The sequence below is a fragment of the Giraffa tippelskirchi genome, chromosome 1 (assembly GCF_054371585.1).
Source record: "Giraffa tippelskirchi isolate mGirTip1 chromosome 1, T2T-mGirTip1v1.2.pri, whole genome shotgun sequence".
In the NCBI taxonomy this organism is placed as follows: Eukaryota; Metazoa; Chordata; class Mammalia; order Artiodactyla; family Giraffidae; genus Giraffa; species Giraffa tippelskirchi.
In genome coordinates, this window is record NC_137275.1 from 6,420,521 (window position 1) to 6,481,468 (window position 60,948).

A 60,948-nucleotide genomic window follows, 5' to 3' on the forward strand; every position below is an offset into this window, starting at 1 on the left:
TGTTCTTTCCCTTGCTTCATTGAAAAATGTCCTAAAGAGAAAAATATGTGTAAGTAGGCCAGCAACTCCCACATGGCAAATAGGACACAAATGACTTTTGGAAAGTTTGTAAGAGAAACAGCCCATGGTTGAGTGTTGTGTTGACAAGATTTCCAATTAATGAGAGCACCCTGGGAGGGATTTATATTCCTCCCCCAGGTTCTATCTTCACATGAGGTGTTGAAATTGACCTTCCTTCCCAAGGATGGTCACATAAATGTATTCATAGCTGTGTCAACTACACACTGGCCCTTGACATGGGCACTTGCCTTCCACCTCTAGAAGGATTACATCATGAGCCGCTGCAGTTGCTAACCTTCAACACCCTCTGAAAGAAGTTCAGGGTGGAGAGCAAAAATGAGGCACTCTGTGCTTGGGGGGAAAACTGGCAGGACAGGTCTTCAGGTAGTTAGGTATTTTCCAGGAGCATATTTTATGTGTCCAATTCTTGTATCTCCTCATATCTAGAAAAACACCAAAATCCTTCATGGTGACGAATGTTCCTCATGACCGGCAGAGCTTCATGAGACTAGTAGAAACCTTCTGGAAAAATATGTGCTTGATTGCATGTATTTCCCGTTCACCCAAATTTATATATACTGACCTTCCCCCATTGCCTCTGGAGCAGTTTCTCTGAGGTACTGTCCCTCAGGCTGCAGTCCTCATTTTGCCCCAAATAACACTTAACTCACAACTCTTTTGTTGTGAATTTTTCTTTTAGGTTGACAACTGGAAAATAGAAGGTTTATTTTTATTGGGTTTGCATTCAGTTCAGTTCAGTCACCCAGTTGTGTCCGACTCTTTGCGACCCCATGGACCGCGCACGTCAGGCCTCCCTGTCCATCACCAACTCCCAGGGTCCACCCAAACCCATGTCCCTTGAGTCGGTGATGCCATCCAACCATCTCATCCTCTGTCACCACCTTCTCCTCCTGCCCCCAATCCTTCCCAGCATCAGGGTCTTTTCCAACGAGTCAACTCTTCGCATGAGGTGGCCAAAGTATTGGAGTTTCAGCTTCAGGATCAGTCCTTCCAGTGAACACCCAGGACTGATCTCCTTTAGGATGGACTGGTTGGATCTCCTTGCAGTCCAAGGGACTCTCAAGAGTCTTCTCCAACACCACAGTTCAAAAGCATCAGTTCTTCGGTGCTCAGCTTTCTTTATCCATTGCCTATATACGGAGAAGGCAATGGCACCCCACTCCAGTACTCTTGCCTGGAAAATCCCATGGACGGAGGAGCCTGGTGGGCTGCAGTCCATGGGGTCGCTAAGAGTTGGACACGACTGAGCAACTTCACTTGCACTTTTCCCTTTCATGCACTGGCGAAGGAAATGGCAACCCACTCCAGTATTCTTGCCTGGAGAATCCCAGGGACGGCGGAGCCTGGTGGGCTGCCGTCTATGGGGTCGCACAGAGTCGGACACGACTGAAGCGACTTCGCAGCAGCATATATAAGGCAACAGATGACTTCCTTTGTGTCTTCATTACAGACCCAAGAGATCCATGCTAGTGGAATACCAGGGTACCTGGTGACAAAGTCTTTTGGGAATCTTGGTTCCCAGAGCAGAAGAATGTGTAAACAGAAATATAATTCGAAATCCATCAGCACCATTGGCCAAATAGCCAAAGAGACTGCAAAAAGCATTGCTGCATAACAGACATGCCCAAACTCCTGAGCCCAAGTGAGATTAGATAACAAAGGTGACTTAAATTCTCTGCTGGTTAAACAAGGAGTTCTTTATGCTGTTGTTCATACTACTTGTTGTCTTCATATCAATACCTCAAAAAGCATTAATTTTATGTGAAACATATCTCAACAGAGATGCTTAAAAACAAAGACCTGCCCCCATGTCTTCTACATTCTCTGGTGCAGCTTCCTCTCACCTTTCTTGAATCTGATACGAAGCCAGCCCTTTTCATATTTGATGTCACTGGAGAAACAGAGCGGGGTGTGGGGGAGAGAAGTGGAGAGCGGTGTGTTTAGCATTTATTGGTTTGTGATACTATCCAGTGAAAAGGTGGCTTTTGAGCGCTTGCACCCTGTAGCTCCTTCTGGCCCTGAAACACAGAAAATCACTTCCATACGCAGAATGGTTTATTCTTTGTTATTTTTAACATTTCTCTTTATTTACTTGGCTGTGCCCAGTCTTAGCTGCAGCACATGAGATCTTGGATCTTTGTTACAGTGTGCAAACTCTTAGTAGAGGCAAAAGGGATCTGCTTTCCTGACCAGGGATCGAACCTGGGGTCCCCTGCATTGGGAGCGTGGAGTCTGAGCCACTGGCCCACCAGGGAAGTCCCAGAATTATTTATATGCTGCTTCTTATCACTCATGAGTTGGGAAGAAGGAGGAAAGGGGGCAGAGGCAGAGAAAGAGAAAAAAGAAGAAAGGAAAAGGGGAAAGAGGAAGAAATGAAGAGGAAGCACTTTACTGTGTGGACACACTCTCCTGGGCTTGAAACAAAGCAAGACTCTGCAGGGCCCTCCTAAGCACAAAAGCCCCTCTCTGTCCCCTGCTTCTTGTTTGTAGGAAAAGACTTCAATCTCCTAAGCCTGCCCTGAGTTTCAAAGAACAGACTTAAGCAGCTACTAATAAGGGAAGTGAGGAAATGCAGAAACAAAGGAAAAAGTGGTTAAATAAGGAAAGTAATAACAATAGATCAGCAATAAAACAAAATTCTAGTTACTCCTCAAGGGAGATACATAACAATCTGATAGACATCTGTGTTGTCCTCCCAGAAATAAGACCCCTATCCTGATGGAGGTTGGTGACCACAAGCACAGATACTGCAGACTGGTTGGAACCAGAAGGTTGATGATTGAAACTCTCAAAATGTCATTGTGTTACCTTCACCACCAACCAATCAGAAAAAAATCCACAAGTTGCAACCCTCCCGCCAAATGTTGCCTTTAAAAACTTTTCCCTGACAGTCATCAGGGAGTTTGAGTCTTCTGAGGACAAGCTGCCAGTTCTCCTTGCTTGGCACCTGCAATAAACACTGTACTTTCCTTCACTACAACCCAGGTTGGCTTTGCTGCATGTGGACAAACAGACCCACGTTTGGCTCAGAACAGACTCTTTACACATACTAAGTTATTAAATTCTAAAAATAACTCTGTGAGGTAGGCATTCTCGCTATTACTCACTGATAGATTTGGACACTGTGATAACATCAGACTCTCAGAGGCAGAGTTGATGGGGATTCTGTTAGTCAGATCTTTTCGTTTTTTCTATTTATTTATTTATTGGCTGCAGGATTTCACTAGTTGCAGCAAGCCGGGACTACTTTTCCTTGTGGTTCATAGGCTTCTCACTGCAGTGGCTTCTCTTGTTGTGGACCACAGGTTCTAGGTGGGCAGGATCAGTGGTTGTGGTGCAAAGCTTGAGTGGCATGTGGAATCTTCCCAGATCAGGGAACTCATGTCCCCTGCATGGGCAGGTGGATTCTTATCAACTGTGCCACCAGAGAAGTCCTGTTGGTCAGCTCTTAGATTGCACATCCATGGTCCAAGCTTCAGTTCCTTTGCTCAGAGATCTGGGCAGTAGGCTCTCTGCTGGACCAGTGATGTCATTTGGATATTATTCCTGATTCTTTCCTAATTCCTTCACCCTCCAAGAGGTGTTAGAACTTAATATCCTATAATGCACTATTGGGGGACAGTTCTGTTTTACATAACTAAGAACCCTGACGGTGGCAGAGCCCAGGTAACTTCAGATGCATCCATTTCAAAGCACTGACTCCTTTCATAGGAATGGCATTGAACTGCATTCCAGGCATGGACTCCTGTGCACAGTACCGTAGAAGAGCATTGCACGGTGAAGACTGTATGACGGTCTCCATACTCCATGACACCACCCACAGCGAAGACAAGCGTACCCGTGGTGATGGACAACACATGGCTCATGTGGGAAACACTTCGTTCTGTTTCATTATGAGAAATGACACCGAATACCTTATACATATTAAAATCATTAGCTGATATTACACGTTATTAACCAAAACGCTGGTGTTGCTGTTGGTGGGAATGTAAATTGGTACAGCCACTATGGAGAACAGTGTGGAGGTTCCTTAAAAACCTAAGAATAAACCTAACATATGACCCTGCAATCCCACTCCTGGGCATATATCTGGAGAAAAATATGACCCAAAAGGATACACCCAACCCCAATGTTCATTGCAGCAATGTTTATAATAGCCAAGACACGGAAGCAACCTTAATGTCCATTGACAGAAGAAGATGTGGTACACATATACAATGGAATATTACTCAACCATTTAAAAGAATGAAATAACATCATTTGCAGCCACATGAATGAACCTAGAGAGTGTCATACTGAGTGAAGTAAGTCAGACAGAGAAGGAGAAATATTGTATGACATCCCTTATATGCGGACTCTAGAAAGAAATGATACAAATGAATTAATTTACAAAAGTAGAAAGAGACTCACAGACTCAGAGAATGAACTTACGGTTGCCAGGGGAAAGGATTGGGGGAAGGGATAGTTAGGGAGTTTGGGATAGACATGTATACACTGCTACACTTTAAATGGATAACCAACAAGGACCTACTGTATAGCCCCCCCCCCCAAAAAAATGATGGCGTTGTTAGATTTTTTAAATTAAATATTTACTCTGTAATGAATTTCCCATAAATAAAAGTAATTTTCTGTAATGTTAACAGGAAGGGGTGGTGAAGAGAGGGTGCAATGTTTTCTTTATCAGGAGAACCACTGTTAACAGCAGTCCTGGAGGTACATGCTTTGTCCTCTGACAGACAGGAGAAGCTCCATCTTGCAGCTAAGGTCACAAGATAGAGACATAGCAGAACTGGTGTCTGATCTTGGGCCCAGAAAAGCACTCTGAAGACTGACCATCATGGAAAGAGACCTGGTTGGCCACAGCATAATTCCATATCACACAAAAACATTGTGAAAGTCACCCTAAACCTCACCCTCCAAGGTCACCAGCAGGAATAAGAGCAGAAAACAGCTGCAGAATGCTACAGTAACCCAAGTTTACGGTGATGGCCTGACTCAACCAGAAGAGATTCACCTTCCATTCAGGACACCATCTTCACAAGGCCAGGAGGTGCATAATACATTCTAGGTCAAAATGTTTTTCCATCTTTCTTAACCTAGCCACCACATTGTTGAGACATTTCCACTTAGCTGCAGAGAATGGTTGAGTGTACTTCCTAGGCGTGGCTTGTACTGCAAAATATAGATTCAATATATTTTTTTTGACTACACCCCAACCCGAGCCCTGCCTTATGGCACAAACATTTAACCACACACAAAAATGGCTGAGACAAATGTTGGAGATTTGTAAGAGACGTTTTCAGGTAGATGGGTGTTTCATGGAGCTAAACCCACTTTTCTCCTGAGGGTTTTTAATGGTTAAGTTTTACTGCACAGTCTATCTTCACAACATTTAAATGGCCAGGTTTTCTTGTGTTTTTCCTTTATGAGAAAAACTTCCCTCCATTTGTTACAAGCCAAACTTGGGTCCATTCATCTTTGCACACTAAAACCAAGTCTGCTGACACCAGTGGTGAAGGAAAGTACAGCATTTATTGTCAGCAAAAAACAAGGAATCTGGGTGGCTAATGTTCAAAAGACCAGAACTCCTCCATGGTTTTCAGGGAAAGATTTTTAAGGACAGGGTGAGAGAGAGAGTTACAGGTTGTATGAACATTCAAGAACATTCTTCTGACAGGGTGAGGTCATCGGGAGTCAATATCTCAACCTTCTGGTTCCAACCAGTCTGGGGTCTATGTGCTTCTGGGTAGCACAGAGTTAACTTTTTCTACCTGGTGGAGGTTTTAGTATTTGCAAAACAGCTCAAAGGGTGTGGCTGAGAATATTATTTACAGCTCTTGAGGAGGAACTAAAGATCTTTTGTTTAATGGCTAAATAATTTTTATTTTTTTGGTCTTGCTTGAGTGTTTTCCTGTTTCCACATTTTCTCACTTCTCTCATTAAGCTTATTCTTTGGAACTTGGGGAAAGTATAGGAAACTAAAGGTTTTCTACAAACAAGAGGCAGGCAGAGAACACTGAGGACATGTGGGTTGTCTGTCCTGGGAAGGGCCCATACATAGGGCTCTGCTCGGTTACAAATCCACCTTGCTGTGTATTAACAGAAACATTGGAAAGTGACTTTTTTTCACATTTGGTTGTTATTGTTAATGGTGTGGTTGTTTTTTTGTTGTGCTGTGTTTTACTTTTTTTTTTTTCAAAGTCCATGGTTACTTGTAATATAAATACCAATTTTACCATGTAATTTTGAAGCATGTGCTGCTGTTGCTAGGAATGAAAGATTTTTCAGACTGTCTTTGGAACACTAGAGCATCTATCAATCAACACAAGACTTGCCTGGTGGATAAATTCTCAGCTCTTGGATTGCATTACCTCTGTCCCTGAAACTTTTAGGCCATTGGAATTAAAAGCTGGAGTATTTTAAATAATCAAGAATATTGTTTCTTTGGAAGTAGAAGGGTAGGGAGCTTGACTTCATTGACTCTATTTCTAGGAATTTTTCTTGCAAATATCCCTGCCCACATAAGAAATGATGAGTATAATAGATTACTCACTGAAACCTTGTTAATAAGAGAAAATAAATGCCAACAAGCCAAGTGATATTCCCAACAGGTAATGGGTTAAATAAATTAAAATATCTCTCCCATGGAATGTTATGTATTAATATCTATTTTTTAAAAATAGGGAGGAATCACTCCATGTGTTGATACAAAGTAATCCCTAGGATATGTTAGGAAACATAAAAAGCAAGATACAGAGTATTGTGTATTGAACACTTCCTTTTGTATAAGAAGAGGTAGGGAGCAATAATATTTCTTTCTATGTGCCTGTATTTTCACAAAGAAGCAAATGGTTATCAGACTGACAGGAGGGAACAAAACAGATGACAAGTGTGGGAGTGAGGCTTTTTATGTTGTTTTAATTTTTGAACCATGTGTATGTACTGCCTTTTTAGAAATAACATAACAATCATGCAATATATTCTAAAACAACTTGTAATGTACTAGAAAAATGGACACTTAGGATAACATGTGTTTCTTGTCTTACCAGGCCTGCTTATCAAATCAGCCTCTTGATGAGAAATGAACAAAATTAAGTGTGTATGCAGCTGCATCCTTTGTTGTTTCTTCATATGATTCAAAACCACACAGAGTGGATGACAACATCCTTCCTCCCGGGCTTTGCTCTTCAGCGCTGACCCCAGGGACCCTGAGAACAGGGCCAGAAGACTGAAGTGCTCTTAGATAGCAGCCCTGGTAGATGTGTGCATGACTAAGATTATTTGGAAATTCAGAAATCTTTCCAAGCTACACATGCTCATCTCCCTGGGTCCCTTGATGCTAGAGTTCACAGTGGGTTGACCATCATCCCAACAATCTCTATCTCAGTACCTTTTGAAGCCTCCGTGTGTTTTGCACAATATCAGCTGTTTCCCAAGCATCTCCACCTCACCCTCTCTGTGAGTCCTCATGGGGAGTATTTCATCTCTGGTCACAAAGGCTGCCACAATCTGTGGCTTCTGTCAGGACTTGCCTTTCCTGCTCAGTTCCCATCAGTGACCTGTGCTGAAGGGACTCAGTCTGGCCTCCAGATTCTCCAGCTGCCTCCATTTGGCTCTCTGTCCCCATCTTGCCCCAGCTGGTTCTCCCAGAGGGAGGAAGGAGAAAGCTATGCATTTCCTGTCTCAGCCCATTTGGCTCCTATAACAAAATGCAAAGATCAGGTAGCTTCTAAACAACAAAAATGCCTTTCTCATGATTCTGGAGGCTGGGAAGCCACAGATGAAGGTACCAGTGTGTGCTTGTTCCGGTGATGTCCCTCTTCCTGGTCCACAGAGGGCACCTTCTCCCTGTGTCCTCCCATGGCAGAAGGGGTGAGAGACCTCTGGGATCTCTTTCATAAGGCACTGAGTCTACTCATCAGGATCCCCCCTCACGGTGTAAGGACCTCCCACCAGCCCCACCTCCTAATACCGCCATCTTTGGGGGTTAGGATTTCAACATATGAACTGGGGGACACACAAGCATTCAGACTGCAGCTGTTGCCCTAGCTGTCTCCCTCCTTACAGGCAGCTTCTCACCTGCTGGATTCATTGACAGAAGGCCGCTGCTGACCTCTCTATGGGACTCTTTCTTTCAAGATTCCTGCAGTCATTTCATCCACTGGTCCCTTCAGTCAGTGTTTCTTTGTTGTTCAGTAACTCGGTCATGTCCAACTCTTTGCGACCCCATGGACTGCAGAATGCCAGGTTTCCCTGTCCATCACCAACTCCCGGAGCTTGCTCAAACTCATGTCCATTGAGTCAGTGATGTCATTCAACCATCTCATCCTCTGTCATCTTCTTCTCCTCCTGCCTTCAATATTTCCCATAATCAGGGTCTTCTCAAATGAGTCAGCTCTTCGCAATAGTTGGCCAAATATTGGAACTTCCAATGAATATATTCCAATGAATATTCAGGATTGATTTCCTTTATGACTGACTGGTTTGATCTCCTTGCAGTCCAAGGGATTCTCAAGAGTCTTCTCCAACACCACACTTCAAAAGCATCAATTTTTCAGCGCTCAGCTTTCTTTATAGTCCAACTCTCACATCCATACATGACTACTGGAAAAACCATAGCTTTGACTAGACGGACCTTTGTTGACAAAGTAATATCTCTGCTTTTTAATATGCTGTCTAGGTTGGTCATAACTTTTCTTCCAAGGAGCAAGTGTCTTTTAATTTCATGACTGCAGTCACCATCTGCAGTGATTTTGGAACCCAAGAAAATAAAGTCTCTCACAGTTTCCACTATTTATCCATCTACTTGCCATGCAGTGATGGGACTGGATGCCATGATCTTCGTTTCTTGAATGTTGAGTTTTAAGCTAACTTTTTCACTCTCCTCTTTCACATTCATCAAGAGGCTCTTTAGTTCCTCTTCACTTTCTGCCATGAGGGTGATGTCATCTGCATATCTGAGGTTATTGATATTTCTCCCGGCAATCTTGATTCCAGCTTGTGCTTCATCCAGTCCGTTATTTCACATGATGTACTCTGCATATAAGTTAAATAAGCAGGGTGACAATATACAGCCTTGACGCACCCCTTTCCCAATTTGGAGCCAGTCCATTGTTCCATGTCCACTCTGTTACCTCTTGACCTGCATACATGTTTCACAGGAGGCAGGTAAGGTGGTGTGGTATTCCCATCTCTTTAATAATTTTCCACAGTTTATTGTGATGCACATTGTCAAAGGCGTTAGCATAGTCAATGAAGCAGAAGAAGATGTATTTTCTGGAATTCTCTTGCTTTTTCTATGATCCAATGGATGTTGGCAATTTGATCTCTGGTTCCTTTGCCTTTTCTACATCCAGCTTGAACATGTGGAATTTCTCAGTTCACATACTTTGAAGCCTAGCTTGGAGAATTTTGAGCATTATTTTGCTAGCATGTGAAATTAGTATAATTATGCAGTAGTTTCAACGTTCATTGGCATTGCCTTTCTTTGGGATTGGGATGAAAACTGACCTTTTCCAGTCCTGTGGCTACTGCTGAGTTTTCCATATTTGCTGGCATATTGAGTGCAGCACTTCCACAGCATCATCTTTTAGGATTTGAAATAGCTCAGTTGGGATTCCATCGACTCCACTAGCTTTGCTTGTAGTGATGCTTCCTAATACCTTTGTAAATGGTCCTTTTTTAAACCCTCTTCAAATTATCGAAATTTGAGTGTGTTTATCTGGGTCCTGCTAGGACCCTGAGGAATGCAGGCTGGTTCTGCTTGCAAGGCAGTTTGAGTTTGTCCCATCATTAATTTTTTTTTTAATTTATTGAAGTATAATTGCTTTACAATATGTAATATGTAAATATGATAATACGGTGTCTGGTAGTAACGGGACAGATTGGAACCTCCAGACAACTCAAATTCCAGCTGCATGATCTGGGGCAAATTACTTCATCTGTTATTGCTTCAATTCCCTCTCCTATAAAATGGGATAATGTACCTACATCACAGAGTTGTTATATGAGTCATACAATATAATATATGTAAAGCATTTAGAGGAGAAGGAAATGGCAACCCACTCCAGTATTCTAGCTTGGAAAATCCCATGGGCAGAGGAGCCTGGCAGGCTACAGTCCATAGGTCACAAGAGCCGAACACGACTTAGCGCTATCTTTCTTTCTTTCTTTCTATTAAACATAACTATATATATGAGATAGTAAGAGGAACAATTTTCAGCATGATTACTGTATACATTGATAAAAAATATTATGTTCATGAGAACACAGGAAAAAGACAAAGAAGTGGAGGTAAAAATAAAATTTCGTGTTACTAAGCAGTTTTTCAAAAGGATGTCAGCAATTTATTTACTACTAATGGGAAATACGGAGAAGGCAATGGCACCCCACTCCAGTACTCTTGCCTGGAAAATCCCATGGACGGAGGAGCCTGGTAGGCTACAGTCCATGGGGCCGCTGAGAGTCGGACACGACTGAGCGACTTCACTTTCACTTTTCCCTTTCATGCACTGGAGAAGGAAATGGCAACCCACTCCAGTATTCTTGCCTGGAGAATCCCAGGGACGGCGGAGCCTGGTGGGCTGCCGTCTATGGGGTCGCACAGAGTCGGACACGACTGAAGCGACTTAGCAGCAGCAGTAGCAGCAAAGCATTTAGAACAGCCCGGAATATAAACAGCACTCAATAAATGATAGTTATTATTATTCTTTATTTCACAACTATGTTTCCTTTTTTTCCCAATAATTTACTTATTTATTTTTGGCTGTGCTGGGTCTTCATTTCTTCAAAGGCTTTCTCTCGTTGTGCTAAGCGGGGGCCTACTTTAGTTGTGGTGCGTGGGTTTTTCATTGCAGTGACTTCTCTTGTTGTGGAACACAGGCTCCAGAGAGTGCAGACTTCAGTAGCTGTGATTCCCACAAAGTCTCAGTAGTTGTGGCTCACGGGCTTCATTGATCCACGGCAGGTGGGATCTTCCTGGATCAGGGATTGAACCCATATGTCCTGCATCGGTGCAGAAGGCAATGGCACCCCACTCTGAAGAAGGAATTCATGGGGCCTGGACTCCATCTTAGGCCTGTTCGTGCTGATCATGCTCGGCCACCTCTCTAATGGACTCTGAACTCTGTGCTTAGTGCCTGTGGAAATGACAATAGAAGGATAAGATCCCCTCTGGACAGGTCATAAATTTTTATCTGTAACCTCAGGCTTATTGATTATTGACTGTTTGGAATGTAACCTCAGGCTTATTGATTATTGACTGTTTGAACACATAACACATGAATGATGGAGTTATTGTGATTGTATTTACCTTTCCTTTGTTTATGTAAGTCACAAGGAAGTTGGGTGGTGGGTTCAGACACGTACACATGGGGTATAAAAGATTTTCACAAATGCTGGTTGGGGTCCTTGGCTAAGAGGATACTCTGCCTTGGGCCCGCCGGTGTAATAAACTGCACTTCACTATCTGCATCGTCTTTCTGAGTGAGCTTGTTTCCCGGAATGCATGGCTATAACAACTCCAGTACTCTTGCCTGGAAAATCCCATGGACGGAGGAGCCTGGTAGGCTATAGTCCACGGGGTCGCTAAGATTCGGACACGACTGAGCAACTTCACTTTCACTTTTCCGTTTCATGCACTGGAGAAGGAGATGGCAACCCACTCCAGTGTTCTTGCCTGGAGAACCCCAGGGACGGCGGAGCCTGGTGGGCTGCCGTCTGTGAGGTCGCACAGAGTCGGACACGACTGAAGCGACTTAGCAGCAGCAGTTGCTTTACAAATGTTGTGTTAGTTTTGTTGCAGTGAAAAGGAGAAAAAAAAAGAGGAATGAGGTTTTCTTTCCCTTTCCTGAGAACAAAGAAGATAAAGAGAATAATGAGCAGGCCTGAATGTTCAGAGTTTTTTTTGTTTTACTTGAACTGCTCCTAAATCTGCATGTCTATAGCTAAGTTTCCTTTTCAGAGTAAGCCACGACTGAGCCACTGAACTGAACTGAACTGAAGTCTGCAGGAGCTACACTTCATGCCTGTTTGTCTTTGACTCTATGCTAAATACATCCTGTATCTGGTGTTTACCCTTACAACACCCTTCCTCTTGTAGTTACATATCAGAACAAGGCAGCAAAGCCACCGAAATATGAGACTCAATTACTGGGGGTTACTGTCACCAGCCTATGACTACCTTTGAAACAAGGCAAGAGGAAGAAATAAAGATCCTAACATATTTGTTGCTCATCACAGACTCCTGACTACAAGCCCTCATCTTATATCAGCCCCTAGACTCCTCACCCTGGGCGGGGGGGGGGGGTACAGTTCTTGAGGTACGAACCTGCGGTGTGCCCTTCTCCACTGGCTGAGAATTAAAGTCACCTTTCTCTTTCCTCCAAACTCTGTCTCTGCATTTTTTTTATTCAGTTTCACTGGGCAGAGAAAGCCAAGATTTTGGCCAGCAGCAGTTTCTGCTGAATGACAAAGCGGATCAGCTGTATGTGCACATACAGTCCCTCCCTCTTGGACCTCCCTCACACCCACCCCCATCCCACCCTTCTAGGTCATCACAGAGTACAGATCCCGGTGCTATACAGCAGGTTGCTGTTACCTACCTTACCATGGTAGTGTATATAAATCCCTATTTCCCAATTCATCCCACCCCCTCTTCCCCGCTGCCATGCTCACACGTCCTTTCTTTGCGTCTGTGTCTCTATTCCTGACCTGCAATTGGGTTCATCTGTACCGCTTTTCTAGATTCCACATATATGCATTAATATATGATATTTGTTTTTCTCTTTTTGACTTAAGGCCAGGAGGCACATGAAAAGATGCTCAGCATCGCAAATTGTTGGAGAAAATGTAGATCAAAACTACAATGAGGTCTCACTTCACATCAGTCAGAATGGCCAACATCCAAGAAACTACAAACAATAAATGCTGGAGAGGTTGTGGAGAAAAGGGAGCCCTCTTGTACTGATGGTAAGAATGTATATGGATATAGCCACCATGGAGAACAGTATGGAGGTGCCTTAAAAACTAAAAATAGAACTACTGTATGATACAGCAGTCCCACTACTGGACACACACCTGGAGAAAACCATAAATCAAAAACACATGTGCACGTTTGTACTGCTTTTGATGGCCACTCTTACTGGAAGGAAACCTGCAGCGATCCTGAAAGGTTGTTGCTAAGCCGTAAAAGATGCTGGGATTCTTGGCCTCTGGAGGAGAGGAATTCAATCCGGGGCCAGTGACAAGGCTTGATTGCTCAGTGCTTTTGTGTAATAAAGTTTTATTAAAGTATAAAAGAGATAGGCAAAGCCTCTGACATAGACATCAGAAAGGAGTAGAAAGAGTGCCCCCCCCCCCTGCTAATTTTAGCAAGCTAACTTACGTCTGTTAGAAGGCTATTAGTTGATAAGAGAGACACCTCAAGGCTGAGGGAGTTTCACCAGGCTCCTCTCCCACCATATGTATTTTTGAGATAGGATGGCTTGAGATGTGTCATCACCCAACCATAAAACAATTGACATGAATACTGGGTTGTTGAGCCATTATCAGCCCAAGGTTTGAGAAAAGAAAAAAGTTAGTCTTAGGTGGAACCATTTCAAAGAAAGGCAAAGTCCAAAGCAAATACTTAGTTTCATTAACACAGCTTAAGAGAAACCTTTCCATAAGAAAAACACATTGGTTAGCTCAACGTTTGAGAAAAGTTAGGTTTAGGGAAAAAATCCGACACTTGTAGTTTGTTTCCTCCTGCTGCTTAAGGAGAAATAAAAAAATGTCTGACACTTGCAGCCTATTTCCTCTGTTTGGAGACAGCTGGCCTTCCAGCCTGTTACCCTCTCAACCCCACAGCTGGGTCACTCTTTGGTGGCTGATTCCCCCCTCGATGCTACCTGTGGCTCTCTGTCTCACATGTCTCCTCTCTGTAAGGCTCTCCCTAGCAGAGAGGGTTGCTCTTAAATAATTACACCAGGACAAAGGACACCAATCGGCACTGTCATGGATCAACTGGGATTCTTGATGTCCAGACACACAAACACATACACACACACACAATCTTCACTATGGATAGAATGATGATTTGCTAATTCTTCTCCAGAATTCCTTTGCTATCTGATAATCCCACAGTCAACTTCCAAAAGACCCATGGCATCAGCCTAGACCTATTTGAACCCCAGAGACAGACACAGAATTGGTGAAAGCGCCAACACATGTAATTTGACATTTTAGAAGAAGAGTACAGTGTGGTGTGTTTTATTTTATTTTTTAATTGAAAGATAACTGCTGTACAATGTTGTGCTGGTTTCTGCTGTACAACAATGCAAATCGAGTGTTATGTATTTTAGATACAGCATTGTTTCAAAGACTTAGAGGTGGAGAGTAATCCATCGCCAGATGAAACCAGGATAGCACTTCACCTTCTTAGTGATGGATATTTGATCTACATCCTCAACCAGTATTTTGGGGCATCAGTATGCTGTGGCCAGAAGGCTCTTTCCAGTGGGCATCCAATTGCTTTTCACTGCATTCAGAGAAAAGTCTGCAAAATGGCCTGCAAGATCCAGCCTGATTTGGCCTCTGCCCTTCCATCACACTGACCCCGCCATCCTGGGCTCCCTATTCCTGTGTTTCCTGTGCTCCTATTCCTGTGTTTCCTGGAATAACTCAGACACTGATCCCCACTTCCGACCACCCCCCACCCCGACCCCTGCCAAGGCCTTTGCTTCTGCTGCTCCTGCCTGAAATATTCCTTTCCACAGAGATCAGCTTGGTTTAATCCCTCTACTCCTTTAACCTTTATTCAAATAGCATCTTCTCAGGGAGGATTTTCCAGACTTCCTTATACAAAACCACAGCCTTCAGCCCAACTCTTTCTAACACTTTCCTCTGCTATATTTTTCTTTTCTCTTTAAAAACATTTATGCCTTTATTTTTGGTTACACTGGGCCTTTGTTGGTGCCTGCAGTCTTTTCTCCACTTGCAGAGAGCGGGGGCTTCTCTCTAGTTGCGGGCTGCAGGCTTCTCAATCACGGTGGTTTCTCTTGTTCAGGAGTCAGGCTCTAGAGCACTCGGGCTTCAGTCGTTGCAGCTCATGGACTCAGTAGCTGTTGCTCCTGGAGCAGCGCACAGGCTTGAGAGTTGTGACACACAGGTTTAGTTGCTCAGCGGCAAGTGCGATATTCTTGGACTGGGGATTGAACTCTTGACTCCTGCATTGGCAAGCGGATTCTTATCCATTGTACCACAAAGGAAATCCTGCTATATATTTTTCTTAATAAGATATATAACCTTCTAAAATACAGTTTGCTTCTTTATAAAAGCTACTTATTGTTTATCTCCCCCACCTATCAGAAGGTATATTCCAAGAAGGTGTGGATTTTTGTCTGCTCCCTGAAGTAATCACAGCATGTAGTGTCTGAAAGTTATAGACACACACTACTTGTTGGATGAATTAATGATCGGAGCACAGATCTAATCATCCATCTCCCTTGTCTGAGTTTTTTAACCTTCAATAATTCCCCACTTCTCTAAGGCTTTCCTGGTGGCTCAGATGGTAAAGAATCTGCCTGCAAAGCAGGAGACCCAGGTTCAGTCCCTGGGTCAGGATGATTCCCTGGAGAAGGAAATGGCAACCCACTCCAGCATTCTTGCCTGGAGAATTCCATGGACAGGGAACGGACAGGGGAGCCTGGTGGGCTACAGTCCTATGGACAAAGGAGTCTGGTGGGCTACCATCTGTGGGATCACAAAGAGTTGGACACGACTGAGTCACTAACACTTTCCCTTTCTCTAAGGACAGAACTGAAGCTTTTTAGCACATTTATAAGCTGGCAGCAATTCACCTTCTGGTCTTGCACAAGCCACCCTTTCCCACTGCCATGAGTTCTTGTAAGAGATGAACTGGGATGATCTGTGAAAAATGAAAAATTCTAGGTTTTCTGTGCTGTGATGAGAAGAGAGAAGCAAAGACATAGGCACAATATAGCAAAGGAAATGGTGAGCATCTTGTCTGTGTATTTTTTAGTCTACTCAACACTCCTCCCTTCCTGGACCAACATGACCTTCCCTCTGAAGCATTCCTTTTTTTCCTTCTGAATAGAAAATATTATTTGTGAAATCCTAAAAAAAAAGGGGGGGGGTGCAAGTAGAATCAGAGATGTAGAAAACAAACTTATGGTTACCAGAGGGGAAAGGAAGGCAGGAGGGATAAATTAGGAGATGCAAAACGATATACGCACACTGCTATACGCACGGACCTGCTACATAGCATGGGGAACTCTGCTCGATACTCTGTAATGACCTATATGGGAAACGAATCCAAACAAGAGTGGATATATGTATTGTCCTTGTTGTTTAGTCACTAAGTTGTGTCCGACTCTTTTGCAACCTCATGGACTGTGGCCTGCCAAGCTCCTCTGTCGATGGGATTTCCAGGCGGGAATATTGGAGTGGGTAGCCATTTCCTCCTCCAAGGGATCTTCCCCACCCAGGAATCAAACTTGGGACTCCTGCTTTGGCAGGTGAATTCTTGACCACTGAGCCACCAGGGAAGCCCTGGATATATGTATTTGTATAACTTGCTCACTTTCTCCTGGCAGTCTTGATTCCAGCTTGTGTGGTGGGGGTTTTAGCATCTGAAAAAACAGCTCAGAAAATGTGCATCAGATGCTGTCACCACGAGCTGCAGAGAACAGCTGACGCAGAGGGTGTGGGAGCGGAGCCTGTCCCGGGAAGGCCCGCAGGGTCCTGCCCAGGTGGCCACCTGTGCTTCTGTTGTTGTTCAGTCGCTCAGTCGTGTCTGACTCTCTGTGTGGACGGCAGAAGCATGGACTGTGCTTCTACTGACTGGCTGTAGACCAGAGGTTCCCATGACCTCCTCTTTGTAAAGCTGATTCTGGCCTCTGTACCCTGACACCGATTAAACCTTGGGGATGGTTTTAGGTGAAGTAGAAAAGAATGGCTTTATTGCTTTGACAGGCAAAAGGGGCCGCAGTGTGCTAATGCCCTCAAAACCACATGTCCCATGTTGGAGACTTGGAGAAGTTTTATAGTACTTATCCAAAGAGGGCGTGATCAGCTCATGGACGTTCTTCTCATGGGTTGGTGGTGAGGTAAGTAGGAGTCCGCATCATCAACCTTCAGGCTCCAACTGGTCTGGGGTCTACATGCTTGTGGGCCGCATCTATGGTTAATCATTCACCTTTCCTACCTGGAGGGAGTTTCAGTATCTGCAAAATAGCTTAAAGATACTGATTATTGTGTGTGTTGATGGGGAAGCAGGACCTTGCCCCAAGGCTGCCTTGACTGTTTGTTTTTCCTGGTCTCGAATACCCTCCCTTCCCTAATGAATAACTGCTTGACTCTGTGGAACTCAGGAAAGGTCATAGAAACTGAACGAAACCTATTTCCCATAATCAAAGAAATGGGGGTCCCAGGAAGCCTGTGTGCCCAGGAGCCCCACAGGACCAAGCCCCACAAGGCTTGGCATCATTTGTGATTAGTTTGCCAAAGTGGGTCACATAACTCAGGAAATCTGCTCACAGATTATCATTTAATAAAAAGGCTGTGACTCAGGAGGGCTCCCCTGGTGGCTCAGTGGTAAAGAATCCGCCGGCCAATGCAGGCAACGAAGGTGATGCAGGTTCAATCCCTGGGTCAGGAAGATCCCCTGGAGAAGGAAATAGCAACCCACTCCAGTACTCTTGCCTGGGAAATCCTATGGACAGAGGAGCCTAGTAGGCTACAGTCCATGGGGTTGCAGAGTTGGACGTGACTTAGCGACTAAACAACAATAATAAAACTCAGGAACAGCCAGACGGAAGAGCTGCAGAGACAGGAGACAGGGAAAGGGCATAGAGCTTCCAAGCTCTCTGCAAGCCCCACTTCTCCCACACCTCCATGTGTTCAACAACCTGGAAGCTCTCCTTTGAGGTTTTTATGGAGCCTTCCTTACCTAGGAAGGCATGATTGATTAAATCGTTGGCCATTAGTGATTGAACTTAAACTCCAGCCGCCCCCCTTTCCCCCTGGGTCAAAGGGGTGAAACTGAAAGTTCCAGTTGTCTAGTCCTGTGGTTAGTTCCCCTGGCAAGCAGCTCCCACTCTTACCTAGGGTCTTTCCAAAAATTCAACTATTAACATAAACAAAACCACCTTCACTGCCCTCCTCACTTAAGAAATTCTGAGGGTTTCAGAAATGCTGTTGCAGGAACAGGGATGCAGACCAAATATATATTTCTTATCAGAAATCACAGTATGACAGGGAGCCAAGTGGGGTAGCTACCCAACACCGTGGCTAAGAGCAGATTCTGTGAGGTATGAATGAAGAATTTCCTGCCGTCAGTAAACAGAGGATGTTGCAGCCATCAAACCATCACATTATAGCCATCCTGTCTGAGAGGAAACTCACAGAAACAGGATGTTTGCCATCAGCCCTTGCAGCCACTCCCCCCACCCCACCCCTCGCCCCAGTGTTGTCCCCCGAGGAGACTCAAGATGAGAGTCACAGGATGCTGGCCCCAGATCGCTGAGCTGCCTATCAAAGGAATAATTTCAGTGAGCCCAGACTCTTGTATCTTCCTATACATAGAAAATTGCTAATTTCCTTAACTTGAGGTCACTGTACTTTTTAATTACTAGTAAACTTTTGATGTTCTGACGACTTGTTTTTGTTGCAGAAACTCCTATATATCCTGGCTCCTCTCTCACCTCTTTGGAGCAGTCCTTCAGAGTGATCTGAGATCCTGTGTCCCAGGCTGAAGTTCTCAGTTTTACCCACCAAATAAAACATAATTCTCAACTTTTAGGTTGTGCTTTTTTTTTTTTTTCCAGTCAACGTAAGTCTGGCCAATCCTGCCTTTATCACTTGCTAGCTATGTGGCCCTGGGCAGATCATGTACGTCTTTGAGTTGCATCACCTTGTTGTAGATAGAGGTTATAAGTACTCAGAATGAAATGAATCCATGTTCATAAAGAACCCAAGACAGTGGCAGGCATGCAGTAGGTGAGCACTGTGGAAGTGTTAGTTGCTAGTGTTTTTATTGAGACCGGAGGGAAGAGGGCAGGGCACAACTTTTAGAATGACATAGTCATTGCAGATACGACATAAACTGGTTGGAACCAATTAGGTCCAAGATGGTGGAAGATTCAGCTTCCAGTAGACCTTGAGCCTCGTTATACGTTCATTGTGATGCCTCAGCTTCCTAAATGACACACTCACAGACACCGTGACCGTTTCAAGGTCAATGATAAAAGGTCAAAAAGTGGGCTGTGATCCAGTTCCTGAAAATCCCTGCCCCTTCCCCAAATAGTTGGGATAATCTTCCCATGTAATAGCTTATGGAATGGCCCAGCCCATAAAAACTAATCACCCCATGTTTTGGGACTTTTCGCCTTCTGAGATAGTCCACACTCTGTCTATGGAGTGTGTATTTCCTTAAATAAACCTGCTTGCCCACATAACTCTGGGGGCAGAGCCACCCCCATGCCTGTCCACTTATATCCCTGACAAGCATCCTATATTAATAAATCTACTTCTTGCCTATCACTTTGCCTCTTGCTAAATTCCTTCTGTACTGAGATGTTAAGAACCTGAGCTTCAGTATGTCCTGACACCAAGTAAGTGATTTTAATTAAAAGACAGAGAGTTTGAGTCCCAGCCCACGTGTTCAAGTGCCAATCTGAGTTTTGGCTGGTTTCAAGTCCCTGTCTGAGGTGTGCACTTTTGTTATTACTACTAGAGATGTTATATAATTATTTAAACACTATCTAGCAAGATAGTACTTTCTAGTGCAGTCCAGGAATTACTGTGCAGTAGGCACTGTGCCAAGCATTTTCATAGATGCCCCGTTTAGTCTTCACCTGCCCCATGAGATCAATTCTTTACATCCTGTTTTGCAGAGGTGAAACTGTAGAAGCAGAGAAGCATTACAAGGCAAAGACCATACAACTCAGCTCTTCCGAGAGCTCCTCCATGGGGTCACAAAGAGTTGGATACGACTGTGCAACTGAACTGAAGTACGTGGTGACAGTATCTGATGGACATTTTCTGAGTTGTTTTTTCAGATGCTAAAACCCCCACCGAAGGGAGATGTTAATTACTTTATGACCCTGAGCCCATAGCCCCCAGGCCTCCGGGAGCCTGAAGACTGATAATGTGAATTATCATTATGACCCTGACCTGTTACGTCACCATCAACCGATCGGAGAATTGTGCACGAGCCGGCCACATACTCTGTGACCCCATGCCCTCTCACCTGGCCTTTAAGATTGCTTTGCTGACACCCGTGGGGAGTTCTGGTTTTTTGAGCACTACCTGTCCTGGACTCTTTGTCTGGCATATTACAGCAAATGCTGCACTTTCCTTCAGCACAACTTGGTGTCAATAGATTGGCTTTCCTGCCTGTGGGTGAGCAGACCCAACTTTGGTTCAGAAACAAGCCTGGGCCACGGACAGGCAGCTGAAGGGGACTTAGTGGAGGGCAGTCTTGTGGGAATGAGCCTGTAACCTGTGGAACCTGACGCTGTTTCCAGGTAGGAAGCATCTGAATTGAGTTGAATTGTAGGACACGCAGCTGGTGTCAGAGAATTGCTTGCTGTGGGGAAAAAATCCACATATTTGACAACCAGGAGTGTCAGAATGGACCCTCCCGTGTTCTGTGTGGGTTGTTGTTGTTCAGTTGCTCAATCATGTCTGACTCTTGCGACTCTACGGACTGCAGCACGCCAGGCTTCCCTGTCCTTCACTGTCTCACTATCTCCTGGGGTTTGCTCAAACTCGTGTTCATTGAGTCGGTGATGCCATTCAACCATCTCATCCTCTGTCACCCCCTTCTTCTCCTTCCTCTTTCCCAGCATCAGGGTCTTTTCAAATGAGTCAGTTCTTTGCATCAGGTGGCCAAAGTATTGGAGCTTCAGCTTCAGCATTAGTCCTTCCAGTGAATACTCAGGGTTAATTTCCTTGCAAGTTTGACCTCCTTGCTGTCCAAGGGACTCTCAGGAGTCTTCTCCAGCACCACAATTTGAAAGTGTCAATTCTTCGGTGCTCCACCTTCTTTATGGTCCAACTCTCACATCCATACATGACTACTGGAAAAACCACTGCTTTGACTGTACAGACCTTTGTTGGCAAAATGATGCCTCTGCTTTTTAATATGCTGTCTAGGTTTGTCATCGTTTTCCTTCCAAGGAAATTATCCTGCCCATAAAAACTGGGGCTTTCCTGGTTCAGATGGTTCAGAATCTGCCTGCAATGCAGAACACCCGGGTTCAATTCCTGGGTCAGAAAGATCCCCTGGAGAAGGGAAAGGCTACTCATTCCAGTATTCTTTCCTGGAGAATTCCACGGACAGAGGAGCCTGGCAGGGTACAGACCATGCCATATTTCACAGCCTCTCGCCGTCTAAGATGGTCCACACTGTCTATGGAATGTGTTTCTCACTGAATAAATCTGCTTTAAATCTGCTGTAGCTTTACTTTGGCTCACTCTGGAATTATTTTGTGCATGAAGCCAAGGACCCACATTTGGCGGCCCGCCCCAAGGACTCACCTGAGATCTGGGACATGACCATCCTCTGGGTCCCAGTTTCCTGTGATATCTTAATTAGGGGATCATGAAATCAGAATCTTCTCTTAGGATGCTTTCTCTGGCACCTCTGTAGAAGTTAGGCTGGGGGGAAGTGAATCAGCAATTGTTTGAAATCAGCATTTTAACATGTCAAAAGCCTAGAATCCGCAATCAAACGATTCTGCTCTCAATTGTATTCCTGATGTCAAACACACCCTCATGTGTTCAAAAACGGGAGCATGTGTCCCTTGGACAGCAAAGAGATCAAACCAGTCCATCCGAAAGGAAATCAACCCTGAACACTCATTGGAAAGACTGATGCTGAAGCTGAAGCTCCAATATTTTGCCCACCTGTTGCAAAGAGCCAACACATTGGAAAAGACCCTGATGCTGGGAAAGATTGAGGGCAGGGGGAGAAGGGGCAACAAAGGATGAGATGGTTGAATGGCATCACCAACTCAATGGACACGAATCTGAGCAAACTCTGGGAGACAGTGAAGGACAAGGGAGCCTGGAGGGCTGCAGTCCATGGGGTCACAAAGAGTCAGATGCTACTTAGCAACTAGGACAACAAATGTGGTTGAATATACGTAGAGAAAAATCTGTTATGTTGCATATAGTATGACAGAAGACACATATTGTCTTTTACATTAATCTTTCTGTATCGTTCAAAGTTTTTCAAGGGAGCCATTGTCCTTATTTTTGTATTTGGAAAAAAGTAATTAAAAAAAAAAGTCCCTTTCTTTTCCACGGAGCTCAAAATGACAGCATCTAATGAAGTCACAGACCAGCGTGCTGTGAGAGACTGTGCGAATCCACTGGTTACCCAGGCAACCCAAAGGCAGTGGACGCTGTGTTCTCCAAGCCCGGCCTAATAGATGCCCTTGGCCGGGTTTCCATGGGATTAGCCTGAGGAACCGGCTGGCCCTGAAACAAGCTGAATTGGAAGTCGGGGGGATCTTTTTTTCCTTTCTAGGAACCCCAAGTTCTTACGCCTCTTGTCATGCTCCTTCCTGCTCCCCTCACCCACACTAGAGTATATCACACATTTCACGTGTTTCACTGAAGTAGAGCATAAATATAGAAACATATGCATTTTAAATACAGCAGTGTGTACATGTCAAACCCCAACTCCCTAACTATCCCTTCTCCCCATCCCCCTGCCCCCAAGCATAAGTTTGATCTCTAAGTGTGTGAATCTGTTTTTGTTTTGTACATAATTTCCTTCCTATCGTTTTCTTTTTAGATTCCGCATATAAGGGATGTCATATGATATTTCTCTATTTAAAATGGAGAACCAACAAGAGGCTGCTGTGCAGCACAGGGGAACTCTACTCAGTATTACACGGCGGCCTGGACAGGAGGGAGATTGGACACATGTATATGTGTGGCTGAGTCCCTTCGCTGTCCACCTGAAACTATCCCAACAGTGTTAATCGGCTATGCGTGCATACTCAGTCACTTCAGTCGTGTCTGACTCTTGCGACCCCATGGATCGGAGTCTGCCAGGCTCCTCTGTCCATGAGCTTTCCCAGGCTGTCCATGAGTTTCCAAGAACACTGGTGTGGGTGGCCATTTCCTCCTCCAAGGGATCTTCCCGACTCAGGGATCGAACTCCTGTCTCCTGCATTGCAGGCAGATTCTTTACCACTGAGCCACCAGGGAATCTGGTGCAAAATAAAAAGGATTTTTTAAAAAAAGAAAGAAAAGTGATATGCAATGCTTTTAATCTTCCTTTGTACCATCCCTGATCTCCTCCAACAAAATTTACGTTAAAAGAAAATCAAATTTCCACTCACCCTGCGTTTTCTTCTCTGAAGCCAGTTCATTCACAAGTCTACTTTCTCATTAAAGCCACATGTGAATCGCCCACTTTACCCAGTCGAGGCTGAGCCAGGGAGGAAATGATGCACAAATCTGCAGGTAAAAACCACAGTTCCAGTGATGACGAGATAGGGCGGATGGACCGTGTCAGGGAAATCCACAGGGGCTGGGGCAGAAAAGAACAACCAAGGCCCTGGTGGCAGAGGAACCAGAGGACCCAGAAGGTTATCGGTAGGAAGAAATTTTCCTCTACCCTTCTAGATGCTTCTGGTCAGACTAAGAACTGAATCCATGTGAGACGGTGTAACAGGAGATAGTCATATAGAAGTTTAGCATATATCCTCGGTCGCTCAGATGGTAAACCATTTGCCTGCAATGCAGGAGACCTGGGTTCAATCCCTGGTCAGGAAGATCCCCTATAGACGGAAATGGCAAGCCACTCCAGTATCCTTGCCTGGAGAATCCCATGGTCAGAGGATCCTGATAGGTTACAGTCCATGGGGTCACAAAGAGTTGGACACGACTGAGCGACTTCACTTTCTTTAGTACACATGGGAGAGACCCAGATAAACTAAGGCACTCACCAAAATACTTGAAGCCTTCACTTTAAATAACATCTTCAGCTAAAGATGAAAGAGGATGTGGGGGGTAGTGGTTGGGAAACTCAAAGGGTAAAAATGAAATTCACATGAAGATAGCAAAGCAACTGTCTGGTAAACACATACTTGCTGGGTCATGCGGAGACAGTGGGTGATGCAGAGACAGTGGGTCATGCAGAGACAGTGGGTGACGCAGAGACAGTGGGTCATGCAGAGACAGTGGGTGACGCAGAGACAGTGGGTGACGCAGAGACAGTGGGTCATGCAGAGACAGTGGGTGACGCAGAGACAGTGGGTCATGCAGAGACAGTGGGTGACGCAGAGACAGTGGGTCACGCAGAGACTGGGTGACGCAGAGACAGTCGGTGACGCAGAGACAGTGGGTCATGCAGAGACAGTGGGTGACGCAGAGACAGTGGGTGACGCAGAGACAGTGGGTCACGCAGAGACTGGGTGACGCAGAGACAGTCGGTGACGCAGAGACAGTGGGTCATGCAGAGACAGTGGGTGATGCAGAGACAGTGGGTCATGCAGAGACAGTGGGTGACGCAGAGACAGTGGGTCACGCAGAGACTGGGTGACGCAGAGACAGTCGGTGACGCAGAGACAGTGGGTCATGCAGAGACAGTGGGTGATGCAGAGACAGTGGGTCATGCAGAGACAGTGGGTGACGCAGAGACAGTGGGTCACGCAGAGACTGGGTGACGCAGAGACAGTCGGTGACGCAGAGACAGTGGGTCATGCAGAGACAGTGGGTGACGCAGAGACAGTGGGTCACGCAGAGACAGTGGGTCACGCAGAGACTGGGTGACGCAGAGACAGTCGGTGACGCAGAGACAGTGGGTCATGCAGAGACAGTGGGTGACACAGAGACAGTGGGTGACACAGAGACAATGGGTCACGCAGAGACAGTGGGTCATGCAGAGACAGTGGGTGATGCAGAGACAGTGGGTCACGCAGAGACAGTGGGTGACGCAGAGACAGTGGGTCACGCAGAGACTGGGTGACGCAGAGACAGTTGGTGACGCAGAGACAGTGGGTGACGCAGAGACAGTGGGTGACGCAGAGACAATGGGTCACGCAGAGACAGTGGGTGACGCAGAGACAGTGGGTGACGCAGAGACAGTGGGTGACGCAGAGACAGTCGGTGATGCAGAGACAGTGCGTGACGCAGAGATGGTGGGTGACGCAGAGATGGTGGGTCACGCAGAGACAGTGGGTCATGCAGAGACAGTGGGTGGTGCAGAGACAGTGGGTCACGCGGAGACAGTGGGTCACGCAGAGACAATGAGTCACAGAGCAGGCTCTGATCTCTAAGCCCTGTCGAGTTTCCCCACCCCCACTGAGCCCAGATCTTTGTGGATATCTCTGGCAATAGCTCTATTCTAGGGAACCTCCCCCTCCATCTAAAATCTTTTAGGCAGTGAGGAGGAATTTCAAGGTTTCTTCCTGACTCTTTTGGGTCTTGATTCTTTTCAGCTCAGAATAATCCACGTGCCGAAGAGACATTTCAGGGAGGAAAGTTTCGCTCCCTACGAGGTGCTGCTTAAGGTGTGTGCATGCATGCGCGGTCACTCAGTCGTGTCCCGCTCTTTGTGACCCCATGGACCATCGCCCACCAGGCTCCTCCTTCCATGGGACTTTCCAGGCAAGAAGGCTGGAGTGGGTTGCCATTCCCTTCTCCAGGGGATCTACCTGACCCAAGGATTGAAGCCCTGTCTCCTGCATTGGCAGGCAGATTCTTTACCACCGAGTCATCTGGGAAGCCCCGAGGCTTACGGGGCTTAAAATCGGACAAAGAGATGGCAGAGCAGAAAGGGATATCACCGCAGAGAGACCAAGCCATTCAAGACATAAGAGGTGAGAGAGCAGGACACGTCTGGCTTATGGCAAGTCCTTGGTTTGATGGTGCCCACTGGGTGAAAGTGAAAGTCGCTTAGTCGTGTCCGACTCTTTGCAACCCATGGACTATACGGTCCATGGGATTCTCCAGGCCAGAATACTGGAGTGGGTAGCCTTTCCCTTCTCCAGGTGATCTTCCCAACCCAGTGATCAAACCAGGTCTCCTGAATTGCAGGCGGATTCTTTACCAGCTGAGCCACAAGGGAAGCCCAGCTGGGCACAGCCTAAGACACTGACATCACTCTTACGATTCATAGCGGTGGCCACACCATAAACATTCTACATCATTCCAGTCCTTCTTGGGTTTTGTTTCTCTGCCATCTTTCTTGCCACACTCTGCTTATTTAACCCATTCTGAGCTTGACCTTGTTCCCAGCCCCCTCCACTCCCTCTTGAGATGCTGTCCCATCACACCATGGCCCCCAGAGTGTCCTGGATTGAAGGAAGGAATTCATTCTTCCCCCAGGTGTCTGAGTGTCTGTTGGGCCTGGAAGTTGAAAATCATGACCAGGAGCTTCAGGAGGCAAGGCTAACTGGTGTCCATGTCCTGAGTAAAGGCAGGCTAGGAAGTCACAAAGGGTCCAAGACATTAGGTCCGAAAAAGCTGTGGAGCAAATCTAGGATCAACAGCAGAGAGCAATCATTTACTCACGGGGATTTCTACTGAACATCTTTTTAAAATGTATTGTTTCATTCTTTCTGGTTGCACTAGGTCTTCCTGCTGCGAGGGCTTTCTCTAGTTGCACAGGATGGGGGCTACTCTTCACTGCAGAGCACAGGCTTCTCATTGCGGTGGATGCTTTTGTTGTGGAGCACAGGCCCTAAGCTCCTGGGCTTCAGTAGTTGCAGTATTCGGGCTCAGTAGTTGAACACAGATTGAGCCCATCATGTCCCTGCATCGGCAGGCTGTTCTTATCCACTGTTCAGTTCAGTTCAGTTCAGTCGCTTGGTCATGTCTGACTCTGCGACTCCATGAACCGCAGCACGCCAGGCCTCCCTGTCCATCACCAACTCCCGGAGTTTACCCAAACTCATGTCCATTGAGTCAGTGACACCATCCAACCATCTCATCCTCTGTCATCCCCTTCTCCTCCTGCCCTCAATCTTTCTTAGCATCAGGGTCTTTTCAAATGAGTCAGCTCTTCACATCAGGTGGCCAAAGTAATGGAGTTTCAGCTTCAACATCAGTCCTTCCAATGAACACTCAGGACTGATCTCCTTAGGATGGACTGGTTGGATCTCCTTGCAGTCCAAGGGACTCTCAACAGTCTTCTCCAACACCACAGTTCAAAGGCATCAATTCTTCTGCACTCAGCTTTCTTTATAGTCCAACTTTCACATCCATACATGACTACTGGAAAAACCATAGCCTTGACTAGACAGACCTTTGTCGGCAAAGTAATGTCTCTGCTTTTTAATATGCTGTCTAGGTTGTTATAACTTTTCTTCTGAGGAGTAAGCGTCTTTTAATTTCATGGCTGCAACCCACTGTACCACCAGGGAAATCCTACAGAGCATCTTTTACATGTCAAGCACTGGGCCAGAGGCTGAAGATACAATGAACAGACTTAACTCCATCCCTGCATGGCGGCTGTTGCTAAAGCTAGTCGTTTTCCTGATCAGGACATCTGGTGTCTGCTCTGATTGGTCAGGCCTGTGACACTGTGATGGTTAATTATTTTTCATGCCACCTCTAGTCCCTGGAGGGCTTCCCTGTTGGCTCAGCTGGTAAAAATTCCACCTGCAATGTGGGAGACCTGGGTTCTATTCCTGGGCTGGGAAGATTCCCTGGAGGAGGGCATGGCAACCCACACTAATATTCTTGCCTGGAGAATCCTCATGAACAGAGGACCCTGGTGAGCTACAGTCCATGGGGTCGCAAAGAGTTGGACACGACTCAGCAACCAAGCACAGCACTAGTCCCTGGCCTTGTGAGAGGGCAGATACAGACGCTGATCAATATTGATACTGACAATGTACAATTACAAACTGAAACAAGGAAAAGAACTTGAAACTTGACCTAGACTGGGAACGGTGGTCAGGGAAAGCTTCGGGGGGGAAGCGAGCCTTGAGCTGAGATCCAAATGGTGGGCAGGCGATAACTGGCAAAGACGTAGGGGTGGATCAGAAGGTCAGAGCATTCTGAGCACAAAAGGGAAAGCCAGAGTGCTTTGTGGGTGGAGTTTGGTTGAATCTTCTAAGGAGAAGGGGTAAAATGCAGGATTGATGAGCTGTGAAGTGTTCTGAGTTGACTTGGGCATCAGTGCCTGCTGTGGTCTAAATGTTGGTGTCTCCCCACTCCCAAACTCATTCCCAAAACATTAAAATACTAATGCCTGAAGTGATGGTTTGGGGACGTGTAAGCCTTGAAGGTGGAGCCCCAATACATGGGATTAGTGTCTTATTAAAGAGGCTCCAGAGAGAGCTCTAGCTTCTCCTTCCATGTGAGAACACAGCAGGAATGCTCTGGCGTATCTACCAGGATAAGGACCCTCACCAGAACATGACTTTTCTGGTACCTTGATCTTGGGTTTCTCAGCCTCCAGCACTATGAGAAATAAATTTCTGCAGTTTTTAAGTTACCCAGTGTGGGTGCTTGTGGTAAAGAACCCACCTGCCAATGCAGGAGATCTAAGAGCTACAGGTTCAATCCCTGGGTCAGGAAGATCCACCGGAGGAGGAAATGGCAACCCACTCCAGTATTCTTGCCTGGAGAATCTCATGGACAGAGGAGCCTGGCGGGCTACAGTTCATAGGATCGCAAAGAGTTGGATATGACTGAAGCCACTTAGCACACACCCAGTCTATAGTATTTAGTTATAGCTGCAGCCAAAATGGACTAAGACGGTAATCTTTATTTTTGACGGGGGAGGGATAGGAGAGTTAGTGAGATTCATTTAAGAAGAGATGGTGGTTCAAACCATAAGCAGCTGAAGTGTAAAGTGATGGACACTTAGCACTACTGTCCACCACTGCAGGTTAGAAAGGAGGTGGACAGCAAGAGGCAGCAGGAAATTGCCCAGGCCAGGCAAGCCAGTCCATCCAACTCTGTCCACGTTGGCGAGAGCTGCTATTTCACATAAGAATCCCCTCCTTCATCACTGAGATACCTCATAAGCAATGGGAGGGGATTCTAGGGGAGAAAGGACACAGGTATATGTATGGCTAAGTCCCTTCACTGTTTACCTGAAACTATCATAACATGGTTAATCAGCTGTACCCCAGTTCAAAATAAAAAGTTAAAAAATAATAATAACAACCTCATAAGCTTCCCAAATCTGCAGACATGGTGAGCCAAGACATCTCTCCCCTTCACCTTTGGCTGCGGAGGGCTTCAGTTAGAGTTGGGAGCTTGTCAGTCAGGATTCTTAGGTGCAAACAACAGAATCCACTTCAGTTTAAGCAGAAAGCACTCATATTAATGGAATCTCAGGAAAGCCAGGGAATGGAGCTTCCAGACTATGCTACCCTGGTGGTGGTGGTGGTTTGGCCGTTAAGTAGTGTCTGACTCTTTGCGATTCCAAGGACTGTAGCCTGCCAGGCTCCTCTGTCCATGGGATTCTCCAGGCAAGAATACTGGGATGGGTTACCATTTCCCTCTCCACTTGACCCAGGAATCGAACCCAGGTCTCCTGCATTTGCAGGCAGATTCTTTCCCGACTGAACTACGAGGGAAGCAACCTGGGACCTCACCCAAATTAGCAATGTCTATCCACCCAGCAGAGCCATTGAGCTCGCAGTCCCAGCAACCTACATCACCCAAGACACCAGTAGCGCCCCACCCCTGATGCCTTTCCCCTCTAATCAGCTAAATCTCCAGCCACATCTCCGTGTTCACCTCTCTTCCCCCTGAAGAGCAGTCTCATGCATGAGTACCTGGCCAGTGAAGTACAGGTCACGTGTCTGCACCCTGGCTTCAAGGGAGATTGGGAAACCCTGCTACTAGCTTCTTTCTTGGGGACGTGGGACTTAGAAGGTAAACAATTTCCTAGGCACATGAAATACGCTCAGGAGGAGCCAACAGGGGTGTTTTAAGCTCCCATTATGCACTGAAATGTTTACGTTCAGTCACTCAGTCGTGTCTGACTCTGCCGCCCTGTGGACTGTAGCCCACCAGGCTCCTCTGTCCATGGGATTCTCTAGGCAAGAACACTGCAGTGGGTTGCCATTTGCTACTCCAAACACTGTAGCCAAGTCTGCTGTTTTCCAAGATTGAGTACAGTCAGAGCCTCTATCATCTGTTTCTTACATATTAACAGGGCCACCTTAGACAGACCAAGATCCACTCTGTCTTGGAATGCTTTACTTCCACTCAGGACCAGCTACATAATTTGCAGGTCCCAGTGAAAAATTAAAGTGCTGAGCTCCTTGTCCAACAATTAAGGATTTAAAGACAGAGACGTTAGACCAAGCATGGGCCTCTCTGAGCTTGGGTCCTTGTGTAACTGCATGGATCACAAGGTCTGCCTCCTTTTCCTTCTGGTTGACCAGATTTATGTTGTTTGGACACTTGTCGAACCTACTGTTGCTGGACATGGTGGGAAGAGGTGGTAACTCAAGTGATAACCCTCAACAATAAGATAACTGGTAAGGTCTGGATCCATCTGGAAACCTATCAGAACTCATTGGGTAGGGAAGGGAGGTATCATAAAATTCTGGGACCTACACAAAGAAGGAGAAAGGATGAATTCCAAAGCTGAACTAGGAACAAAAGTCGCTTTGGCAGGCTTGCTCTCTTCATAATGCTCTACTTCTTGTCGTGAGATGTGGGTTGTTATGGTGAGTGAACTGGGACAGAAGTGTGAAACATTACAGGGAAGGTTTTCTTTTCTTCTTTCTTTCTTTCCTTTAGTCTCTTTCTTCTACAAAACTTTGGTCAAATGTATTCTCCGGAGCTAAAGTAAGACATCCATAACCCGGTATTTCATGACAAAGGATACATGAGTTCAACATTTATATAAAAAGAAAAAAAACACCCCAAGATTCAACCATCCATACCAGCCTTCTCCAAAACCCATGGGGCCTCATCTACGGCAAGCAAAAAAAACACCTTGACGCTGGTTAACACCTCACGCTCATCTGCACACCTGGAAGGATTCTAGCTGTAAGTCTAATCCCCACCTGCAGGGCTCAGGTGGTCTGAATAGGGGTCCAACAATGTCAGCTCTGGGAAGGAGTGATAGAAAGCATGTTACCCTGACAAGGGTCCTTAAGTGTGCTGAGGTGAGGAGGACAGATGCAAGTGTAGAAAAAAGGGGAGCCCAGTCTGGGACAAGAGACACTATTTCTCGTGTCAAAGTGTCAGGGAGAAGCAAACACGTAAATGGTAGGTGGAGTGTAGGGCTGGAGACCTACGAAGCCTGAGAAAGCGGAGTCAGGACGGGGAGTGAGTTCAGAGGTTTCTGGAACAGAAGCCAAGTTGGTTTTTTGTTTTTTTTTTTGTTTTTAATATTCCTGGGGACTTATTTAGTGCAGCAGATGGGAAAGCACCCCAACTCAAGTCAGTCCACCTAGTTGTAACACTTCCCCTCCATGACTAACTGGGCGACCTTGAAAAAAGTTATTTAACCTTGTCAAGCCTTGATTTTCTCATCTGCAAAGATGAGACAGCAATGAGGATGAGATAGTGTGACATAGTAATGAGAATAATGAGAATTCCATGAATTATTAAAGTAGATAACAATGACTGGTTTTTGGTAAGAATTCAAGAAATACTAGGCATGGTGATGGTGATAAAGGTGACTGATATTGATGGTCAAGGAACCTGGCCTCTCCTGAACGCTGGTGTGAGCACCATGGGGAGGGGCAGATGAGCCTGTGGATCCCATGAGAGAGGGGCAGTGGTGGGCAATGAGGAGGAACCAGGAGAGAGAGAGACAGGCAGCACAGGGAGATCACCGGGAGACGCGGGATTGTTCCAGTGAGACACGCCCAGGGCAGCATCTCAGCTGCTCTCTAGAGACGCACAAGGTTGAACTGTGAATACATGTTATACACAATGACCCTCAGACTCTGGGGACTCTGGAGTGAAGTCAAGAGGAACAAAGAGCCTTGCTCTCAGGTGAGCACATTTGAGGAACAGCTCTGCCTGCAACGGGCAATTCTTTTTCTCTCTGGAGGTTTACAGGAAATGACAGAAAGTGAAAGCTCCCATTACCACTTGCGGGCACCAGGGCACCAGATCATGCCAGTTCTCACATCTGAACCTCCCACACTCGATTTCCATGAAAAAAAAAAAAGAAGCCAGAACAGAGAAGTGTCCGTGACAACTTCTGGTTTTGTTTTCCTTTTCTGGAGATGTTGTGTGTTGTGTTAAATGATCATACACAGAAGGCGGGTTTATTTTTCTTTTTCTGATTAGAAAGGGATGCGAGCTTATTAGAGAAAATCTGAAAAACACAAAAGGTCAAAAGTCAAGAAGAGGAATCACTGAAAAGATCATTCTGCAGAGATTACTACTCTGCATCTGAGCTTCTTTTTGATCCCTGGGTTGGGAAGATCCTCTGGAGAAGGAGATGGCAACCCACTCCAGTGTTCTTGCCTGGAGAATTCCACAGACAGAGGAGCCTGCTAGGCTATAATTCATGGGGTTGCAAAGAGTCAGACACGACTGAGCGAGTAACGCTTCCTTTCATTCATTTTGTTGTTCAGTACCTAAGTCGTGCCTGACTATTTGTGACCACGGACTGCAGCCTGCCAGGCTTCCCTGTCTTTTGCCATCTCCTAGAGTTTGCTCAAATTCATGTCCAGTCGGTGATGCCATCCAACCGTCTCATCCTCTGTCACCCCCTTCTCCTCCTTCAATCTTTCCCAGCATCAGGGTCTTTTCCAATGAGTTGGCTCTTCGCATCAAGTGGGCAAAGTATTGGAGCTTCAGCTTCTGCATCAGTCCTTCTAGTGAATATTCAGGATCGATTGGTCTGATTCATTCACTTAAGTATGTACAGGTAATACACACACATTGATGTGTTACATTTGTATTTTATTTGGCAAATGGATCATATGAGAAACAGTTTTACGTCCTACGTCTTACACTTATCATTGACATTTTTATATGGCATGAAATGTTCTTTGAAAATAATTTACCTACAATGAAATGACTCCTTTGCATGCAATTCTGAAAAAACTGGAAGGAGAGTTGACAGACACATAGATTCCTGTTACCACCACCACAGTCAAGATCCAGAACAATCTGTCACCCCCACTAAAGCCCCTAGAGGGCTCCTTTTTAGTTAGTGCCCTCTCCAGTCTTCATGCTGAGGCTGAAAAGTACTCCATTCCTGTAATTTTGCTTTTTTTCAGAAAGTTCTGTAAATAGAATTATATAGTATGTAGCCTTTTGGTCTGGCTTCTTTCACTTGGCACAATGCAACTGAGACTCACACTGCTTCATTTATCCATAGCTGGTTACTTTTGACTGCTGAGTAGTATTCCACTGTATAGATGTACCAAGGTTAGCACCTCCATTCACTGGTTGAAGGACAGCTGGGCTGATAAGCATGACTTTTCCTATTTGAATGATATCCCATCCTACAGATATACTAAACCATATGCAAAGAGTTCCCTATTATTGGAGTTTTTAGTTCCCCCTCATTATAAATAACCATTAAATGGACATCTTCATACATAACTCTTTGCCTACCAAACATCTTTGCATATACTTATATAGTATACATATATTTGAAGCTGTCAACAAAAAGGCAGTATGCCCTGCTGGTGGTATAAGAATATACGAAAATATATACATAGTTGTACTAAAATTTTCTTAAAATGTTTGCTTATATAAAAGACAGTCTGTGTCTCAATGCATTGTATTATGAAAATAAAAAAATAATAACTAACTTTGTTCTAATGCAGTTGTTTTTAACCAGCTAAATAGAAATAGATTAATTTCTGAAATCCTGAGCATGTATATTGCTCACAATCCATTTCAGAACGTTGCTCTCCTAGCAGGAAGCTTCTTTAGACAATGGAACCACTTGGTGTATACAGAACAAGGATGAGTGGGCAAGGGCAGGTTTCAGGTCTGCGGGCCACTTAGGGCAGCATAACTGAGTTTCTAGTTACATCTGAGCAACTGAAATGAAAGCCGCTAAGACAGGAAAGATAAACCAGGCACCTTGTTCTGCATAAAAGGCTTCCCTTTGAGTAGATGCTGCTGCCCTGCAAATTAAAAAGGAAACAGAAAAAAAAAAAAAATCAGTATTGATGCATGACACTTACTTTCGAAAATATACATGCACACTGCAGGAAAATCTAAATAGTACAGAAAGGGACTTCCCCAGTGGTCCAGTGGTTAGGAATCCGCCTGCCAATGCAAGGGACACAGGTTGGATCCCTGATCTGGGAAGATGCCACATGCTGTGGGGCAGCTAAGACCGTGAGCCACAACTACTGAAGCCTGAGCACCACAACTGGACAGTAACCCCTTCACCACAACCAGGGAAAGCTCACACACAGCATAGCCAAAGATAATAAATCAATTCAAAATAAATAAATAGCACAGGAAGTTACAAAGTGAAAAGTAAAAGCTCCTTTGTTGCTCAGTCCCTAAGTCGTGTCCGACTCTTTGCAACCCCATGGACTGGGACCCACCAGGCGCCTCTGTCCATGGGATTCTTCAGGCAAGAATACTGGAGTGGGTTGCCATTTCCTCCTCCAGGGGATCTTCCTGACCCAGGCCTCCCTATTCCCACTTTGCATAGAGATAATTCTTGAGAGTTTGAGTTGTCCTCCCAGGACTGTGATACACACTCCCACACGCATGCACATAAATTAACACATCCTTTCATCTAAGCACAACTGGAATCTACAACTTGTTTCTTCACCCAACACAGCATCTTGGACATCCTTCCATACTGGTACACGTGGAAGTACTCATGCTTTCTCCTGGGTGAATTCTGACTGTATGAATGCACCATAAAGTTCCCAAGTTCAGTAATAGCTACTGATGGATATTACACCATTAGAGTTTAACTGGTGATGAAAAACCAGTTATGACATAAAGACATTGGGAGAGGCTCCGGCCAAAATAAGGACTGTGGCCATAGCAATTAGGATCTGATCTAATTGATTTTTAAAAACAGAACTAATGAATTCTTTGAAAGCAATCAAAGATTACGCTTTTAAAATTATGAAGCAATCTGATGTCTTTATTCCCTGGCTCTCTGCTAATGGCTTACTGTTGCTTACTCCACGTGAGTGCTGATCACCCCTTTTTCGCTAAAGGAATCTCCAGCAGTCCACAAAGCTGTACTATGGCTCCGCCTGCTGGACATTTTCTGTAACTACACATCTGATTCAGTTACTCTCCTAGACTTCGTTCATTCAAAATCGATTAGTTTTTGCTTTTAAATGATTAATCAATTAAGGCAAAGATAAACCTATTTTCACTTTTTGATGAAATAATACAGAACTAAGCACAGTAATAGTGGGTCTCCCTTCGCCTTTTTCCGGCTCTCACTCCCCTCCCTAGCCGTAACTACTGTTAGCGACTGGGAGTTTATCGTCTCAGATCTATTTCTGCCATTTACATTCAATATCTTGCACAAACAGGACTATAGTTTTGTTTTCTTTCACTTTACATGTTTGGGTCCACATTCTCTGCACTGACTTGCCACATGTTTAGCTTAAGCTTTTCAGGCCAATGTGGGGTTGTGTTGAGGACAGCATTTACGCAGAGGGAAAAACACATTCCTTGCAGTTACTTTGGTTTTAAAAATTAATTCTAGCTATTAAATTAATAAATTCAAAACCTTGACTTTCCCATACACTTTTTCTATTTCATTTATGAATAGTCTTGTTCTAATTTAAAAGCTGAATGAACTCTGATAATAACTTCTAAGGGGACTTCAAAATTATTCTAATTCCCAGAACATTTTCAGTTAGATTATTTTAAACTTACATTTTAAAATATTACATTTTCTTTATGAAATATTGCTAAGTGACTTCCAGTGAGCAAAATCTTCTCAAATACTTGATGCTAGTAAATTTAATAAATGTATAAAATTTAATCTTAATTCTCTTAAACATTCCAGTACTGATTTAAAGAACAGGGGAGCCTGGCATGCTGCAGTCCAGTCCATAGGGTCACGAAAAGTCAGACACAACTTAGCGACTGAACAGCAACAGCAACTGATTTAAAAAAGTAAAAATCTTGTATAACTTTCAATTAAAAATCCTAAGTCTAAAATCAGTTATTTAAAAGTTAAATTTATATTGAAATCACAGGGCTATTCCAAAAGCTATTCTTATATGCTAAATCCTCTAAAATGTTATAAATAAGTTAAATATCAAAAAAATAGAGATTGTTACTAAACTTAGCACAAAAGTAATATGTTGGGTTTATATCAACAACTGCTCATTAGATTCTGAATTTCTGCAGATTAAAAGTCCTTTTCTCCAGTATTCCTAAGCAAGTGAAATTTGCTCTCCTACTTCTGTGACCTAGGACCGGGGCAGAGTAGGGGAACACATTTTGGACAGTAAGCTGGGGCCAATATGAGAAATCTGATTTTCTCCTTTGAACGATGACTGACACAGCAAGCCCTTATGTCAGTAACACGAATATGTCTGTTTTCTCACATCCTCACCAATCCTGTAGATTATCCAGACAATGAATTTTTGGCCATTAACTTGTAAGTCAATCAGATTGTTTACTACACATTTCTTTTAGTTGTTTGTGAGAATTTTTCCGTATTGTTACATGGTTTTCCACCACCCCCAGCTTTATGGAGATATAACTGACATAAACCGTCTACTCTTTTTTTAACTTTTTTTTTTAAACAAAGGTCCATGTGTTTTACTAACTTTCAGTTCACTTCAGCTCAGCCGCTCAGTCGTGTCCGACTCTTTGCGACCCCGTGAACCGCAGCACGCCAGGCCTCTCTGTCCATCACCAACTCCCGGAGTCCACCCAAACCCATGTCCATTGAGTTGATGATGCCATCCAACCATCTCATCCTCTGTCGTCCCCTTCTCCTCCTGCCCTCAATCCTTCCCAGCATCAGGGTCTTTTCCAATGAGTCAGCTCTTCCCATCAGGTAGTCAAAGTATTGGAGTTTCAGCTTCAACATCAGTCCTTCCAGTGAACACCCAGGACTGATCTCCTTTAGGATGGACTGGTTGGATCTCCTTGCAGTCCAAGGGACTCTCAAGAGTCTTCTCCAACACCACAGTTCAAAAGCATCAATTCTTCGGCGCTCAGCTTTCTTTATAGTCCAACTCTCACATCCATATATGACCACTGGAAAAACTATAGCCTTGACTAGACGGACCTTTGTGGGCAAAGCAATGTCTCTGCTTTTTAATATGCTGTCTAGGTTGGTCATAACTTTCCTTCCAAGGAGTAAGCATCTTTTAATTTCATGGCTGCAATCACCATCTGCAGTGATTTTGGAGCCCAGAAAAATAAAGTCAGCCACTGTTTCCCCATCTGTTTGCCATGAAGTGATGGGATCGGATGCCATGATCTTAGTTTGCTAAATGTTGAGCTTTAAGCCAGCTTTTTCACTCACTTCTTTCACTTTCATCAAGAGGCTCTTTAGTTCTTCTTCACTTTCTGCCATAAGGGTGGTGTCATTTGCATATCTGAGGTTATTGATATTTCTCCCGGCAATCTTGATCCCAGCTTGTGCTTCCTCCAGCCCAGCGTTTCTCATGATGTACTCTGCACGTAAGTTAAATAAGCAGAGTGACAATATACAGCCTTGACGTACTCTGTTTCCTATTTGGAACCAGTCTGTTGTTCCATGTCCAGTTCTAACTGTTGCTTCCTGACCTGCATACAGGTTTCTCAAGAGGCAGGTCACTTGGCTGCAAGGCAACTAAGCCTGCGCACCGCACCTACTGAGCCCACGAACCTAGAGCTCGTGCTCCTCAACAAGAAAGGCCCCCAGAGCAAGCCCTGCTCACTGCAACGAGAGAAAGCCCATGCCCAGTAAGAAAGACCCAGTGCAGCAACAAAATTAGTTAATTAATTTAAAAAATATTTTTAAAGTGCACCATTGGGAAGATCCCCTAGAGAAGGAAACGGCAACCCGCTCCAGTATTCTTGCCTGGGAAATCCCACGGACAGAGAAGCCCGGTGGGCTACAGTCCCTGGGGTTGAGGACAGGTGGACATGACTCAGCACACATGTTAGGATATCTATCTGCTAGGACTCCAATCTCTGCCTCCATGACCACAGTGCCTTCTCATCCTCTTGAAGGAGGAGAGCCTCCTCTGCCTCCCCCTTGGCAGGACACTTACATTGCATACAGGGCCCACGTGGACAGTCCAGAACTACCTCCCCACCTCAGATCCTTACATGCTTACATCTGCAAAGCCCCTTTTGTAACACAAAGTAAAATCCACTCCTTCCAGGGATTAGGACCTGCCCATATTTAGATGCATGACTCAGCCCATCACAGTGGGTAAATTCAGGAGTCCAGTTTGGGATGGGCTGCCTTTGAGATATCTGCTAAGCAGGGAAGGGAGGGTGGCTTTCATTCTCAGGAGAGGAAAGTGAAGACCCAGACCCTCCTCTATTCTTTCCTTCCTGTGAGAGGCCTCAAAAACACGTGTGCCTAATTCACAGGGCGTGACCAGCAGAGCACTGGAAGGAGGGGACTTAACCTCGCCAGCCCCTCCAGGGACACGTGCAGATACTGATCATGTAAAATTCTGGTTTCCTTCATTGCCATTCCTTGCATGGTAGTGTGTATATATGTCAGTCCCAATTTCCCAATGCATTCCGCCCCTCCTTCCCTCACCATGTCCACACACGTCCATTCTCTGCATCTGTATCTCTATTTCTGCCCTGCAAACAGGTTAATCTGTCCCATTTTTCTAGATTCCACAATATATGCATCAATATATGATATTTGTTTTTCTCTTTTTGACTTATGGCCAAGAAGTACATAAAAACATGCTCAACATCACTGATTGTCAGAGAAATGCAAATCAAAACTACAATGAGGTATCACTTCACACCAGTCAGAAGGGCCATCATCAAAAAATCTACAAACAATAAATGCTGGAGAGGGTGTGGAGAAAAGGAAACCCTCTTGCACTGTTGGTGTGAATGTAAATTGATACAGCCACTATGGAAGACGGTATGAAGATTCGTTTAAAAACTAGGAATAAAACTACCATATGATCCAGCAATCCCACTACTGGGCACATACCACAATTCTAAAAGACACATATACCCCAATGTTCATTGCAATACTATTTACAATAGCCAGGACATGGAAACAACCTAGATGTCCATTGACAGATGAATGGATAAAGAAGTTGTGTTACATATATACACTGGAATATTACTCAGCTATAAAAAAGGACACATTTAAGTCAGTTCCAATGAGGTGGACGAAAATGGAGCCTATTACACAGAGTGCAGTAAGTCAGAAAGAGAAACACCAATGCAGTATACTAACGCATATATATGGAGTTTAGAAAGATGGTAATGACAACCCTATGCAAGACAGCAGAAGAGACACAGATGTCAAGAACAGACTTTTGGACTCTGTGGGAGAAGGCGAGGGTGGGACGATATGAGAGAATAGCACTGAAACACATATATTACCGTATGTAAAAGAGATGCCCAGTGCAAGTCCATTGCATGAAGAAGGGCACTCAAAGCTGGTGCTCTGGGACAACAGAGGGATGGGGTGGGGAGGGAGGTGGAAGGGGGTTCAGGATGGGGGGACACATGTGCACCCGTGGCTGACTCATGTTGATTTATAGCAAAACCACCACAATATTGTAAAGTAATTAGCCTTCAATTAAAATAAATTAATTAATTTTTTAAAAAAGAAATCATCTTAGTCACTGTTAATAATAGCTAAATTTTGGAAACAATCTAAATGTCCACCCATGGGCAATGGTCTAAATAACTCATGACGTGTTTCACTGCTATATTTAAAGCGGAACCAACAAGGACCTACTGTACAGCACACAGAACTCTGCTCAACGTTATGTGGCAGCCTGGATGGGAGGGGAGTTTGGGGGAGAATGGATGCATGTATGTGTGTGGCTGAGTCCTTTTGCTGTCCACCTGAAACTATCACAGCATTGTTAATAGACTACACTCCAATAAAAAATGAAAAGTTTTAGAAAAACAAAGAGAGAGTATCTCCCATGTTAAAAAAAAAAAAAGAATCACGACATATGAATATAATAGAATACTACAGGTAGGAGAACGACATTGCGATACCATTATGTGAAAAAAGCAAGTTGCAGAGTCCTGTGTTATTTCATATCATTTATATGACATGAATAAGAGAAACATGTCTGCATCTGTGTGTTTGTGTGTTGTAACAAACACAGAATATTCTAGAAGGATACAAAAGAAACTAGAAATAGTAGTTGCCTCTGAGTAAGGAAATTGGGATTCCAGGTGGTGCATTGGTAAAGAATTCGGCTGCCAATGCAAGAGAGGCAAGAGATGCGTGTTCGATCCCCTGTCAGGAAGACCCCCTGGAGTAGGAAATGGCAACTTGCTCCAGTATTCTTGTCTGGGAAAACCCATGGACAGAGGAGCCTGGTGGGCTCCATGGGGTCGCAAAGAGTCGGACCCAACTGAGCGCGCGCGCGCATGCGCATGCACACACACATACACACACACACACAGAAACTGGTGCGCACACACACAGAAACTGGTGCGCGCGCGCACACACACACACACACACACACAGAAACTGGGTAATTAGAAACAGAGGAAGAAAGATTGTTCACTTTTCCTGCCCTTTCGTAACTTTGAATTTCATCGTATGCACATGTATTATCTTTTCAAAGGGTCTAACATGATTTAAATATATCAGGATTAAGAACTGTGAAAATTCGTCAAGGGAAACCTCACCCCTAAATGGAGTCAGGAGGCCAGAAGGGGGCGCGCTCAGGCAGGGCCAGGCACATCCGTTGCAGAAGAATGATAATTACAGACCTCAAACGAACTAGTGACAGGAACAAATCATCAGTTACAGACCACAGCGGCAAAGATGTGCCCGCCGTCTTCTGTAGGGAACTGACTACCCCAGCAACTCATCCAAAGAGAAACTGTCCTCACCTTGAACTCTCACTTTTCTCTGACAGACTCTCATTCAAAACACCCCTTCCCAACTTTGTCCTTCTCTCTATAAAATAACACCCCTCTCCTTCATTTGCTGTGTCTCCCTTGTGGCTCAGCCGGTAAAGAATCCGCCTGAAATGCAGGAGACCTGGGTTCGATCCCCAGGTTGGGAAGATCCCCTGGAGAAGGGAAAGGCTACCACTCCAGTATTGCCTGTGGCTCTTGCTATCGCTTGCTTGTCTCAAACTGCAATCCCTCTACTAGTCCCAAATAAACTCAGTTTCTTTTCATAAAAAAAAAAAAAGGGTTTTTTTGGTATAGGCCATTTTTCAAGTCTTTACTGTATTTGTTATAATATTGCTTAGGTTGCACATTTTGGTTTTTAAGCCACAAGGCATGTGGGGTCTTAACTCCCCAGCCAAGGATCGAACCCACACCTTTGCATTGGAAGGCAAAGTCTTAACCACTGGACCCCCAGGGAGGTCCCCCAAAATAAGCCCCCTTTTGCTGGTAAAATAGCTTTCATTTCTGAGGTCCACAGAAGTAAATTTTAAAAGGTGGTCCTGCCACCCCAGGTCCAGCCTTTGTGCTGCAGCGGGTGCAGCTGGAGTGGAGGGTGCATCAGGGCAGCCTTGCTCCCGTGGTACACATGGGGGGCCAGCTCAGCTGCACAGATGCTCAGCAAACCTGCACTGACCCAGCAGCGCACAGATGGAGAGCAGGGCAGTGCACAGGTACCAACCTTACTCTGCAGCCGGGCATTTCACGGGGTGAGTGTAAAATGACACTGTGATCCACCAGCATCCTGTAAATAGTAAGGGCTAGCTATCTTCCGGAAGCAAGGAAGTTAGGTTAAACATTTACTTACGAACTTAAGGCACAGTCAGGATGAGTGCTGTGTTCCACACACTGCAAGAGCTTCACTGGTCTGCAAAATGAAAAGAAGTAATATTTAAGGGATGACTTAAACAACTTTCATTCATCATAGGTTTATGGAGAGCCTGCAACCTACTGAAGATACGAAGTCTCTGACCTTGAAGGACACAGTTTCTTTTCAAAAATATTAGCTGGCATTTGTTGGGCACTTACTATGTATCAGAAAATTTGACTACATATTAAATATTTTACATAGATGATGTCATTCCCTCCTTATAACAACTGAACAAAGCAGGTACTAAGGAGATCAAACCAGTCAATCCTAAAGCAAAGTAACCCTGAATATTCACTGGAAGGACTGATGCTGAAGCTGAAGCTCCAATACTTTGACCACCTGATTCAAAGAGCCAACTCACTGGAAAAGACCCTGATGTTGGGAAAGATTGAGGGCAGGAGGAGAAGAGGGTGGCAGAAGATGAGATAGTTAGACAGCATCACAGACTCAGGGGATATGAATTTGAGCAAACTCCGGGAGATAGTGAAGGACAGGGAAGCCTGGCGTGCTGCAGTCCATGGGGTCCCAAAGAATCAGACACGACTGAGCAGCTGAACAACAACAAATTGTTATCTGCAATCTACAGCTGAGAAAGCTGTCCAGAGGAACTTGCCCAAGTTCTCACAGTAGTGAGTTGAGGAGCTGAACTTGAACCTCCCCTCCAAAGCCTGGGCATGGAACCACTTCTGTAAAGATGTACAACTTTGCTTGGAAAATCTGTTTATAAGAACTTTGGGCAGAAGGCTGGACTTAAAGCACGTGGGTGATGGCTGGTGCCCCAGCTTCAGGGAAGAAAGCTAACTGCTTGCACAGTAAGGCTGAAGGAGGAAACAGAACGGGCTCTATCTTGAAATCAGGACTCCATCTCAAGCCGGACTGTGGACTTTGAGCTATATGCCCAGTATCTGTGGAAACGACATACCAACTGGAAAACCAGGCCCCCAGAGGGAAGAGCCCCAGGGCTCTCCATCGCTAAAAGAATACCCTAATTGTCTGTGTAACTGAATAGAATCATACATTCTATTACGCTTAATGGGTATGACCACAGGCCTATTGATAATTGTCCACTGTTAACTAACTAGACTTAAGGCAAGTGGATCACAGGTTAACTTTGATTGTATCTTTCTTTTTCCTTTGTTCAGACTAGTTTCAGGGAATTTGGGGAGGCGGGTTTGTGCAGGTACACCTAGGGTATATAAGGTTTTCACAAAACTGGTCGGGGTCCTTGGCTAAGAGGAGACTCTGCCTTGGGCCCGCTGGTGTAATAAACTGCACTCCACTATCCGCACTGTCCTTCTGAGTGAGTTTGTTTCCCGGGACGCGTGGCTACAACAAGGCGAGATGTGGGTTGCAGGACGGCCAGGAGGGAGGGAAAAGGAGCAGTGAAGACAGGAGGCAGGCAGCAGTGAGAGGCAGGCCGAGAGGATGTCAGCCAGCCACAGGGAAACTGGAGGGGCTTGGGAAGAAGAGGAAGGCTTTCGCCTATGGCGGGCTATGAGACCCCACCCTGGGACGCTCTGCTTCTCAGTGGACACTGGTCAGATTTTTTTTTTTTTTAACAAGAGTAGTCTGTTATTGGCCTTCCCTGGTGGGCCACTGGTTTCGAAACCGCTTGCCAACGCAGGGGACACAGGTTGGATCCCTGGTCTCGGAAGATTCCATGTGGTGCAGGGCAATGAAGCCCATGCACCACAACTACTGAGGCTGCGCTCTGGAGCCCGTGTTCCACAAGGGGAGCCCGAGCACCGCGACTGGAGAGTGATCCCCTGCCGGCTGCAAAAAGAGGAGGCCGCCGCACAGCAACCAAGGTCAAGCACAGCCAAAAAATCATAATTTTTAAAAAGTAGCTTGGTATTGCTGTGATGCCTCCCCCCTTGCCCCACCAAAATGCACTGAGTTTCAGTGAGTGTGGGTCAATACAATGCAAAGCAGAAAACAGGAGGCAAGAGAGGCTTTGAACAAAGACTTTGCCAAAACCTGCAAGACTTGGGGAGAAAGTTCCACCTCCGTGGGACAGAGGTCAGTGTCACCTGAATTTTGAGGAGCAGGGGATTCTCACTTATGTCCGGGCTTGAGTCTGATCTGTTAACCCTGGTTGCTCACCCTGTGTTAAGCCTGTTGTTATCTCCTTTGGGTGCCCAGGAGAAATAAAACCCCATCTGAACACAGAGAGCCCACGGGTGATACAGAAATAGGAGCTGGGGGCTGAGCCAGGCATGCAAGGGCGGAGGCTGGAGCCAGCTTAGGTGGGGCAACGTGACTCAGGAAAAGCAGGCTGAGGCCTTGAGGCTCCCATCTGTGAGTTGGGAAAGCAACCCTGGGCCCTCACTTGACCTGATGACTTGTAAAAAGACAGCCTCCTCAGGGAAGTCCCTAGGCCAAAGCAAAGCGGTCATAACTGTGGAATTTTCAGCCATGTTTTTTTTTTCCCCTATCCCTGAGCTATTTTAGAATCAGAACTGCCTTTTATTTAATTTACAAAAACCTGATGCTGTAAGAAAGGAGGAATCTTAGAGTAGAAAGAAAAAGGGGAGACTTCAGGGTCGCACAGTGACAGGTCCAAAACTCAGCTGTGCCACCAAGGGGTGACTTTGGGAAACTCGCTTAATCTCTCTGACCTTTCACTTACCCATTCATGAAAAGGGGACATTTATGTAAAACAGACAAAACTAATCTACAGGTGGATGGAGAGCCTGAAAGGGAGACCAAGGAGAGACGGGAGGTGCTGGTTACGCTCTGCCTCCTAATCCAGGTACACATGTTTGGTGAACTGGGGAAAATTCACCCAACTGGATAGTTACGGTTTCTGCATTTTTCTCAGCACAGATTATATTTCCAAAACAAGAGTATGTGCTTTACTTTGTGTTCAAAACAGGGTGATGACAACACCTAACCGACTTCAGAGTCTTCTGGGAGCATTAGCAATGATAGACGAGGAAAACAGTCCAGCTTCAAGCTGTGGGAAAAGAACAGGCCTGTTCTCCTGGGGGGGAGGCCTGAGGAGGGGGAGACCCACACTTCTGGGAGCTTTGCTCAGGTGGGAGGGTCACCAGGTCCCTTCCGAGAAGGCCAGGGGGCGGCAGGGCCAGCTGGACAGTCACTGGCGCTGGTAAAGGCTGCAGATGTGACGTGCACCCTGCCGCACCCACAAACCTTCGGAAAAGCCCCTAAGTCCCTGAAGTGTTGGACTCCAGCCCCTGGGGAAACAAACAGGCCTGCAAGCTCAGGAGCCGACACATAAGGACACATAGAGAAGCAGGAAGCGATAGGTGAGGAATTCCCAGGCCAGGGGAAGGCTTTCAATCATCCCAGAATTTGAGCCAAACTTACATTTCCAAGAATCAGGAGCACCCTGAAATGATCTCTGACTACATGTATATGAAGTACCTGGCCCATAAAGTCCGTGATAAATGGTAGCTATGATGACTTTTCAGTCGGTGCACAGCCACCAAGCATCTCTCTATAAGTATCTCAGACTCCCCTTGATACAAGTCACGGGTAGTGTGGCGTCCAGAGAAGCAAGGGTCACAGTCCCCATGCAGGTAAGCGAGTGAGGAGGAAATCGGACCCTCACCAGTGATAAAGGGCTGCTGTCCATCCTTTAAGCTCCTTAAAGAGGGCTGTGGACAGCAGGGGTGGCGTCAGGAGGAACTCTAGCTGGAAAGCATTACCAGTCCCCAGATCCAGTGGCAACAGGGAGGCACAGTCCATGGCCTCTGGAGCTGGCCTCTGAAAAGCCTTTTCAACAGCCCCCTGCTCCTTCTTTGAGTATATGCACTGATAACTGTTGCTGAAGCTGATGTGAAGAGCTGACTCTTTGGAAAAGACCCTGATGCAGGGAAAGATGGAAGGCAAAAAGAGAAGGGTGCAGCAGAGGATGAGGGGGTTAGATGGTGTCACAGACTCAATGGGCATGCATTGGAACAAACTCCAGGAGACAGTGAAGGACAGGGAGGGTTGCAAAGCGCCGGACACGACTTAGCGACTGAACAACGGATCCGACACCTACAGGTAGTCATCGATACAGCTGTACTGGAAACCCATCCCCTCCAGCCTCTCTTCCAGGAGCTTGACACTGCCTTCTCCACAGGATTCCCTGAAACACAAACACAGACATACACACATAAGAGGATGGCGAAGCTGTTTCCATGTTAATGAAAAGTTACACTGGCCACGTGCTGCTGAGATCTACTCCTCGCTGGAGAAACACGTGGCAGATTCTCTGAACCCAGAGCTGTTGCGGGCACCCGAGCCGCCGCTCCCACGTGGAGATGCTCTGAACCTTAAACCCGCCGGAAGCCTGCGAGTCACGCACATCCATCCCCAGGCCCGCGCCGGCGCATGCGTGGTGGACAGCAGGGCACATCCCAGCCGCACCGCACACGCAGCGCTGGGCTTGGGCTCTGAGCGAGCTGACTGCCCCCTTACCCAACCCACAGTGCATTAAGTCGATCTTCAGATGGAAATAGAAAATACATACAAAATCAAAAAATATTAGAAAACTCAAACAAACAAAAGGGGGGGGAGCCTAAATCTCACATCACTAGCGATAACCGCTGCTAACATGTTGATGTACAGCACTTTCGACTTTTTAAACGTATTTATTCCGACGAGACTGAAAACATTACAACCCAATTCTGCTGCCCAACGCATGTTTAATATGAGTTTACCCATGTCTGTGTGTCCACGTATGTACCTCTCTGCCATTATTTTAAATTCCTGCTTGGGCTCCTTTACACAGTCAGAGCATAATTCATAAAAAGCAGTCCCCTGTTGTTAAAGATTCAGTCCTACATTTCAGTGCCATTGACACTACATGGATACACGTACATGTATGAGTGAGTCCCTTCGCTGTTCAGCTGAAACTATCACAGCATGTAATTGGCTATATACCCCAATACAAAATAAAAAGTTAAAAAAAAAAAAGGATGACTTCAAGCTCGCACTGATATCTAAGCTGATGCAACCATTGAGTTAGTGGTTTCCCAGAAAAGTATGGATCTTAAAAGCTTTCTCAGCCAGTTATCTGAGACCCAATTATGAAACTGGTTGTTCTGTGAAAAGAATGTCTTCATTACATAGTCCATGAGTCCATTCTGAGAACTCCTGGTGAGGTTTTTGGGCTTCCAATGACAAAGAGAAAAAACTGGCTTTGCTCCACACCAATGCATGAGGCCCTCTCCTATCTGATGCTGCCCGGGTCACTTAGAAAGGCTAAGGAGGAGTCTCTGGATAAAGGAGGCATTCTCTGTGGGCTCGGGACTGACTTGTGGCATTTCCAGAAAGTCAAGCCTTTGCCTTTCTCTGCCCACCACACTATGAACAGAGAAGACTGTGGCTTCCCCAGAAACGTACATGTAACTCAGACCAGATCATATCACATCCAAGAAAAGCATGTTTGTACCATGACCATCACCGGTAGCACTATAACTTACACTTTGGGTCCTCTGATTTCATGCATCACCCAGATCTCAATTCGTGTGATTTTATCCTTCTGGAGGTAGGGAATTTCAAAATCTGCAAAAAAACTGAGAAACACATTTTTTCAAGTCCTAAAGCAATATGACACTGTTCCCATATCATTGTTAGTTGATTTACACATTATTTTTAACACTATTGGGGGTTGGTGGTGGTGGTGGTTTGGTTGCTAAGTCTTGTGACCTCATGCACTGTAGCCCGCCAGGCTCCTCTGTCCATGGAATTTCCCAGGCAAGGATACTGGAGTGGGTTGCCATTTCCTTCTCCAGGGGAATCTTCCTGACTCAAGGATCAAACCTGAGTCTCCTTCATTGGCAGGTGGATTTTTTACCACAGAGCCATCAGGGAAGCCCTTTAGTGGTTACTTTTTAGCTTTAAATTTTAGGTTATTTATTGTATTCATGCATTCAGCTGTTAGTTGTATAAATGTATGGACATGGCTCATTCAATGGTTTTGCTCCAGCTGAACTTACAAAAGCACTAGATTGGGATATGGGTATGATCCTCTTAAGCCTCCATTCAAAACAACTAAAAGATATCTTGGCATCTTTGTCGTTTCTGTTGGTGCTTGCGTTCTTACCCTTTTACAGGATAGGCTCCTGTTGGCTCTGAGCCATTCAGCATGACATTAATCACCCCAGAACTATCTCTTGCATACTGAAAAAAAGAAACAAGCATTTTTAGTTAGCCAAGACACCATTTTTCACCTATGAAATAGTCAACCGTTTTTTTCAGCTGACAATCCTCAATACTGACAAGGATGTGATAAATTTGGTATTCCATAGAGCTAGAAGGGATGCAAATTGGTATATCTTGGAAAACAAACTGCTTTGAAATGTGCAAACCTCATGCCTTGTCATCTACCATCATAAAATAATACAGGACTTCCCTGCTGGTCCAGTGGTTAAGAATCTGCCTGCCGATACAGGGGACATGGGTTCAGTCCCTGGTCTGGGAAGATCCCACAGGCCATCGAACAACTAAGTCCGTGCGCCCCAACTACTGAGCCTGTGCTCTAGAGCCTGGGCTCTGCAGTAAGAGAAGCCACCGCAACGAGAACTCCCACACCGCCACTAGAGAAAAGCCCCCTCAAGCGGCAACAAAGACCCAGCACAGTCAAAATAAAGAAAGAACTATTTTTTAAAAAATAAAATAATGCAAAACGCTATCAGATTCCAACCCTGTATCAACCAGTGTACACTATCTTATGCTGCTGCCATTACAAACAGCCTCAAAAATCCTAGCGGCTTTAAGTAAGAAAGGTTTATTTCCTGCACACACTACATGTGTATCACCGGTTTTCGGATTTGGGGTTTGGGTTTTCCTACATATGCTCCTGCTCTGGGACCCGAGTTGATGAAGTCTCTACATCTGCAGAGTCAGAGTTTATCAGTGAAGGGAGAGGAAAAGTGGCAAGCCCTACACCAGTTCTTCAAGTCTTCCCTGGTGGCTCAGTGGTAAAGAACCTGACTGCAATGTGGGAGCCACAGAAGATTCATGTTTGATCCCAGAGGCGGGACGATCCCCTGGAGGAGGGCATGGCAACCCACTCCAGTATTCTTGCCTGGAGAATCCCATGGACAGAGGAGCCTGGCGGGCTACAGTCCATGGGGTCGCAAAGAGTTGGACACGGCTAAAGCGACCTGGCACGCACGCACGCACCCGGAAGTCACACGGTCACTCCTCCTCACATCCTATTAGCCAGTGCAAGTCACACAGAAGTAAGTTCAAGAGACAGAATGAATGCAAAACACACGCCCAGAAGATGAGCCAGAAATACTTGGAAAATATCACAAAGGATCCCCTGGTGCAGAGAGTTCCACTGAAGCACGGTTTGTAACCAATCTAAAACAGTCAGCCACAGGGAAAGGTAAGTCCATCATGGTACTCACACATCTGAAATACGACGCAGCCACTAGTAAAAGCCTACGAAAGATGGGCCATAGCCCAAGAAGTGCTTACATCCAGAGCAAAGTGTGAGATGAGATGGACAGAGCATGGCTTGCACTCAACTCTGTTCAAAATGAATGGGCGGGGATTTCCCTGGTGGTCCAGTGGCTAAGACTCTTTCGCTCTCAATGCAGGGGGCCAGGGTTCGATCCCAGGTCAGGGACCTGGCTCCTGTGTGCTGCGACTTGAAACTATCCTGCCTGTCACAACTGAGACTCTGTGGAGTCAAATAAATAAAGAAAAAGACAAAAATGAACGGGCAGAAGTGTGGGAATTAGTCAACCCCTGAAATTCCCTAGGCAGAGACAGGGCCAGAGACATTCCCCAATCTGCTGCTCAGCACACTACTAGAGCATATGATTTCCCTGATAAAATGTTTTTTCTAGACTGCAGGTGGAGCAGGGCAGGGCTATCACGCAGATCTGAGATACACAAGGCTGGGCTTGTTCCCTGGCAGTGTTAAGTTTTAAGTGTTAGTAACTCAGTCGTGTCAACTCTGTGATTCCATGGACTGTAGCCTGCCCAGCTCCTCTGTCCATGGAACTCTCCAGGCAAGAACACTGGAGTGGGTTACCGATTCCTTCTCCAGGGAACCTTCTTACTTGGGGATCAAACCCTGGTCTCCTGCATCACAGGTGGATTCGTTACCATCTGAGCCACCAGGAGAGCCTGGCCGCCCAATACTGGCTACAACACTCTGTTCCATGCCACCACGCCTGTCTCCGATTGCTTCCAGATATGCAAACATTCGAGGTTAAATCTGCAAATGCGAAGGTCTGATGACCACTGTGTTAAATGATTTGCTCTTAGGTAGCAGGAATGTGACTGACTAGTTTTTTTTCTTTATACACTCTATAATTTGTCATTCTCTATCATGAGCAGCTATTAAACTGGTGATAAAAAATTTTCTTTCATTAAAACAAAGCATGTTGGGACTTCCTTGGTGATCCAGTGGTTAAGACACCATTCTTCCATTGCAGGGGGCACAGGTTCAATACCTGGTCAGGGAACTAAGGTGCTGAATGCCACATGGCACAGCCAAAAAAAAAGAAAAAGGAATGCAGATACAGTGAGGCTGTAATAAGTGTCCGGTTGCTGCACTTATTAGCTCAGTAATTAGCCCGATTAAGATTCTTGGCCTCGTTTTCCTATCTGTAAAACAAGGATAGTAAGAGTCCCCACCCATAGGATTGCTGTGATGATCAAATTATTTAAAATGATACTACTATTTATGGCATATTTCTCTGCCATGGTTCAGACCCTCTCCTGATCAGTATATCAATACTATACTATCTCACTTCACGTTCAGACTATCCAGCATATTCTGAGGGTTCCTAAAAATGTGTGTGTGTTTGTGTTAGTCGCTCAGTCGTGTCCGACTCTTTGCAACCCCATGGACTGCAGCCCGCCAGGCTCCTCTGTCCATGGGATTCTCCAGGCAAGAATACTGGAGTGAGTTGCCAATTCCTTCTCCAGTCGTAAAGGGTGAGCATGGTTACGAGACTCCCATTTTAAACTGGAGGTGGCTTGGAGCACACTTTGAAATGGGGTAGGTCCACTGGGTAGCGTATGGGTTTCTCTGTATACGATGCTGACATCATCCCTGAGTGGTCATTAGGACCCCATGTTCAGGTGATGATGTGGTCATACGCAGCCCCCCACTCCTCAATGAGGGGCTCGGGCAGCTCACCCCCTGGAGTCTGCACTCCAGGCAGAACCTGTGGGGAGCAGGCACAGACCTAGGGCTCCCCGGAGCTGGCAGGAGAGAGAGGAATAAGAACACCTTTGTCTGGAGCCATCCTCCAGTTAGTTCCAAACTGCCCCTGTAGCGGAAGTTTTGACAGAGTGTCTCTCGCCCTGATTAACAGTGGCTCCGGTGGACACCTGGTGATCCGGGGCAGGAAATGAGACCGAAAGGGACACAGATAACCCTGAAAGGGGCTCGGTGGCAGGACCGGACATCACCAGACCCCTAGCCAATGCAGATAACAGTCCACTGCTCTTTGTCGGCCATTGAGCTAAAAATGTCACCCTCTTATTTGGAATCTTTGGTCTAATGCTGGTGACAGGAAATGGAAGCTGCAGTCACTGGTGTTTTCCTGCTACTGATCGCTATCAATTCTGCTGATGATATTCTCCGAGAAACTGGAGACTGGCCTTTAGGGGACCATGGGACTTCCCTTGTGGCTCAGATGGTAAAGCGTCTGCCTACAATGCGGGAGACCCGGGTTCAGTCCCTGGGTCGGGAAGATCTGCTGGAGAAGGAAATGGCAACCCACTCCAGTACTCTTGCCTGGAAAATCCCATGGACAGAGGAGCCTAGTAGGCTACAGTCCATGGGGTCGCAAAGAGTCGGACATGACTGAGTGACTTCACTTTCACTTTCTGCACCTCCAGTTTACCTCTGGTCTCATATCATCTCCTGCCCCAAGAATATCAGCCTTCTGGACGCTTCTAACCCCCACATATAGATCTCAGGCTTCCCAGGCTCTCCCATAAAACGAGGATTACACCACTTCACATCGCAGCCAACATCACATTGATTTCAAATACTAATAACAACCGCGACCCAACAGTAACAATAACGACTGTTTAAGATCCTCATCTGAAGCTACCATTTAGAATATTTTCTCTGTGCCAGGCACTGCATTAAGCATTTCAGCTTCTTAAATCCTCACACCTTTATGGAGCAGAGAGGCTGAATCAGAACGTGGCAGAAAGTGAGACACAGGGAAATGAAGGAATGACGCGATGGCCCAGTGATGCCTCTGAACCCTCTGGCCCCCTCTTCACAGGTTCCACACCTGCTCTGCCCCCTAGCCATGCATCCCAGGATTACCTGGATGGATGCGCTTTTCCAGAAAGAATCCACAGGATTGTTTTCACAATCTTCTGATGTTGGACAGGATTGGTAGTCGAGTCCTATAGGGAAAACAGACACATTTCATTTCAAAGATTATAACAGGAAAGGATTTATTCAAAATATTTGCTGAGTCCTCTATAGGTATATATATAAAGATTTTTTTTAGTGGATCTTTTTTTTAATCTTTATTGAATTTGTTACAATATTGCTTCTGGTTTACATTTTGACTTTATGGCCAAGAGGCACGTGGGATCTTGAGCCCTTCCCAACCAGGGCTCAAGCCCACATCCCCTGCATTGGAACGTAAAATCTTAACCAATGAGCTACTAGGGAAGTCCCTCCACAAAATATATTGAACTGCGTTCTACAGAACGTGTATGGGCTTAAAATTCATAGCTCTGTCTACCTAGACCACAAGAAGCCTGGTGAGGAGCATCCAACCCCTGATAAGAAGACATTTGTCATTCTGCTCCACACAAATGTGAAGAAGGTGGAGAATTGAACAGACAGGTTATTTGTCTGCTGGAGTTCTAGCCAGTGATACATATACTGATGTGTGTGTGTGTGTGTGTTCAGTCACTCAGTCATGTCTGACTCTTTGCGACCCCATGGATTGTAGCCTGCCAGGCTCCTTTGTCCATGGAATTTTCCAGGCAAGAATACTAGAGTGAGTTACCATTTCCTACTCCAACATATATTGAGATATATATATATATATATCCAAAAATTATATATGTTATATCATAAATTATACACATGTTAAAATTATATATATTTTAAATATATGTGCATGACATGTATATATATATATATATATATATTTTGCTTTATTGGGAGAAATGTCTTCTGCAGTTAGCACAAGTCTTGGAAGTAAATACAAGAAAAACAGACCAAGAAAATAACGGTCCTTAGCCAGAAAACAGAAATTTTATAACATTTAAAATATGCAAAATGTTAAAATGTACCACATTTAAAAATTTTAAGGGTGAAATTCAGCAGCTATATAATGGGATTTGCCCCCCATTCACTCTATTGAAAAACAAAAAGGAGACAGTGCTCACTGACAGCTCATTCCAGGGAGAACCGAGCAGCGCACCATGTGAAGTTCTTGACGGGAAATGCATGGTGCTTCCTCGTCCCCTCTGGGCGTACCAGCATCTTAAGGTGCTCACCAGTTTGGAGCCTTCCTGAACCCCATCAGAGAGGGGTTTTTATGGAGATTTCATGATGTGGGCATCACGGAGTCAATCGTCGGTAACTGACTCAATCTCCAGTCCTGCTCCCCTTCCCAGAGGACAGAGGATGGAGTTGGAAGTTCCAGCTTTCTAATGATGCCTCTGTGTTTTTGGCAAGCAGCCCCTACCAACAGTTACCTAAGGGCTCCCAAACACCAGTCATCGCATTACTTTACAAAAGACACTCCTATCACTCCTCAACGCCAAGGTTTTCAAGAGCCTTACCAGAAACCAGCTCCCACCTACCACCAAAGCTACAAGTTCCCTGAGGGCAGAGACCACTGTATCGCCAGTGGGAGTCGATGAATGAGGAGTATCTGCATTACCATCAGATTGGCTTCTGTGACTTTAACTTTCATTGTGATTTCGCCAACTACAAGTTGGCACTTGCCATCCATCTCTTCAAGGATTAAATCATGAGCGGCTGCAGTTGCTGCCCTTCAATACCCCTTGAAAAGAGTTTTGGGTGGAGATAAAGAATGAGGTGCTCTGTGCTCTGGGAAAAACTGGCAGAACAGGTCTTCGGATAGTCAGATATTTTCAAGAGATTTTATGGGCCCAGTTCTTGCATCTCCTCGTACCTAGAAAAGCACTAAAATCCTTCGTGGTGATGTCTGCTCCTTGTGACTAGCAGCCAGTCTTTGCCGAAGTGAGTGCCTGACTGTACGCACCCCCTTCACTAAAATCATATAACACTGACCTTTCCCACTGCCTCTTTAGAGCAGTTTCTCAGAGCGATCTGAAATGCTGTCTCCCAGACTATAGTCTTCATGTTGCCCTAAATAAAACTGACTCGCAGCTCTAACATTGTGCATTTTCTTTTTCAGTTGACAATTTGAATCTCAGAATATCTGCTAGTGGTGTGGATGGCTTCAGAACCAGTGGGAAGGGGGTGAATCTTGGCCCCAGTTCCTCAAGTCATTTAACTGCCTTCAGCCTCAGTTCACCCCTCTGATGATAGTGAGACAGAGTCACGCAGGACTGAAGTCATACGGTCTAACTTTGCTGCTGACATGCGGCGCACTCCTGAGCTAGTGTCTCAACCTTGCCGTGCCTCAGTTTCCTTGTTTGTCAGAATATGAATCAGGAGAGGACTACCCCATGGGGCTGTTGCAGGGATTCAATGAGTTAATACAGTAACTCCCCTACTACAAAGCTTCAAGTCGCGAACTTTCAAAGATGTAAGTGTGCGTCTGGTTCCAGCAAGGAACCAGAACCTGTACCATCAATAACGGGCATGAGTGAAAGCACAGCTTGCCCTCCATCTCCCATTGTTGACAATCTTTCGGCTCTACCATCTCCCACTTCCTCTCCCTCCTCCGGTCAGTAACTCTTTTTGCCTGTTCACTGGATGCCAGCCCCTGTATGCCAGCTGTTGTCCTGTACTTTTCAAGGTACTGTACTGTAAGGTTAAAAATGTTTTCTTTATTTTTGTGTTTGTTTTTTATGTATTGTTTGTGTGAAAAGTATTATGAACCTATCACAGTACAGTACTATATAGCTGATTGTGTCAGTTGGGTACCTCGCTTACCTTATTGGACTTACGAACACACTCTTGAAATGTAACTCGTTCATATGTAGGGAACATACTGCATATGTAAAGGCTTAGAACAGCACCTAGCAAAGATGGATGCTCTCTATTACTGTTATTAATTATTATTATTATGACCACTTTACCTGGGAGGATTTGACGGCAATCAGATGAGATAAATGCATATGAAAGCATTTAACAAAAATGGCATATGCATTGAAAGTCACTCAGTCATGTCCGACTCTGCAATCCCATGGATTATACAGTCCATGGAATTCTCCAGGCCAGAATACTGGAGTGGGTAGCCTTTCCCTTCTCCAGGGGATCTTCCCAACCCAGGGATTGAACCCAGGTCTCCCACATTGCAGGTGGATTCTTTACCAGCTGAACCACCAGGGAAGCCCAAGAACACTGGAGTGGGTAGCTGTCCCTTCTCCAGGGGATCTTCCCAACCCAGGAATAGAATCGGGGTCTCCTGCATTACAGGCAGTTTCTTTACTAGCTGAGCTACCAGGGAAGCCCCATAGTAGATAGGAACACTGACTTTTCTTGTGATACATGGAGAAGTCTTACCTGAGGCATTTGTCTGTCGACACCAGTTTAAGAAATCTCCGACCCTGCCATACAGAACGTTGCAGAGAGGTACAAAGCGGCGGCCGTTCTCTCCGTAGCTGGTGACAAGAAGGTGGTTGTTTTCCCAGAACAGGGACTGAGGAAAAATCAACACAAAATGAAAATATAAAATAAAATCCACAGCAGATTCCTTCAGGCACAGCATCATCAAGACGAGTCAGGACAATCATTTCTCACTCAACTGAGACTTGCCTTATGACAGGCATACATTGTCTTTGTCTTTATTGACCCCCTTGGAGAGGGCTGCCAACTCTCTTCTCTTTATTGAAGGCGTGTGTTAGTTGCTCAGTCGTGTCTGACTCTTTGCCACCCCGTGGGCTGTAGCCCGCCAGGCTCCTCTGTCCATGGGATTCTCCAGGCAAGAATACTGGAGTGGGTTGCCATTCCCTTCTCCAGGGGAACTTCCTGACCCAGGAATTGAACCCAGGTCTCCTGCACTGCAGGCAGATGAGCTACATGGGAGGCCCAACCCAGGGATCAAATCTGGGTCTTCCGCATTGCAGGCAGATTCTTTACCATCTGCTGCTGCTGCTGCTGCTAAGTCGCTTCAGTCATGTCTGACTCTGTGCGACCCCATAGACGGCAGCCCACAAGGCTGCGCTGTCCCTGGGATTCTCCCAGGCAAGGATACTGGAGTGGGTTGCCATTTCCTTCTCCAGTGCATGAAAGGGAAAAGTAAAAGTGAAGTCGCTCAGTCGTGTCCGACTCTTAGCAACCCCATGGACTGTAGCCTACCAGGCTCTTCCATCCATAGAATTTTCCAGGCAAGAGTACTGGAGTGGGGTGCCATTGCCTTCTCCATCTGAGCCACCAGCAAACCTCTTTATTACAAGGGTAGCATGCAAATGCTAATGAAATACTTTCCCAGCAGTGAAAAAAAGTAGATAGGTATTTCCTGATGGCTTAGATGGTGGCTCAGACGGTGTCAACGTAGGAGATCTGGGTTCAATCCCTGGGTCGGGAAGATCCCCTGGAGAAGGGATTAGCTACCTACTCGAGTATTCTTGCCTGGAGAACCCATGTACAGAGGAGCCTGGTGGGCTATAGTCCATGGGGTCGCAAAGAGTTGGACGTGGCTGAGTAATTAACGCACACCAGCTCTCTTCCCTTTATTGCAAGGGTAACATGTAAATGTTAACGAAATATTTTCCCAGCAGTAAAAACAAAGTCGATAGGTAGATACATATATATAGGCTTTCCTGGTGGGCCAGTGGTAAAGAATCTGCCTGCCAGTGCAAAAGACACAGTTCAATCCCTGGGTCGGAAAGATTCCCCTAGAGAAGGAAATGGTAACCCACTCCAATATTCTTGACTGGGAAATCCCATGGACAGAGGAGCCCGGTGGGCTACAGTCCATGGGGTCACAAAGATTTGGACATGACTTAGTGACTAAGCACACACACACATATACTTACATTTTCTAGTGCTTAAAAAATGATAGATTTTTTTTTTTTAAATCAAGGGACCTGGGTTCGAATCTTGGGTATGTCACACCCTAAATGTGTGACCATGAACATGGCAAGTGATCTCCCTGTGCCTCAGTTTCCACATGTGGAAAATGGGAAGTATGAACCGTTTCTCTTCTCTCACAGCTGTGACTAGGATGACATATAATCACAGATGGATTCCTAAAGGGTAGGATGCCTCAAAAACACATTGCTTTTAGATTATACTTTTTAGTTTTCTCCTATAAAGTTACAATGTTTTCAGACACTAATAACACAAATAACAACATTCCCCTCATCACACCACCATATCCTCAGTATCCCAACCAGGGTCTCGGTCTAGACTGGATGCTACCCAAGGGCAGACTGTGTTGCCTACTGCATCTGAAACCCTGAGAACAATGCCTGGTGCATAAGAGTAGCTCAGTGTTCATGAGTCTATCAGCCAAAGTCCATGCGAAAGGAGAACAAATACAGCAGCTCCCAGGCACTTCCCTGAGCCTTCCCAGGTGGCGCTGCTGCTACTGCTCCCAAGTCGCTTCAGTCGTGTCCAATTCTGTGCGACCCCATGGACTGCAGCCTACCAGGCTCCTCTGTCCATGGGATTTTCCAGGCAAGAGTACTGGAGTGGGTTGCCGGAAGATCCCCTAGAGAAGGGCATGACAACCCACTCCATATTCTTGCCTGGAGTATCCCATGGACAGAGGAAGCTGGTGGGCTACAGTCCATGGGGTCACAAAGAGTCAGCCATGACCGAAGCGACTTAGCACGCATGCATGCAGGCACTTTTCTGGCAGTCCAACGGCTATGACTCTGCACTTCCATTGCGGGGGTTGCAGGTTTGATTCCTAGTCAGGGAACTGAGATCCTCCATGCTGCACAGCACAGCCGAAAGAAAAGAAAAAACAGTAACAGCTCCTCTTTTCACTGACAGAGAGACTGCAAGATTCAAATGGCAACATATATTCAAAAAGCATGTTTTCAGCCTATTATATGTTTGAACCTCCCAGTTCCATTCACCTGCCTTTACCTAAAAAAAAAAAAAAAAGTCAGATGTTTTCATTTGTAAACATCAGTGCTACATGACTTTACAATGAAAAAAATCAAATTAAGATTTTATGTCAAAAATAAATATGCCCTTCATTAAGAAAAAAAGACTTTATGTCAAAGAAATAAAAATGGTATCTAGCTTTCTCTAAACTCAAGGTATTGTTCTAAACAAGCAGTTTACAAGGATGTTTTCATTTACTTTCACTGTATTAGGGATCAGAGTGCAGACAGGCTACACACACGTAAACCACTTGTGTACATGTTAACCAGTTTCTTAAAGAAACTGGTCCGGAATGGACATCATCTTAAGGCCTGATGAGAGGAGGGACTGGTCTCCTGGAAGGATATTGAGAGGGGGGTTTTCTGAAGTCCTCAAGGTTCAAGCCTCTGGGGTAGGTTAGGATGGAGACTGTTCAGAACTGGCCAGGTGCAGCAGTCCCATGGGAAAGGTGTGGGGACACCCTGATGTTCTACTGGTTCCTGCACTGAGTTCTTGACTTAGGAAAGGTTCTTCTGCCCATGAGAGGCAGGAGACCCAGGGGCACGAGTGAAGACAGAGCCACCTTCCCACCAGCCAACTGGCACTCTTTGTGAGTTGGCTGCTTGATGAAGCAGAGCGGTGTCCGAAGGCAGGGTTACCTTGTCTCTGGGAATGGAGTGTCTGGAGAGGTTAATAAAAAGGTCATAATCCGAGGGGCGCACAGAACAGGGATCCTTATCCAGCACCACTTTAAAGGCTTCCCAGATGGCTGTGCAGTTCTTGTCCCTGCAGAGAAGCACACATTTGTTCTGGGGTTTTTTTTTGTTTGTTTTTTAAAAAGACTACATTCCAGTGTGATACATTTCCTCTTCTCTCTCCAAGTTTTTTATGAGTGATTTTGTCAATACCAGAACTGCAGAAGTGGGCATACAAAAAAGACAGGAAATAGCCATGCCATGACTCATGCATTAACCCCAATTCAGAAGAGGAAGAAAAATAACTTTGGTGATGGATTTAGAAATCTGACAGTGGAAGTGTCTTTCAGAGGTGCCACATACATCTCGTGGAACTTAAAACAGGCTCACAGAGGTGGTAGGAAATGCAGGGAGCTAGAAGAAGACAATTCTGATAAATCACATGGGCTCCTGACTTCAGGTGCCCCTTCATTTAGACACAGGTCCATCTTGGGCTTGGAGGCCAGGTGAGATCAGGTGGACAGGCAGGACCTCATGTTAATAAAATCAGGAGTGAGGACCAAATGTGGAAAAAGGCTTCCACCTCCCGCTAAGGCAGGAAGCATGACCTCTGCCGGCAGCAACTCCTAAGTCCCGCCTGGCTTTCCAAAACACTTCCCACCCCTTTCCTAACTTGTTATTCCTCACGCTGGGCAGTGAATAACATGGGTGTTCCCTGTGTTACTCTCTGTTCTTTTTGATTTGCCTAAAATGTGCCTCAATAAAAACAAATGGCACAAGAAAGGGGCCTTGTGAAAACTGAAGGTGTGTCCCAAGAAGGAACAAAAATTACTAAGAACCACAGTGCTGGCAAGAGAGACTCAGACTTTTAAACGCTCTGTTAATGAGAAGATGTGAAATTTGAACTCCCAAAGTACCTGGGCTCAGGGAATTCCAGCTGGAGACCACGTTCCTGGGTCTGAGCATTCTGCTTAAATTTTAAGCTGGTTGCGATCCAAACACACCGCTGCCTCATCCTCATCCACCAGCCCACCACACACATCCTCCTCTTCATCTTTACACACTTATACACACACACACACACACACACACACACACACACACACACACACACGACTCACCTCCAGACCCCAACAGAGCACCCAGGTACTGAGTAGATTCCCCACCCCCCTCCCTCTTTACCCCACACCCCTCCCCATTGGTCCCACCCCCTCCCTCTCTACCACAACCCTCCCCCTTATCCCACCCCTCCCCATTGGTCCCACCCCCTCACCCTTTATCCCACCCTCCCCCCATCCCACCCCTGCCCCTGTGTCCCACCCCTCCCCTCTTTTCCCACCCCCTCCCCCTTTACCCTACCCCTCCTCCTTTGTCCCACCCCCTCCCCCTTTTCCCCACTCCCCTCCCCCTCCGGCTCCCTAGCCCCCTGCCGCGCTCACCGCAGCTCCGGGTTCTGCAGCACGATCTGCTCGGCGCAGCGGCCCAGGAAGATGCTCTGAAGGTGCGGGGTGGTACCTGGCCCGCTCCAGCGCGCACCCGCGGCGCCGGCGGCCGGGGGCCACCGCAGATGCAGCAGCAGCAGCAACGGCAGCAGCAGCGCCGGCCGCAGGCGCCCCCCGCGCGCGCGCCCCGGGCCAGCCATCGCGGGCACTTCGGGCGACTCTGCTCCGGGACCCGCCCCTCCTCTCCCAGCAGGATACTCCCCGAGCGGCCCCCGCGCCACGCTCTTCGCCCAGTGGGCACCCGCGCTCACTTCCTGTCCCCCCCTTTCGGCTTCAGTTCCGGGACCGAGCTGGGACATCACCTGGGGCAGGACTACTGCCCTCAGCGAACCGTGGCCGGAGTCCACCGGGAGGGAGCTACCAAGAAGCCAAGTTGGAGAAGGGGTGGGACGAGTTCAGTCCCCAAGGGAAGACTTTTCCAAGTTTCACACCGACAGCTTTCAAAGACGCCCTCTTTCTCAACGGCCCAATAATAAGTGAATGATGTTTGCTTTCAGGAAATAATAACCACAAAAGCTATTATTTATTACTAAGTGCCAAGCCCTCTGCAGGCATATTTTTCATTGCCTTCTCACAATACCTCTCTGAGTCACTCCTGTTTACAGGTGAGTAACTTCAGGGAAATTAAGTAACTTG

At 45.8% G+C, this 60,948-nt stretch overlaps 1 protein-coding gene across 1 annotated transcript; it reads right to left on the reverse strand.

The window, feature by feature from the left end:
- Positions 1-32,932: 32,932 nt before the first annotated feature.
- BST1 (bone marrow stromal cell antigen 1) lies at positions 32,933-60,697 on the reverse strand. The gene is made up of 9 exons (XM_081593675.1): positions 60,250-60,697; positions 58,775-58,901; positions 55,581-55,716; positions 52,218-52,300; positions 48,009-48,085; positions 47,386-47,478; positions 45,960-46,046; positions 41,888-41,947; positions 32,933-34,130 (listed from the first exon to the last, which is right to left on the reverse strand). Exons 1-9 carry the CDS (start codon positions 60,609-60,611, stop codon positions 34,031-34,033), a joined length of 1,125 nt encoding a protein of 374 aa, XP_081449801.1. The 5' UTR covers positions 60,612-60,697; the 3' UTR covers positions 32,933-34,030.
- Positions 60,698-60,948: the final 251 nt, after the last annotated feature.

Excerpts from the sequence above, each read along its gene's own strand:
- BST1 (XM_081593675.1), bottom strand. The coding sequence starts at position 60,611 with ATGTCCCAGCTCGGTCCCGGAACTGAAGCCGAAAGGGGGGGACAGGAA. Across the intron at positions 52,301-55,580 it reads TCGACAGACAAATGCCTCAG|GACTCGACTACCAATCCTGT; the intron begins GTAAGACTTCTC and ends TTTTCCCTATAG. Across the intron at positions 48,086-52,217 it reads GGAAAAGCGCATCCATCCAG|TATGCAAGAGATAGTTCTGG; the intron begins GTAATCCTGGGA and ends TCTTTTTTTCAG.